This window comes from Schistocerca americana, chromosome 2 (assembly GCF_021461395.2).
Source record: "Schistocerca americana isolate TAMUIC-IGC-003095 chromosome 2, iqSchAmer2.1, whole genome shotgun sequence".
Classification (NCBI taxonomy): Eukaryota; Metazoa; Arthropoda; class Insecta; order Orthoptera; family Acrididae; genus Schistocerca; species Schistocerca americana.
The window spans coordinates 823,758,603-823,830,691 of record NC_060120.1 but is presented as its reverse complement, the minus strand read 5'-3'; positions in this window follow the sequence as shown (position 1 = coordinate 823,830,691).

Here is a 72,089-nt window from a genome sequence, read left to right as displayed (position 1 = left end):
AATGTGCCATTTACATAAGGTCAGGCCTACACGCAATACAAATCTGCTAGAACATTCTAGACAATAAACGCCCCAGACCAGAAAGCGTAGCCGCACGGCAACTTTAACTCATGCGTACTCCAACACGCTGGCGTGCGCCAACCAGGCCCATCGTTGAGGCCAGAAACAAACGTTTCTGTACGCTTTACATTTAAAGCGACGCAGCAATATATAGTTCAAAAACTGACAAAAATGTCACATTGTTCAATAAATTTGTATAAAAGTGAGACATGTGAGATACGCACAGATATATCTCTCACATGGTCTTTATCTACACGCTTTTAGCCTAGTTGTTTCTCTACTGGTTTTTCTATTTCATCTCTCAAAGCTGCGTGTTCCATAGTATTCCTTTCCCCTCTTTCATTATTTATTACCGAATGTTCTCTTCGAAAGTTCCAACATGGTCTGGTTGTTTCAACTTACTGGTAGTCCAACTCCTTAATTACTTACTTTTTTTGCAGTTTATTGAAGTTGAATTTGACAACTATAAAATTATTATCAGTGCTCAAATCTGCTTCTAGTATGTCATGAAATTAAAAACTTTGTTTCTAAATCACTTTCGTTTTCGTTGATCGGTATTATAGGTCTAGGTGTACTACAGACGATTTGTTTTTTACAATACTGACTAACGTATTGGATAACTTCCTCAGATGTTACAGAAACTGGGTTCCTAATTATCAGTTTTGTATTAATGAAGTAAGAGAGAAAATCAGTGAAGATTTGATTCACAAAAAATGAATACATTTCGCAAAATGTTACTCTTATATGCTACGGCCTCCTGTGATAACATTTTTATGTTCTGTGTTGTTACACAATGAAAAAGGATCTAAAACGCAAAAAGTGGCAAAGGAGGACAGGGAACAGCAGAAAAAGTTCAGCATATGGATACAGTTACACTGGCGGAACAAGATCGCAACCACAGAGTAATTAATGTAGAGTAATGAAATTTCTGCAATACATTTGCGTAGCTAACATATTTAAGTGGTTAACATTGGAAGATTAATTTAAGTGCAGCCTAAACCTTTGAAAATGAGAAATCCTGGTACATTAATAGCCAGCGTAAAAGACAGAATTTTGAATGCAAGCGTGCAAACGTGCATAAATTGTGTTTTACAGATGTTGGATGTCAGTTTATGGGATGAAGTTCCATGCCTTTTACAGGGACGGTTAATGCGGTTTGCGAATGACGTTGGAGTTGTCCGTTGGCGCCCTTTGTGCTAGATTGGAGACAGATCTAGCGATCGAGCAGGCCAAGGCGACATATCGACACTCTAGAGCTTGATGAGATACAACAGCGGTAGCTGAGCGAGCGTTACACTCCTGGAAAACACGCTCTGGAATGCAGTTCATGAATGGCAGCACGACAGGTCGAATCACCAGACTGACGTACTGATTTGCTCTCAGGCTGCTTGGGATAACCACGAAAGTGCTCCTGCTGTCATACGAGATCGCACTCCCCAGGCTATAACTCCAGGTGTAGGTCCAGTGTGTCTAGAAGGCAGGCAGGTTGTTTGCAGGCTCTCAGCTGGCCTCTTTCTATACAACACACGGCTACGACGGGCACCGTGGCAGAACCAGGTCTCATCAGGAAACACAACAAACCTCCACTGCTCCCACCTGCGAGCTCTCACTTGAAATCACCGCCACAAATGAAGGTGGTTTATGACCAATGGAATGCAAGCTTCAGGGCGGCTGGCTCGGAGCTGTCCTTGAAGTAACCGATTTGTAACAGTTCGTTGTGTCACTGTAGTGCCAACTGCTGCTCAGATTGCTGCTGCAGATGCAGTACGATGCGCCAGAGCCATACGCCGAACACGATGGCCTCCCTCTCGGTAATGCCAAGTGTCTGCCTGGAGCCCTATTTTCTTGCGACCGTACATTCTTGTGATTACCTTTGCCAAAAGTGCAGTGGCTACATTCCTCTCAAGACATTCTGCAGTGCCACAGAAGGAACATTCAGCTTCTCGTAGCCCTATTACACGAACTCATTCAAATTCATATGTTGATAATGGCGTCCTCTTCGCCTTAAAGGCGTTCTTGGCCAACATCAACTCGTCACGACTAATCTCAAAGTAAACCATAGCTCACGACCGTTACAGCGCAAACCCGACTTGCTTCCTCTTAGTGGCGCTACTAGCTACACTCGTATGCGACTGACTTTAAATCTGAATAGATATCATCTTTCAGATGCAGAAACACGCCTACCAACTGTCGTTCATTCTTGGTGTTGCTTGTTTCCCGTCAGAGTGTATTATTCAAAGCCAAAGAAACAAAGAAATAATGAGAGTTTAACAAGTTCAGCGAGAACTCTTATTTTGTCTATCGCGGAGTCAGAAGCAGCAGTTCGTTGCTGTGCATGGTTGCTGCTTACGTGATTAGTGGGATCGCGTATGGGGATGGTGACAGAGCAAGTGAGCGCCTGGCGTTGCCGCTACCCAGCTTGCACAGCTGATCTGTCAGCAGCTGATACCGAGGGCGTCGGCAGCCTTCATTCGTGACTGCAGTTCATGGTCCTTCACGATCTATGTTGATGCTTTGTCATTCGTTTCAGATTTGCCTAGTCTGAGAATGGTTACTGCACAAACATTGATGATTGCTCTTGACGTTTTACTGTTTTCCCGTGGTGATAGAACGCAGACTGACACATGTTCATTAATATCTATGTGTTACAAGACAACAATCGACAACCAGTTGCCTACGAAATCATTTCTTATGACTTGCAAAGTTATCATTGTTTTGATCACAATACACTGGACACAAATACCAGACATTTCGTGTGGTTTTCATAGAAAAAGCAAAATCATTTCAAAACAACCATTTAAAAACTGATTGGAAGCTCCAACGTGGTCATTATGTTACATTGTTCACAATGAAGCCACGTTTACAATGTCGATGGCAGCACGGAATAGGAAAATTAGATTTGTCGTAGTGACACTACTATGAAAGCCAGCCTGTCTCTACATAGAACATTTTACATTCAGCACCACAGTTTGCGATGTGTAAGGTAGTATAGAAAAGCCTTTTCTTCGTATAGCGGTGATTTTCACCAGTTGTTCTGCAGATGTAGAAAATACAAAGTGTGTTTTAGTCACTACTACTGTTATTTAGTATTATATTTGAAACATTACAATGAGGATAGACAACACAAGTTCAGATGTCTAAAGATGTTACCAGCAAATAAAAATAAGTTTTTGAGTATTAAGTAAAGCTTTACTCAATTCCTTTAAAATAAAGAGTGTTTCAGAAAGTGTCATCCGTTTCCGCAAGGTCATATATTTTGGAGTACATTTTAGCTTTCACATAGAACAGCAAAGTAATTTCTGATAATGTACATTTGGAGCATGGCATTGTATGACAGTGAATCATGGACAGTTCGAAATCTGGATCAGAAGATAATGCGCAATTTTGAGGCGCGGTGCTGCAGAAGAAAGTTGAAAACAGATGGACTGGTAAGGAATGAGGTAGTTCTCTTCAGAAAAGTATCTTATGTGAGGTATCGTCCAAAGATCGTGGTGCCACACCAACGTCAGCATTGAACATCAGTACTCCAGACATTGATGATTTTTAGCTGTAGTCTGCCATGAGGAATGGGAGAGGCTGAAGAAGACACTCCCTCTCTCTCAGCACAGCAGTGTCCTCGTACAGGTGTCAATACAGAACCGAGCAAGGAAGCGCTCGGCCCCAGTTCGTGATCTCAGCAGAAGCAGTCTACACCATCGAGTAGGATTAAAGAGTTATTCAAGTCTCGGAAATGCAATATTGAGAATTTGAACAGTTTGTTAATTAGTGAAGTGACGCTTTGATAAATGACAGTAGCAAATTACCTAGCACTCCAGTGGCAAAGGATTGCATCAGCTCAAACAAATCTCTTTATGATTCATCTAATAAAGTGAACTAATAAATGGCATGTTTTAGTTCCGATGACTCGTCTCCCAGATCAATAAAAAAACTCACAGGTATGGCCTAACGACTATACTTTAATATGGTTATAACAATAAAGAAAACACTGACAACGAGAAGCGACAGGTTCACAGGATATGTGTTCACGGAATAACTTCCATAGTAGTGAAGAGAGGTGTAGAGGATAAAAACTGTAGAGGAAAACAGTAATTGGAATACATCCAACAAATAACTGAGCATGTAGGATGGAAGTGCTATGCTCAGGTGAAGAGGTTGGCACTGGAAAGGAATTCGTGGCAGTCTCCATCAAAGTCGAACACTGATGACAAGGCTTATAAAGCTTTTATTTTCAAAAGAACCATCCTATTTGACAAAGAAATGTTTTTTTCATGCATGCACGTACACCATTAGGGTACTTTTTGCCATTACGCTTATGTCTTGTTGCTGTGATACCGACGCACATTGGAGGGTAAAAGGGCAAGGGAGCGGGGGAGAGAGCGATTTATTTGAATCAGTTGTTGTTGTTGTCGTCTTCAGTCCTGAGACTGGCTTGATGCAGCTCTCCATGCTACTCTATCCTGTGCAAGCTTCTTCATCTCCCAGTACTTACTGCAACCTACATCCTTCTGAATCTGCTTAGTGTATTCATCTCTTGGTCTCCCTCTACGATTTTTATCATCCACGCTGCCCTCCAATGCTAAATTTGTGATCCCTTGATGCCTCAGAAAATGTCCTACCAACCGGTCACTTCTTCTTGTCAAGTTGTGCCACAAACTCCTCTTCTCCCCAATTCTATTCAATACCTCCTCATTAGTTATGTGATCTACCCATCTAATCTTCATCATTCTTCTATAGCACCACATTTCGAAAGCTTCTATTCTCGTCTTGTCCAAACTATTTATCGTCCATGTTTCACTTCCATACATGGTTACATTTCATACAAATACTTTCAGAAACGACTTCCTGACACTTAAATCTATACTCGATGTAAACAAATTTCTCTTCATCAGAAATGCTTTCCTTGCCATTGCCAGCCTACATTTTATGTCCTCTCTACTTCGACCATCATCAGTTATTTTGCTCCCCAAATAGCAAAACTCCTTTAGTACTTTAAGTGTCTCATTTCCTAATCTAATTCCCTCAGCATCACCCGACTTAATTCGACTACGTTCCATTATCCTCGTTTTGATTTTGTTTATGTTCATCTTATATCCTCCTTTCAAGACACTGTCCATTCCGTTCAACTGCTCTTCCAAGTCCTTTGCTGTCTCTGACAGAATTACAATGTCATCGGCGAACCTCAATGTTTTTATTTCTTCTCCAAGGACTTTAATACCTACTCCGAATTTTTCTTTTGTTTCCTTTACTGCTTCCTCAATATACAGATTGAATAACATCGGGGAGAGGCTACAACCCTGTCTCACTCCCTTCCCAACCACTGCTTCCCTTTCATACCCATCGACCCTTATTACTGCCATATGGTTTCTGTACCAATTGTAAATAGCCTTTCGCTCCCTGTATTTTACCCCTGCCACTTTTAGAATTTGAAAGAGAGTTGTCAAAAGCTTTCTCTAAGTCTACAAATGCTAGAAATGTAGGTTTGCCTTTCCTTAATCTGTTTCTAAGATAAGTCGTAGGGTCAGTATTGCCTCACGTGTTCCAACATTTCTGCGGAATCCAAACTGATCTTCCCCGAGGTCGGCTTCTATCAGTTTTTCCATTCGTCTGTAAAGAATTCGCGTTAGTATTTTGCAGCTGTGACTTATTAAACAGATAGTTCGGTAATTTTCACATCTGTCAACACCTGCTTTCTTTGGGATTGGAATTATTATATTCTTCTTGAAGTCTGAGGGTATTTCGCCTGTCTCATACATCTTGCTCACCAGATGGTAGAGTTTTGTCAGGCCTGGCTCTCCCAAGGCCGTCAGTAGTTCTAATGGAATGTTGTCTACTCCCGGGGCCTTGTTTCGACTCAGGTCTTTCAGTGCTCTGTCAAATTTTTCACGCAGTATCATATCTCCCATTTCATCTTCATCTACATCCTCTTGCATTTCCATAATATTGTCCTCATGTACATCGCCCTTGTATAGACCCTCTATATACTCCTTCCACCTTTCTGCTTTCCCTTCTTTGCTTAGAACTGGGTTTCCATCTGAGCTCTTGATATTCATACAAGTGGTTCTCTTTTCTCCAAAGGTCTCTTTAATTTTCCTGTAAGCAGTATCTATCTTACCCCTAATGAGATAAGCCTCTACATCCTTACATTTGAATTAGGGGTACCCCTATTTCAAGCACATGAGCTGGGCTGTTATATCTGCGCACCAAGGTGAACTTCCAGATTCTTTGCGCAAGTTAAAATTAATCTCAAGGTGTTGTCTTCATTCAAGTAGAAGATATAGTCTTGTCAGATCGGATGAATCTTTTTGAAAGACTGTGTTTTAAGTTGACTGTACGGTTCTTGCTTACTTCGAAGGGTGTTTAATAAGTAATGCATCGCAGATTGGTTTTATTCAAGATTCCTATACGCCGTATTATTCCCTACTCTTCTGGCTATAAAATCCTATTTTTGAACACGGTCTTCGTTCAATGTCTTGCTGCATCAAAAACCTCCCCATTATCCACGTACTGCTTCCTGCAGAACACATCCTCCATTGGGCCAAACAGATAGAAGTGGAAAGGTGCGATATTCGGGCTGTAGAGCTGATGATAAAGAACGGTCCAATGAAGTTTTGTAAGTTGGAAGCGCGGACTTGTGTGAGGTATTGCGTTGCCATGAAGAAGGGGAAGTTCGTTTGCATTTTTGTGGCGACGATCACTCTGAAGTCATCTCTTCAGTTTCTTGAGGGTAGTACTGTGCGCTTAGAGTTGATCGTTGCACCATGAGGGAGGACATCAAAGAGAATAACCCACTCAGAGTTCCAGGAAACTATCGCCGTAACTTAATAGGCTGAAGTTACGGCCTTGAACTTTTTCTTCGGAGGAGAGGTGATTTGGCTTCACTCCACTGACTGCCGTTTTGTTTCCGGTTCGAAGCGATGAACCCATGTTTAATCATGTGTGACGATGCTTGACAAAAAGTTGTCACGATGAGCCTCGTAACAGGCAAGCAACTTCACACGGATTGTTCTTCGTTGCTCTTTATGGTCTTCTGTTAGGCGGAGAGTATCCCAGCCGGCGTACTCCATTGAGTACCCCAACTGGTGAACGACTGTGTCAGCACTGTCAACAGAGACGTTCAGTTGTGTAGCGAAGTGTTTGGAGTGATCCTTCGATCACTTCGAATGAGAGTGTCTGCAAATTCCATCGTTATATTGCCGTAGATCGAGTGACGAAGATTTTTGTGAGGTAAGTGATTCATGAAAGGTATAGGTTATTGTTAGTCAGAGCCATTCCTTTGTAGGGATTATTGAAAGTCAGATTGCGCTGCACTAAAAAAAAATAAAAATAAAAAAAATGTGTGTCAGTTTAGTGATGATGAGAATAAGTAAAGAGAGAAATGTCTGAGTACGTTTACTCAGCTGTTTGAAAATCAAATAACGTGGAGGTCGTCCAGCACTGTCATTTATAAATTTTTCCCAGGGGACGTTTCAACATTATCCGACGCGACGCCCGTGAACCAACGAAGCTACTTTTCATATATTTCACAAAATCGTGATTTCGGCTTTGTAGCCATTATCAAGTGCTGGCTGAAATGTCACAAAATTTATGCCCTGTCTAAATGACACAAGCAAGGTATATACCAATATAATGACTGATGAATTAACAGCGAATGCCATTCTGTTTGTACATACATTTATATGGACAGCACTTTTCCGAAGACAACTATAAATTTTATTTTAATATTTTATATCTGTTCAGAAAAAGTCTAACAATTGCGTTGACCTGTAACGGCAGTACTAGAAAACATGACATGACGATAAAATTCGTTCTCTAAATGCTAATTAATTCTTAAAATAAATTACAGAAGCTACACAATTCGCTGTTAGCCCATAAACGCAAGTTGCCATGACCAAATGAATACAGAAACAGCGTGCTTTTCTGTCGCAACGATATAACAGTGACGTTGTTATGTGCCTAGTCTTTTTTTAACGCAGGACATACGTTTTTGTTTTCTCATGGTGGAGGTGGGATAAACAAGATTACAACCATTTTGTTTGGACTGTACGAAATTTGTATGTTTTTCGCCTGAAGCGTGAACTATAGCGAGAAACTCCTCCTATAATGGAACACATTTGCAACTTGTTCTTTGCATCAACTAATTTTAGTCTTACACCCTCCAGTGTCTCACGAAACAATGCTTCGTTAAAGGCCCTCTGATCCCGACAAACGGTCATTTCGCCTTGTCGGTGCTACTTTATAGCAGCAAGATCATCTACACATCTGCCGCACTAACAATTACTCACGACTAGCCTTACACTCCTGTGTGCTTCGGAAAGAGACAAAGAGTCGACGAGTATGAAACGACGGCCGCGCCACAGTTCTCAGACTCGCCATACTCGCTAAAATATAGCTGAAACGAAGATAGCCCGTGAGGACTGATGTAGCAGCGGCTGTTTGATTTCTGAAGTATGTAACCCTAAAATTAGACTCGTACTCGCTGCGTTTCTGATCTCTAACGTACACTGGACTCGCATTCGGGAGGGTGATGTTTCAAAACCGTGTGCGGCCATCCGGATTTAAGATTTCCGTGATTTCCCTAAATCACTCCGGGCAAATGCCGGGATGGTTCCTTTGAAAGGGCACGGCCGATTTTCTTCCCAATCCTTGACACAATCGGAGCTTGTTCTCCGCCTCTAATGACCTCGATGTTGACGGGAAGTTAATCCCAATCTTCCTTTCTTCCATTTAACGTACATACATAGCGGGTGGCCATAATTAAACAAACGGTGTCACGAGTGCTGCAGTGCGGACTGTATACATTGCAAGAGGCTGAAACATTGTCGGTATATTCATTAATCGATGTGCTTGCGGAGGATGCTGAAAAGAATAGTAGTTCCACTTTCTACCACCAGGTGAAAATATAGCGGTCTAGGCAGAATTTGTAATGTTTCTTGTTCTGAAGTCAGTATGTCGTTTGTCCCTTGGTGATGCGTGTTTATTTCTTCCGTGAGCTGATGCTGGTGTTAAGGCTTAAGAAGGTTGCATGAATGCAGAGTGTCGCGGCTTAAGAAGGTTGTTGTTTGCCATACGAGATGCAATGGCTATTGAGAGGAGAGGCCCTGCACTGCAGGTAGAGTTGTTTTATCAGAACGGCAGCTATTTCAGTGCTACATTTCGAGAATCACCGACAGAAAGAGCTGTGAAGAGGTCCCATGTCAATAAAAGGGCTACACAATTTGTTCAAAAAATTTGACGAACATACAAACTAGGTAGTTCAGCAGGGAAATGGTCCATTCCCATGGCTTTTGTTGATGAAGTTGCTGTAGCTAGAGCCGACCATTTAGCACATGCCTCACATTCTGCAACCAGTGCTCGAGCTGTGTAAGGACAAATGTTTCGCCCCTGGTCGACAGTTCAAAAGATTTTGCGGCGCATTTTACATTGGTATCCACGAAATGAAGCTGCAAGATACGCTACAACGGCGTGACTTTGATCTTCAGTTTTTGGCACGCTAGTAAACGGATGCCACGTGGCCGGGGAGTATTCTTTCGATGAACAAGTCACATTTTAATCTCCATGGTGCACAGAACTGTCGCATATCGGGTTCCATTCCGCCACAGGTTGCGCAGGAACGTCCACTACACGCAGCTTATGTGGATGTGTGGTGTGGTTTCACAAGTTTCTTCACTCCGGACCGTTTTTCTTCGAGTAGGTGGCACCTCGAGGGCCTGTTAGGTGTACAGTGAGATGTGCACGTTATAAGGCCTTCCTTGTGCAACACATGGTTCCAGCTTCGCAAGAACGCAACCTTGCCCACACCACTATTTTCATGTAAGATTACGCGCCACCATACGCCGCCCGCCACGTGAAAGATTTGGTCCGAGATGCTTTCTGTGACGATCACACCATCTCGAGGCAATTTCAAGACGTGTGGCCTTCCAGATGTGGCTTGTGTCTGTGGGGATATCTGAAAGATTATGTCCAACAAGACTGTAACCTGATCTGAAGGATAGACATGACGACATTTCGCTCTGATTACACTGGATAAGCTGTGAGCAACTGTCGACCATGCCGTGTTAGAAATGCAGCATGTTACTAGTAGGGATAACATAATGAACACATGTTGTAACTTGTGATCATATTCTAAGAAACGTATCAGAACCACCGTTAACATGTGTTTGACCATTCCTCCCGTTTCCCTGCATCCACACCACAGTATGAATGCTTACAGTGCCATGTTTTCACCTGGTGGCAGAAAATAGAACTATTACTTTTTTCAGCATACTCCGCGAGTGGACCGATTAAGAAACATACGTACCACGTTTCAGAGTCCAACTATGTATAAAGCCCGCACTTCAGCACCAGGAATACCGTCAGTTTAATTATAACCACGTGGTTAATCACAGTAAATACTCTGCATTGAATGAAAAGAGATAAGTATCAGCAACAACACTGTGTATTTAGATAAGCTAAACGCACCACTACACGCTTTCTCTCGGTGGTACCTGGGGGAGAGTTTGCAGAGCTTGAAAGGAAAGGGATGAGTATGTCACAGGTTGGCAGTTAATGGTTACGGTGCTGACACCTAAGTTTTCATATAACCTGCGTATCGAATTATACTAGCCACCGGTGCGATATATATATATAGGGATGGTGCCAACCCCTTTCGCATCAATTACAGCCTGAATATGGAGCACTGAAGCGCTGAAACTGGTTGCAACAAAATAAATAAAATCGTAAGGATGGCTGTAGGTGTTTTATTTTCTCACTTACCATGGACGCTCACGTCACTAGCACGCGGTCAGCCGAAAAGATTCGACATTGCCGAGACATTCCTGACATTCCTCAAGAGGCGCCGTCCGTAACATCTGCACATTGCCAGCTCTTCTGCCACTGAATTTCTCCGCCTGGCCTCTACTGTCTCTAGAATGATCCTCCGTTTGTGTCTGCGCCGCTTACGAAGTGCGACAATAAAGTAATGAGACTGATGTGAAAAAAAAAGTTGCGTACCGTTTTCGCCAAGTCTAGTGTTGTCTCCTTCAAAGTAGTTCCATTCTCATTGCACACACTTTTTCCAGCGCTTCTGCCATTGATGGTAACATTTCTGGAACTCGTCTTCTGTAATATCCTCAAAGACCCTCGTCACAGCATTTGGGACATCTTGTGTTGTTTGAAAATGGTGTCCCTTGACCGCCGTTTTGACTCTTGGAAATAGAAAAAAGTCGCACGGAGCGATATCTGATGAATAAGGTCGTATGGTAGTACTGAAATTTGTTTTGAGGTTAAAAATTGCTGTAGTGACAGAGCAGTATGGGATGGCGCATTATTGTGATGCAGAATCCAATCTTTCTCATACATAGATCTTCAGTTGTTATTAGACGAACCGTTTCTCGATTGATGTTCAGTTCTTATGCAATCATTTTCACGGATAATCTTCAATCAGACCGTACGAGTTCACGCACCCTGGCCAAGGTGACACCCGTCCGTGAGGTTGATAGTCGTCCACTGCGGTCTTCATCTTCAACATTCGTTCTGCCTTTAGTAAACATTTTATGCCAATGAAAAACTTGAGCTCTTGACATAATCTCCTCTCCAAAAGCATTCTGAAGATTACCGTAAGGTGTCGTCGTGTTTTCACCCAATTTAACGCAAAAGTAAATGACATGCCGTTGCGCGCAATACTGTGCGGTTCCATTTCCGTGACGAGAGACACAAACACGTCTTAACTTATTACAACACAACTCACGACTGAGCAGTTGCATCGATGTGCCGCTTGGACTAGAAGCAGCTTATAGACCAAGGTCAAAGATATTGTGCCTACGCAAGCCTGTAGGGTTGCCACATCTTGCAAAGAAAATCAGTCTCATTACTTTATTGTCGCACCTCGTATGTGCTTTCTCACTGCATCGCGTGGTCGCAACACCACCAGGCGACACTGTGTCTCGCGGTGCGCATCTCAACTGTGGCTTGTGCTTCGTACTGATATGATGGTTATCTCTACAGCGTTGTATCCGAAAGACCGCCTATCTATCTTCATGCGGATTCATGTGTGGAGAGCCCCTAAGCTTGGACCGTTGTCCTCTTATGCGGGAGGGGACCTAGAATTGAACAATGTCTTGCATGCCTTGTGCCTGGGATATAGTATTTTAACATATTTTAACCTTCGTTATGAATCCTGTGTGGACTCACATTTTAATATGCACCTGAAGATGGGACATTTGTCCTGAAACCGGGTAGTGCTTTCTGAGCCGTGGCGAGCTGGCGCCAGTGTTATTTTGTTCATGTACCGTAGAGATCGATTGTGGTTGAGCTAAGCTATCTTTGCTTTTCGCGTGTCTTATCTTCCGGGTTGGCGGGCAAAGCGATTTGGTTGTTAGCCTTCGACGGGTAACCCTCGAGATCTCGTGACATTCCCTGGGAGACGAGTGTCAACGGCTACCGAACGAGGGTGATGACCGTTATATGTTGTGGTGTGAAACTGGTCGGGTGTTTTGGCGACATGGGCAGCTTGGAGATACGAGTTCTGTGATTTCACTGGGAACAAAATTTGAAGTGAAGCGGTGAAGCTGTGGAACCCGCCCCTTCGTATTATGTACGTGATATGAAGTACGTGGTCGTGGTTGTGTTTTGTTGACCGACGCACTCAGAGGCATTTAAATCTTATTATTATGGTGAGACTTCCATAGTCGAACTTTAAGATGGTGTGGAAGAGTTCAGTTGGCCTAGTTAAGTGGTGGCCGTTATTTGAAAGTTTTCTCAGAGGTTTTACTAGTGCCCTGCGTTTCTTGTAATCAAATGATTTTATATTGACGTTTTCAAAGACTGAACTGTATTAATACAGTTGTCCATGTGTAAAATGCTCAAGGTCAAAGTTGCGATTTTGTCAGTAGAGTAACGTGTTCCTTTACAAGCATACCCATATATCGAGTCAAAGGTTCTGCCGAATGTTTCTATGTTTGGGAGTTATTAGAATGTCGTTGTGATTCGCGCAAAAACCTTTGATTGTGCCACCGCCTTTGGGGGGAGTGAAATGTCACCCGAGGTGTATGCCTGGCTGTGTTTCAGAACCTGGCCACTACCGGGAGTTGTTCACATACCGCCTTCCAAAGTTTAGTATTTATCTTCCTTCCGCCAAGGCGGGTTAAGCTGGTAGATATATAAATATATATTGTATGTAATCTGTTCTTATACGAACCTGTTTCATTAAATATTAGCGACTGGCAACTGACTAAACTTTAAATTGCGTAGCATCTGCTGAGTTCCTTGCGCAGCTCTTTCTAGCAGTCTTTTATTAACACGTCTGAGCACGTGAACATTCATTTTTAAAGATCAGTGTTTTTGCTGTAGTTTTCTATGTAAGTGGTTCTATCATGTTATGTAATTGGATCTTAGCTTGGCACTACTGTTAAAGTGTCATTATGTCACCCGTTATTGATAACTGTTTTCATTATATGTATTTTGAGGGAGTTTGAATTTCTGAAGTTTGTCAGTAATTCTGTTTTCTTAAGAAGGGAAAATAAAGCGACGGGTATTAGTGCCCCACTACGTTTAGTTTGTAATTGATATTTTAACAAGTGCTTCTTTAACGGATTGAAATAGTAAGTTTATAAGGGTATTTTAATGAAGAATGTTAAGTGTGGCCATCTTAATGTAATAACTGGTTTTAAGGAGCTCGATGCAGTGGCTATGTGAAGTAAGTGATAACTGCTATGCTTAAGGTTTCTGTAAATGCTTGGCATAGTAAGTTTTCATAACTTTCTCTTAAGGGACTGTTTATTTCAGTACTGAGGACGTTGGGTTTCTAACTGTACTTGCAAAGCTTTATCTACTGGCTCGTCCGCAATTTGTAATTGTCAAATTCCTTAAAAGACCTAATGTCAATAAACTGTCTTAATTATAAATTGTGACTACCAACCATGATTCCAACCCGCTTCTCCTTTTATGGTATCTAAGATATGGTGGGTAAGTGTGGTACGAACAGGGATCCACGTACCACTTTCCTTCTGAAGGTGCCTTTACACTGCGATTTGTATCGGCACATGTATGAGATACATGTATATGCGACTTTGCGACATGTATCGCGACTTGTATGAGTTGACAAGTATCAACCTCATACATGTATGAGCGTGCGTTTACACTGATTCATATGTATCACTGTGCGATAGCTTCCGACGACGATTTGGAAGTTTTCACATTTTTATGTGCTGATACACTTGCTCTTTTGGAAGATGATAGGAAGAAAAGGCGGAGGAAGCGTAGATGGTGGCACAGAGAGTTTCCCGCGAATTAACGCTAGAGGATGGCACATATTTTAGAAATTATATTAGGATGAGTATGGAGGATTTCCGCGGTTTGTTATCACTTGTGGCTCCTCTTGTGTCCAAAACCAACAGAAACTTTCGGGAAGCGATTCCACCAGAGGATCAGTTGGCTGTAACAGTCCGTTTTTTAGCCACTGGGCATTCCTCGTAAAACGAAGATTTCATGACAAAACATTTGCATTGTCGCGCGATTGCTAATACCAACGTCTCACACACGATTGTCGGCATCCGTTGTCAACATTATCACGCGAGGCCGCCGGAATAACAGCAAACATTGATATACGTGCCAGATGCATGAAAAAATTATATAATGTATTACATACTCTGATAAATATAAAACTTTTACCTTCACTTCTTGGGATAAAACTTGCACAATGGCCTCGCAAACACGAAGAATAATGTTGCATATGGCACTTTTTGATATTCTATGCAGATACATTAACGTCGAAACGACAGTCGGCACCTTCAAAACTCAAACAGCCGCCAAAGAGCCTGGTACTACGCATGCGCTAATCGTCGAAATAAGCGGCAGTCGACAAGACGACAGGAAATGATAGTACTGCGCATGCGTGAGTTCTTCAAATGTCGCTCATACATGTCGCGTATATGGCCAAAAAGCGATATACAAAATGTATACGCGACATGTATGAGCTCGAGGGTCCGCATACAAGTTCCGTGAGTTTTTGTATGAGGTGATGTATCGCGACATGTCAAATTGACATGTCGCTCATACATGTCGCGATACATGTATCCCAGTGTAAACGTACCTTTAGAAACAATTTTTACAACTGTAGAGTATTTTATCATTCACAGGGAATAACAATGTGGGAGTCCTGTCAACAGAAACATATGCCTTCTAAAGTTGCGCAAGTCGACTGTCGGTGGTGTGACTGTGAAGTCGAATACGAAGGAACAACGACAGCTGAATGAAGACCAGGCAGACCTCATGCACCGATGGACAGGTACCACCGCGTATTGTGAAACGTGGTTGTAAAAAATCAGCAAAAGGACTCACTCGCGAGTTCCAAAGTATTACCAACAGCCCAGCTAGCACAGTGACTCGCATAGGGAGTTAAAAAGAAAAGTGGGCAATGATCGAGTAATTCATCATACGTCACAATTTGGTAATCAGTGAAATCTTTTTTCACAGGACAGAAAGGATCAGGTTGTGGAAAGGGACCAAAGTCAATTACTGTTAGTTATATAAGAACACACACAACCTTATTGCTCAAACCAATGCACAGTTTCTCTTTAAAACAACAAAGATCAATTCACGGCTAAGGGCCCCAATAACTTCTCCAGAATACGTTTAAATGACTGCTTTTTAAAATACCAGCATTTTGAGTAACGCTGAAGGCCTTACTTAAGCAAAATTACAGTATCTTCTCGGCTAAATGCCGAAATAATATTTCAGATCAGCTAAGGAAATTCTTTAATAGCCAAGCATTTACAAATTACGGCTACAGGCCATATTAAGGAAAATTCAAGCTAATTCTTCGGCTGAAAGCTCAATAAAAAAATTTCCTTACATAATAAAAGAGAGACTTTAAAGATAAGCCTTTACACAGTACAACAGAAAACATCTTAAGGAAACCTGAAGAATCTTGTCGGCTGAAGGCCCAAGCAATTACTCAAGAATAACTAAAGACAACCTTAAGATAAACATTTACAGAACACGGCTGAAAGCCGTTTCAAGAATCCAAAGTAATTAAAGAGAAACCTTACAGACAAGGATTTAGATATTAAAGCCACAGATTCTGAAACAAATGCCGATGAAGGCCTAAATACAGAGCAACACGAATTTTAAATGAAACACAGCTGAAGGCTCAGTCTTAAAGTTGTTATGAAGTTCGGCTGAAAGCCATATACTAAACATAAAGCAGACAATATTAATACACGGCTGAAGGACTGGCACAGTACCAACGACCAAATAAAATGGCAATCACAAACAACAAACAGTGCTGCTCAGAAGTGTTCCAAGGGTCGGTCTGGGGAGGAAACTCTAACAAAAGTTTAGGTGAGACAGGCAAACAAGCGTAACACTGGACAATCGGGTGGCAACACGACCTAGGGACGGCTGAGGAACCAACCAACAGCCTATCAATTCCCTTCCACCCGACACAATCGCTGCGCTATTTCAACCGACCTACTGACTACCCCAGTACGCAGACAGAATTCATCTGCTCAGTGTAAATCACAGAAGCTACACACGGTTCCAAGTAAACACACTTGCACAAGAACTCGAACAATCGTAAAAGCAGTCACTGTGGAACAACAAGGACGAATGAATTCGACACACAGAGAGTTTCCACAAGCGGTAATTACAGAACATACAAATCACTAACTAACCAACTAATAACGAATTCGTAGCTTCAGATGTCGCTACCCAGATGATCGTACAAGTGCAGACAACAGATGGTCTGCTACTACAGGTTGGGTTAAAACGCGAATTGACGTACAAGTTAATACATCTACTACGTCAACACCTATACTCCCGGATCCACCTCACAGAGTGTGGTGGAGGTGCGCCTGGTGTGGTGTACGGTATTTCACATCTTCCCTGATCCATTCTCGAATGACGTGTGGTAAGAACGACGGGCGCCATGTGTTCGTATATGAGGGGCAGTCAAATGAAAACCGAACACTCGCTAAAATGGGACCATGGAAGCGTTCCATTCAAAAGTAATCACCGCACACTTTAAGACATTAAGACATTCGTCCCATTGTGGGACGAGACGATCAATTCCTGTTTCGAAGAACGCGGTCGGCCGCTGACAGATCCACAAGTACACCCACTCTTACACCTCCTCATCTGATTGAAACCGACGTCCAAGCATGTCTTTCTTCAGGTCGGCAAAGATGTGAAAATCACACGGTGAACATCCGGGCGGAAGGAGGATGGTGTGTTGTTTCCCAAACAAGTCGCTGGAGCGTAACCTTCGTACGATTGGCGGTGTGAAGGTGGGAGTTATCGTGCAACAGGATGATCCCATCCAACAGTATTCCTGGCCGTTTTGACTCTATGGCGCGTCGCAGTTTCTGCAAAGTCTCTTCATAGCGCTGTTCGTTGATTGTGGTTCCACGCTCACGAACTCGACGAGCAGGGACCACCGCTGTCGAAGACGACGTGTTGTCACAATTTCGAATGGCTCTGAGCACTATGGGACTTAACATCTGAGGTTATGATAGACTTAGAACTACTTAAACCTAACTAACCTAAGGACATCACACACTTCCATGCCCGAGGCAGGATTCGAACCTGCGACCATAGCGGTAGCGTGGTTCCGGACTGATGTACCTAGAACCGCTTGGCCACGCAGGCCGGCCCACCATTTCGAGCCCGAGAACAAACGGCAAAGGCAACAGTGAAACCGTCCCACATCTGCCCCGTCAAAGATATACAAAGCTTCACAAGCTGCGACATTGTCGCGATAAACAGTGACCCATACATGTAATAAGTTTCCTTTAATTTACGTCTATGGTCACAAACTTTTTATTAACAGATTACCGGTTTCGGTCTTTAATGGCCATCATCAGATCTTTTTCATTAGGACTTTTTATAAATCAGATCTGATGACGGTCATTAAAGACCGAAACCGGTAATCTGTTAACAAAAAGTATGTGATCATAGACGTAAATTAAAGGAAACTTATTATATACACAAAGCTGTTCACAAAAGTTCTGGTAAGGTCAAGATGGCCTTTTTCGAGTGCAAAAGTCCTCTGCTTCTCGAGTTCCTCGAGCGTAGAACCACAATCAGTGCGTAGCACTAGGAAGACACTTTGCAGAAAGTACTGTCGGACGTAATGACGCCCGCCCCCACACTGCCAATGGGACAAAGGCTACGCTTCAGAGATTTGGATGCGTAACAGAGCCACATCCTCCATACTGCCCGGAACTTTCATCGTGCGATTCTCATGTCTTTGGCGACCTGAAATCGGACGAGGATGCGCACGAGTTTGTGCGGACTGACAGCGTTGTACGAAACAGGGTTTGATCGTCTCGTCTCCCAGTGGGATAAATATCTTAGCGCGTGTGGCGATTACTTTTGAGTGGAAAGTTCTGGTCTTACGTTAAATCAGTAAGTGGCTCGAAACAGCATATCCAGACACTACGGGATGATGATGGCATTGAAACAGAGGATGACACGCGTAAAGCTGAAATACTAAACACCTTTTTCCAAAGCTGTTTCACAGAGGAAGACCGCACTGCAGTTCCTTCTCTAAATCCTCGCACAAACGAAAAAATGGCTGACATCGAAATAAGTGTCCAAGGAATAGAAAAGCAACTGGAATCACTCAATAGAGGAAAGTCCACTGGACCTGACGGGATACCAATTCGATTCTACACAGAGTACGCGAAAGAACTTGCCCCCCTTCTAACAGCCGTGTACCGCAAGTCTCTAGAGGAACGGAGGGTTCCAAATGATTGGAAAAGAGCACAGATAGTCCCAGTCTTCAAGAAGGGTCGTCGAGCAGATGCGCAAAACTATAGACCTATATCTCTTACGTCGATCTCTTGTAGAATTTTAGAACATGTTTTTTGCTCGCGTATCATGTCATTTCTGGAAACCCAGAATCTACTATGTAGGAATCAACATGGATTCCGGAAACAGCGATCGTGTGAGACCCAACTCGCCTTATTTGTTCATGAGACCCAGAAAATATTAGATACAGGCTCCCAGGTAGATGCTATTTTTCTTGACTTCCGGAAGGCGTTCGATACAGTTCCGCACTGTCGCCTGATAAGCAAAGTAAGAGCCTACGGAATATCAGACCAGCTGTGTGGCTGGATTGAGGAGTTTTTGGCAAACAGAACACAGCATGTTGTTATCAATGGAGAGACGTCTACAGACGTTAAAGTAACCTCTGGCGTGCCACAGGGGAGTGTTATGGGACCATTGCTTTTCACAATATATATAAATGACTTAGTAGATAGTGTCGGAAGTTCCATGCGGCTTTTCGCGGATGATGCTGTAGTATACAGAGAAGTTGCTGCATTAGAAAATTGTAGCGAAATACAGGAAGATCTGCAGCGGATAGGCACTTGGTGCAGGGAGTGGCAACTGACCCTTAACATAGACAAATGTAATGTATTGCGAATACATAGAAAGAAGGATCCTTTATTGTATGATTATATGATAGCGGAACAAACACTGGTAGCAGTTACTTCTGTAAAATATCTGGGAGTATGCGTACGGAACGATTTGAAGTGGAATGATCATATAAAACTAATTGTTGGTAAGGCGGGTACCAGGTTGAGATTCATTGGGAGAGTGCTTAGAAAATGTAGTCCATCAACAAAGGAGGTGGCTTACAAAACACTCGTTCGACCTATACTTGAGTATTGCTCATCAGTGTGGGATCCGTACCAGGTCGGGTTGACGGAGGAGATAGAGAAGATCCAAAGAAGAGCGGCGCGTTTCGTCACTGGGTTATTTGGTAACCGTGATAGCGTTACGGAGATGTTTAATAAACTCAAGTGGCAGACTCTGCAAGAGAGGCGCTCTGCATCGCGGTGTAGCTTGCTCGCCAGGTTTCGAGAGGATGCGTTTCTGGATGAGGTATCGAATATATTGCTTCCCCCTACTTATACTTCCCGAGGAGATCACGAATGTAAAATTAGAGAGATTAGAGCGCGCACGGAGGCTTTCAGACAGTCGTTCTTCCCGCGAACCATACGCGACTGGAACAGGAAAGGGAGATAATGACAGTGGCACGTAAGGTGCCCTCCGCCACACACCGTTGGGTGGCTTGCGGAGTATCAATGTAGATGTAGATGTAGATGAACCATTCCATGGTCCTGTTGTGTTCGGTTTTCATTTGATGGCCCCTCATAAGTTCTAATTTCTCTAATTTTCTCGTCGTGGTCGTTTCCCGAGGAGTATGAAGGTCGAGGTAACCAGGATCTACGGTCTCTGAATTTCAACAGTAAACTTCTCAGTGACGGACCACGCCTCTCTTGTATCTTGTAGTGTCTGCCAATGGAGATTATTGAAGCATCGCCGTAACAGTCACAGGCTTATTGAACGACTTGTGACGAAACGCGGCGCTCTTCCTTGGATCCTCTCTTTCTCTTCCGTTGTCTAAGGATCCTAGACCGATGGGAAAACACACACGCATATATATATATATATATATATATATATATATATATATATATATATATATATATGATGAGACTTACCAAACAAAAGCGCTGGCAGGTCGATAGACACACAAACAAACACAAACATACACACAAAATTCAGGCTTTCGCAACAAACGGTTGCTTCGTCAGGAAAGAGGGAAGGAGAGGGAAAGACGAAAGGATGTGGGTTTTAAGGGAGAGGGTAAGGAGTCATATGTCTGCTTGTGTCTCTGTATATGCAGATGGATATGTGTGTGTGTGTGCGAGTGTATATCTGTCCTTTTTTCCCCCTAAGGTAAGTCTTTCCGCTCCCGGGATTGGAATGACTCCTTACCCTCTCCCTTAAAACCCACATCCTTTCGTCTTTCCCTCTCCTTCCCTCTTTCCTGATGAAGCAACCGTTTGTTGCGAAAGCTTGAATTTTGTGTGTATGTTTGTGTTTGTTTGTGTGTCTATCGACCTGCCAGCGCTTTTGTTTGGTAAGTCTCATCATCTTTGTTTTTAGATATATTTTACCCACGTGGAATGTTTCCCTCTATTATATATATATATATATATATATATATATATATATATATATATATATATACACTCCTGGAAATTGAAATAAGAACACCGTGAATTCATTGTCCCAGGAAGGGGAAACTTTATTGACACATTCCTGGGGTCAGATACATCACATGATCACACTGACAGAACCACAGGCACATAGACACAGGCAACAGAGCATGCACAATGTCGGCACTAGTACAGTGTATATCCACCTTTCGCAGCAATGCAGGCTGCTGTTCTCCCATGGTGACGATCGTAGAGATGCTGGATGTAGTCCTGTGGAACGGCTTGCCATGCCATTTCCACCTGGCGCCTCAGCTGGACCAGCGTTCGTGCTGGACGTGCAGACCGCGTGAGACGACGCTTCATCCAGTCCCAAACATGCTCAAGGGGGGACAGATCCGGAGATCTTGCTGGCCAGGGTAGTTGACTTACACCTTCTAGAGCACGTTGGATGGCACGGGATACATGCGGACGTGCATTGTCCTGTTGGAACAGCAAGTTCCCTTGCCGGTCTAGGAATGGTAGAACGATGGGTTCGATGACGGTTTGGATGTACCGTGCACTATTCAGTGTCCCCTCGACGATCACCAGTGGTGTACGGCCAGTGTAGGAGATCGCTCCCCACACCATGATGCCGGGTGTTGGCCCTGTGTGCCTCGGTCGTATGCAGTCCTGATTGTGGCGCTCACCTGCACGGCGCCAAACACGCATACGACCATCATTGGCACCAAGGCAGAAGCGACTCTCATCGCTGAAGACGACACGCCTCCATTCGTCCCTCCATTCACACCTGTCGCGACACCACTGGAGGCGGGCTGCACGATGTTGGGGCGTGAGCGGAAGACGGCCTAACGGTGTGCGGGACCGTAGCCCAGCTCCATGGAGACGGTTGCGAATGGTCCTCGCCGATACCCCAGGAGCAACAGTGTCCCTAACTTGCTGGGAAGTGGCGGTGCGGTCCCCTACGGCACTGCGTAGGATCCTACGGTCTTGGCGTGCATCCGTGCGTCGCTGCGGTCCGGTCCCAGGTCGACGGGCACGTGCACCTTCCGCCGACCACTGGCGACAACATCGATGTACTGTGGAGACCTCACGCCCCACGTGTTGAGCAATTCGGCGGTACGTCCACCCGGCCTCCCGCATGCCCACTATACGCCCTCGCTCAAAGTCCGTCAACTGCACATACGGTTCACGTCCACGCTGTCGCGGCATGCTACCAGTGTTAAAGACTGCGATGGAGCTCCGTATGCCACGGCAAAGTGGCTGACACTGACGGCGGCGGTGCACAAATGCTGCGCAGCTAGCGCCATTCGACCGACACCCCCGGGATAACAAGGCCGTCCAGCAGTGTTAGTGACGTCACACTAAGCGGCCCATAGCCGACGCAGCAGTCCACGGACACCTCCGTACAGACGCGCCTGATGCTAACGATCTTCATTCCGTCATACAGAAAGGAGCGAACTATAATTCGAACCAAAGGCCAAATTATATATATTCTTGTAAACAGCATAAAGGTTTATACCGAAATACCGATTACATATATGGGCAGGAATAGGTTCTAGAACTCCTCTGAAAAGTGTTTATCTTCAATACCAGAATGAACATCAAATTGTCAGGTTTTCTAAATAGAAAAGCACTTTGTTAGTAATAGACAGCAATAATGAGACTTGCAGTTGGTGATTTCTACGTGGAAAAGGAAATAAGCTGTAGAGAGATTGAAAATGGTAGGTGAAGAGAGCCTCAGCCTTTTGCTCACATTCTTACATGTAATGCACTTGGTTGTTTTTCATTTCCGTACCTTTCATAACATTTTTAATATTGTTTCAAGAAGTGTATCTTCAATAGCAGAGTGAACTTCAAATTGTCAGGCATTTCTTAAAGGAAAAAGCAGTCCCTTAATATCACAGTGCAAGACAGAATCTTGTGTTCAGTGATGTCTAATTAAAAGGAGAATATTTGATATCTATCTTTTGTTTCCATTCTTTATTACTGGGGATACGTTTGTAAAAATTCTTGAAAAGAGCTGTCACCATAAACATATGAGTAAATTCACAATAGTCATGTGTTTTGTGAGATACAGCGAACTCTTGTTACCTTATTGTAAACGAAAGTTGTGAGGGTCATGCTATGTATGACAGCGTTTAAGATAACTTACTTTCAGTGTAATAGCTTGAAAATGTTAAGTCCTGCTGTCAGTTGGCATTTGGCACCACCTGTATGCGAGTTTTAAAGCTAAATAGTGTTCTGACGATTATAAAATAGTGGCAAAGTTCCTCAATCGATTAAACTTATTCCTGCCCGTATATTTAATCGGTATTTCGTTATGAACCTTTATCCTGTTTACAAGAATATATATAATTTGGTCTTTGGTTCGAATTATTGTTCGCTCCTTTCTGTATGACGGACAGAAGATCGTTAGCATCAGGCGCGTCTGTACGGTGGTGTCCGTGGACTGCTGCGTCGGCTATGGGCCGCTTAGTGTGACGTCACTAACACTGCTGGACGGCCTTGTTATCCCGGAGGTGTCGATTCGACGGCCAACACCGCGGTTCCTGGTGTGTCCGCTGTGCCGTGCGTGTGATCATTGCTTGTACAGCCCTCTCGCAGTGTCCGGAGCGAGTATGGTGGGTCTGACACACCGGTGTCAATGTGTTCATTTCCATACAATGCTACAGGGTGTTTCAAAAATGACCGGTACATTTGAAACGGCAATAAAAACTAAACGAGCAGCGATAGAAATACACCGTTTGTTGCAATATGCTTGGGACAACAGTACATTTTCAGGCGGACAAACTTTCGAAATTACAGTAGTTACAATTTTCACCAACAGATGGCGCTGCAAGTGATGTGAAAGATATAGAAGACAACGCAGTCTGTGGGTGCGCCATTCTGCACGTCGTCGTTCTGCTGTAAGCGTGTGCTGTTCACAACGTGCAAGTGTGCTGTAGACAACATGGTTTATTCCTTAGAACAGAGGATTTTTCTGGTGTTGGAATTCCACCGCCTAGAACACAGTGTTGTTGCAACAAGACGAAGTTTTCAACGGAGGTTTAATGTAACCAAAGGACCGAAAAGCGATACAATAAAGGATCTGTTTGAAAAATTTCAACGGACTGGGAACGTGACGGATGAACGTGCTGGAAAGGTAGGGCGACCGCGTGTGGCAACCACAGAGGGCAACGCGCAGCTAGTGCAGCAGGTGATCCAACAGCGGCCTCGGGTTTCCGTTCGCCGTGTTGCAGCTGCAGTCCAAATGACGCCAAAGTCCACGTATCGTCTCATGCGCCAGAGTTTACACCTCTATCCATACAAAATTCAAACGCGGCAACCCCTCAGCGCCGCTACCATTGCTGCACGAGAGACATTCGCTAACGATATAGCGCACAGGATTGATGACGGCGATATGCATGTGGGCAGCATTTGGTTTACTGACGAAGCTTATTTTTACCTGGACGGCTTCGTCAATAAACAGAACTGGCGCATATGGGGAACCGAAAAGCCCCATGTTGCAGTCCCATCGTCCCTGCATCCTCAAAAAGTACTGGTCTGGGCCGCCATTTCTTCCAAAGGAATCATTGGCCCATTTTTCAGGTCCGAAACGATTACTGCATCACGCTATCTGGACATTCTTCGTGAATTTGTGGCGGTACAAACTGCCTTAGACGACACTGCGAACACCTCGTGGTGTATGCAAGATGGTGCCCAGCCACATCGCACGGCCGACGTCTTTAATTTCCTGAATGCATATTTCGATGATCGTGTGATTGCTTTGTGCTATCCGAAACATACAGGAGGCGGCGTGGATTGGCCTCCCTATTCGCCAGACATGAACCCCAGTGACTTCTTTCTGTGGGGACACTTGAAAGACCAGGTGTACCGCCAGAATCCAGAAACAATTGAACAGCTGAAGCAGTACATCTCATCTGCATGTGAAGCCATTCCGCCAGACACGTTGTCAAAGGTTTCGGGTAATTTCATTCAGAGACTACGCCATATTATTGCTACGCATGGTGGATATGTGGAAAATATCGTACTATAATTGTAACTACTGTAATTTCGAAAGTTTGTCTGCCTGAAAATGTACTGTTGTCCCAAGCATATTGCAACAAACGGTGTATTTCTATCGCTGCTCGTTTAGTTTTTATTGCCGTTTCAAATATACCGGTCATTTTTGAAACACCCTGTATATAACACACACACACACACACACACACACACACACACACACAGAGAGAGAGAGAGAGAGAGAGAGGGGGGTGGGGGGGGGGGGGGGAAGAGAGAGAGAGAGAGAGAGCGAGACGGAGTAAACGGAAGGGAACAGACGATTCATTGGCCACACTTACGTACACAAACAAGACAAGAGCCACCAAATAAATAAAGGTGTTGCTCAAAAGTCTCTTACAGTATTCTTAAGATAAATCTGCATTTTTGCCAGATAGTTCACGAAACATCTCATCGATCTTAGGTAATGAAAAACGAGGAATGAACACTACAAATCGAAAACGTCTGCCATAAAAACTTGTCGATTTTTCATTAAGTGAAGTGAAAGTATGCACCAAAACAAGTGAGTGACGAGTAGTAAAAATTTTTAAGTTCGTTAAAATTATAGTATGAATTGTAATATAAATCACACGTAAAATCGAAACTTTATTATTTTAGGTCAGATCCTCTGAAAATGCGGCTATGATGCGGTGAGCAAGTGTGTGCCTTAATATGGCAACCGGGCGTGACAGGCGAGCGCTAAGGCTGTCAACCACCTGGCGCCTGCACAGTGGCTATCGGCAGGTGAGAGCCGCCACTACCACGTGGGGCGCGCGCAGGGCAGCCGAGGTGGGACGTCGCGCTGGATGGCGGCCACGCCTACCGCCGCTGGTGGGGGCAGCCACGTGGTCACATCGACTCCCCTCATTGGCCGGGTGGCACGTGTCTGCGCGGGTGCTCTCCCCTCCACTCGCCGCGGCTCCTGGAGCTCGCCCGCGCGGGTTCGGGCGTCAGACCCACGCGAGTCGGGAGGCTGTGCGGTGTGCGGAATGCGTGGAGGAGCGGCGGTCGCCATGGCGACAGACATGTTCCGCTACATGTTCGCTTGCGCTGGCGGCAAGGAGGAGGGCTACCAACAGCAGCAGAGGGTGCAGCAGCTGTTCCAGCCGGCGGGCCAGCAGCTGGACGCGCTGTCGGACGGCTGCCACACGCCGAGCCCAGGCAGCCAGCGGTCCGTCACCCCCGGCTGCGAGGCCGCCGTGGCAACCCCGGGTCCCGACCTGCTGCCGCGGTACACCGCCCTCGTGCCGCCCCTGCACCTCGCCTACAGGTCAGTACCGCAAAAACTCTGACCAACTCTTCCCGTGCGCTTTTGTCTAGCAAGCCTTGGTTTACAACGTTCACGTTATTCTGTAACTTACATTTCTTGAATATTAATCCACTTCAGTTGCTAGTAAATTTCTAAATTTATTCCATGACCGGTTACGAAGCTTAAAGCTTCATCTTCAGGTGCCACCAAATAATTATGAAATTATAAATGTGTCGTGTTGTCCCGGGGGGGCGCTGTGGCTGCTGGTCCTACGTTCCCATGCGTTTGTTAACGTGGGTGTGCTCCCCAGTGACTGGCCCTACCGCCAGACATTTGTGTTTTCATAATTATTTGGTGGCACCTCAAGATGAAGCGTTAGGTTCGAAACCGGTCGTGGAATAAATTTTGAAAATTAATAGAAATGAAACAGATTTTTATTCTATAAATATGTTCCTCAGTTGCGAATGCTCACTTGATCAAATGTTTGTTGTAACTATGAAACTTATGAGCGTTGCGTTACTCAGGTGTATGTGACTTGTCAGTTTTGTCACGTTAGGGCCAACCAAATTCGCTTGTATTAATTTCATTTCATTTATTCATACTTTTTGCTGGGGCCCTTCGCGTGCACCGCCCATCATCTGCCGGGAGAGCATGTAATAGCTGACTACATATAAAATTCATCATAAATGACAATGACTGTATATGCTCTTTCCGTAGATGAGCCACGTAGACGAGACTGGTCCGCCAGTGCAATATAACAAAGCGACTTTCGTCGACGCTTACGTGTTCAAAATGACCCTTTTTCACGTATCCAACATCGAAATTACAGGACACCAAAGCTCGAAAGTTTTTCAGCTGCATCCAGAGTTTATAATAGGAGATCACTTATATGATGAATTTAGTACCATTGACATTATGTGTGCTAAGAGATGACTTATATGTTTGATTTAGTACCGTTGACTTGTGCATGCTCTAGCCGCAGATAATAACATGCAGGTATGTTGTTTGAGGCTCTCACGACCAATTACCTGCTCGTCAGACTCGTGCATCGCGTCGATTTCTGTCGTAGAGCTGCACACAGTTCGTTCGTCGCACCTCAAAAGAAGCCGCTGCCTCGCTGAAATATTGTTTACTTCCTACGACGACATCCATGTAATGCCGATAATTCGTGAGAGCAGACATTCGATTAAATTGTAAAAATGTATGCTTTAGCTTTTCGTCTGTACGAAATTGTCAATACACACGCCTTGAATCTCGTGATACAACAACGATTTCGCTACAGAAGGTGTTTAATGTCGTGTTATACTAGATCGCTGAAACGGAAAAAAATAACACCGTAGCGACCCGAATTTTATGGAGAATATGACGTGAACTTTCAGAACTGCCAGAACGCTTATTACATAGACCGTAAACGTCAATTATTAGTGTCATGAGTGTCTGTTGGTCTTGAAATTTTACCATAGTATCATACGGAGGAAGTGCAGTGTCATCTGAAGACGTATGTTCTGCTAGGTGAGTAATCAGACAATGTTGAGGCAGATGAATAGCTTCTTTAGAAGCAGCCTAAATATCTTGCGATTTATATTTCGATTTACGCCTCAGAAAGCTTTGTTTGTATCAGATGGGTGGGAGGTACATCACTGACAGCATTATTTGGAACCGTAGGAAAATTTTAATCTATGTGTATCATTAACTCCATTGCGCATATCTAGGACAGAATATGAAAACTACTTTTTGTGCTACGCTTCACGTTAATCACACTCGTCCGTTACAGAAAACCTGTAAGAAGCTGCAGAGGCGAAAACTAATCATGTCAGTCTTTTCCCTTAAGAGATGCGATGCATTCTTCTTGTTCGGACGTGAAAGTATTGAACAAGATGTATTTACTACGCTTTGGTAGGTGCAGAATAATTCTACCTGTGTTGTTCGCTTCTGTTGTTTTTCGTTGCACTTTTAATACAAAAGTTTTACCCTTATCAGGTGTTCCTTCTCTATGTATACATTGAAGTCTCCGATTATAGAAGGCTTGAAATCTTATTTATGCTCTTTCTTGCCTATTATTTACATCTTGTAGAGTCCATTTAACTGACTAGAAGTTCTCTTTTTCGTCAAATCTTCCCGTAACTCACACAGCACTAGTTTAGAAGTATAAAGTTATCAACTGAGATTCATGTGATCTGTACTGAAGCCGTAGAAACAATATTCGTAATAGTGCATACGTCGTATCGCATACTGTGCGGTGCGATACGCCATTGATAATACGGCAAAAATACCCTCTGTAAATTCTACGCGAGAATCGAGTCTGTGCAAAATTCGGCGGCGGTTTTTGGACAAAGGACGGATTGGGTGCCCTTGGGATGTGCTGCATCACGCACAGCTCATAGCGGGGTCACGAACCGGTCAGCTGGACTGGGAGAACAATCGCCGAATCGGCAACTAATGCTGGTGTAGCCAACCTTGGGGACAGATAGAGTACATCAAAATTGCTTTTTCAGTGCTTTATCACTTTCGCATCTTCCCCATTTTTATGTTACACAACTTATTAGAAATGTCTTATACATTATTTTCCGTCGTACGTAATGAATGATACACCGGTACCTCTGATTTCATTCCCGCACCCGTACGTGGTCCCCGAAAATAATTGTTTAGTCTGTGGCGGTGAGTACGTCTAAGCAATTTTAGTGATTTTCTCTCGTGTTTGTGTATGGGGTAAAGGAAAAATGACAGCTTTCGGTAAGTGTAATTTCTCTATTTAAATAAATGACTAAGGCGACTGAATTGTTGCGGTCTTGCTTTACCGTTTTTCCAAGTTTACTCAATACGTTTATTATGAATTTTGTCGCCTGTCTTCCAATAATTCGCATTTAAATTGATGTCTCTGTTGCGTGTCTTAGGGTTGTACTGACCCGTTATGGTCCTAGCAGCGCGTTTCTGAAGTCCATGCCGGCCTCGGTGGTCTAGCGGTTCTAGGCGCGCAGTCCGCAACCGCGCGACTGCAACGGTCGCAGGTTCGAATCCTGCCCGGGCATGGATGTGTGTGATGTCCTTAGGTTAGTTAGGTTTAAGTAGTTCATAAGTTCTAGGGGACTGATGACCACAGATGTTAAGTCCCATAGTGCTCAGAACCATTTTTTTTTTAAGTCCATGAAAGTATCCTGTCATGCCTACTTGACAAAAGACTCCAAGCGCTTGAGAAGTAATCTTAAATAGGTCGCACCGTCATCTTACTTTCGGTTTCCTTTACAAAAACATCGCACTTCTACAGAATTCGCTAAACAAATCTTCTGTCTTCGTTTCAGCTTGACTACCACTCGTTTGTGGTGTTCGTTGCATTTCGCGTTATAAACAGCGTTACCCATGGGCATTGAACGATGTAATATGCTCCGTAAGCTTACTATTAGCCGTGAAAGAGCGTACTAGAGAATTCTTTGTTTTTAGCATTATCGTACTCTTATCCAAATATAGAGCTGCCATTCCGTACAAAAAGCGGAAATACCAAATCATTAAGCATTTCCTTTTCTCTAGATAACAGCATCGCGAGTGAGGAATTTCGTAAACAAAAGCATTAAAGAATTAATAAAACACGCTGAAACTGACAGAAAGTATACGATTAAATAACACATTACAGTGAAAAATTCCCAATTACTGCGAGGAACTCTTCTACAGAATAGCAGTTTGCAACATTGGAACCTTGTAACTTGGATTTTTTTTTCTTCCCATATCTGCCGTAAGTCTATCGACAGTGAAACTCTTCGAATAGCGCTCACCTTCCCGTGCAATGCTTACGGAAGTGTTATCCAAATACATATCTTTCCTCCGCATGGGACTCACTGAATGAATGCTGCAGTTTCTGTTGATTGATTCAATATTATATTCAGCACATCCTATGATAAGTTACAGAGTTACAGAGAAGGCGGAGTTTGAACTCCAAAACATCTGAACAGCGGACTCCCTCACAGAACTCGCGGACTGACACCGCAGGTCAGTATGAACGGTCTTTTTTGAGGTAAGAATTTTTTGGCGAGACCAGAGAGTTACTCTAAAATATAGCACCGTGCGAAGTTATGGTAACGTGTGGTGCGGGTGGAGAGTCAACCATCTAAAAAGCTGCCGATTATAGTGAGGTCCACAAAAATCAGATTGTGATAGCCTGGTTGCTGGAAACGATTAACGCAAAATCAATGATTGCTTTCTTTCATTGTATGTTTCGAAAGTCGGTGTGTGTCGCTGAAAGAACATAGGAACCAGAGGCTAGCTCGATGTAAAATAGGATAGCAAGTATTGTATTTTGGGATACGTTTTCCAACTTTGGATACTGGAACAGTAGCACTTTTCAGCACATTGTTGGATTTGTTCTCGTTGAATTGCGAGCATTGGCAATACGATTACAAGGCGGGCAGTGGAACTGTTAAAAAAGATGTCTTAAGCTGACATTGGATGGAAGCCACAGTTGTAATCTGAAGGTACTAAGCCAGCTGTGGACTTCTTAATGAGGGCTTCATTGCTGTCGTGTTCGCCAAGGTATTTACCATCAGGGCAATGCCAGAATACCGTAACTCAGTACACTGAACTGGTAGCTTGACGGCGAGTTTCAGTTGATGTCCTTGCAACTAAGTAGGTGTATCATCAGCCGTATTAAATACATTAAGAGAGTAATCGTGTGCAAGCCTAAAAGTTAAAAATCGTAACCATCACACAGGAATGGGTCAGCTGCCCTTCGCTATCTGGTGCGATCTACGTCCGATTGTACAATCTATGACACCGTAAACTGCAGTTCTTTTGCATGCCAACCGTAGAACAAACTATCAGGTGGTTGCACATAATGTTCTTATTTTATCGCCTTACAATAAAACTTTTTAGCTTGCATGGGATCCAGTTATCGAAATATGAGCAATCAAGCTCCCGTCGGAGCTTTGAGTCCTCCCTAGGTCATGGGCGTGTGTGTTGTTCTTAGCATAATTTAGTTTAAGTAGTGTGTAAGTCTAGGGACCGATGACCTGAGTAGTTTGGTCCCTTAGGAATTCACACACATTTGAACAGCAATCTAGAATTGTTTGTGTGGTGTAAAGTTTAATTTAAAGTCTTATCGACTGCTGGTCGTTAACGATGTTTCACAAGAAGTGAGCAAGACAGTGGTGGAAACAAGAATCGAAAGCGGAAGTGATACGTAGGCAAAGGATTGGAAGGGTAAATTAGTATTATTCGTGGGAAAACGTGAAGAATTCTTCCTAATATGAGGTCGGGAAGGACAGAATGATAATGCTCAAGCTTTTCATGTTAAAAATGCCTACAGTCAGCATCTTCGTCACGTACAGTTATGGCTGCCAAACCTGACGAGTGTCGATAGCACTTACATTTTATCCAAGATATCTCTTAATCGAAAATTGTCTGATGATGAGAAGTTAGAAGCATTTTGTGCCTTTTTCAGTATCCAATCTTCGAGTTACATGCCTCCATAACAGTCAGCTTTTCTGGCTATCGTGCGTATAACCCGATACTATAAGGGATATGTGACGCAGATATTGGGGTAATACTGTAAGGTATCCGTCAAGTGCCGAGCAAACGAATGGTTCAAATGGCTCTGAGCACTATGAGACTTAACGTCTGAGGCCATCAGTCCCCTAGAACTTAGAACTACTTAAACCTAACTAACCTAAGGACATCACACACATCCATGCCCGAGGCAGGATTCGAACCGGACCGTAGCGGTCGCGCGGTTCCAGACGGTAACGCTGAGCAAACGTTCAGTTTCAAATATTGGCCTTTCAGCTTTAGGTGGAAGTGGGAACTTGCCTGGTGTCTGAATTGAGGTATAATTAGCTGCTGCCGCATCTCTCGAGTCGATGGAGGTGGGCGCTGGCTTAAAGCACTCGCGAGGTAAGTGGGTAAACACTGTGCAGCCAGACTGACTATAAACAGGAAGCTAGAATAAGATCCCACAGACGACGAGGTCATCAGAGGCTTTACCCAACTTCGGACTGGGAAAGAGTGTGGAAGGAAATCGGCCATACCCTTTTAAAGGAGACATCCTAGCATTCGCCGTAAGCGATTTAGGGAAATCACGGAAAATATAAATAAATCTAGATGCCTGAACGATGTTTTGAAACCTTCCTCGTGAATACGGCTATAGCTTCTTTACCACAGCTCGATTATATTGCTCGAGACGAGTATTCTGTGTTCTAAGACTATAGCTTTCATTTCCATTGTTGCCGTGATCTTCAGTCCGGAGACTGCTTGATGCAGGTCTCCATGCCAGGCTGTCGTGTCCAACCCTCTTCAATTGTAACCTACATTCACCTGAACAGTCCCCTTCTATAACTTTTCCCTGTTTCTCTTCACTTACATAACGTAACTAGAGTGATGCGCCTTGTCTGTAGTTGACCAACTAGTAGCTCCCGTTACTGCCAAGGGATGTCATTCCAGACACGAATTAATTGTGTAGCAGATAACAGTACATTTATTACATGCTCACCATTACTATAATTTAAATTATATACACGTATTTTCGCCGTGAAGCAGTCTGTTTACTAGTGTAAACCATGTCCAAAGTCTTGCAGTAATTCGTAAGATTAGCTTTCACATGCAGACAGACACGGATTGGGTGGGGCTTTATTTTATAATGTTATAATGTGCATATATTCTCTGATGCCTGAAGATTTGTTCTGTCGACCCATGTAATTTTCAGCGTTCAGAAGCTTCTAGTCTGATTTTGTATATACTGCTTATCATCCACGTTTCACTTCCATGTGAGGTAACATCCAAATACACTTTCGGAAGCGATTTCATAATACAGACAGTTGTATTACGTGTAAAAATGTTAATCTATACCAAAAGACTATACTGAGATGAAAAAAAGTGATGGGATACCTCCTAATAACGTGGCGCACTATCTTTTGCCCACCAGCGGTCAGTTCGTGCACAAATCCTGCACCAGCAACACTTCCGCAATTATGGAAGGCTGTAGAGGCAGAATGGCTCCATATTTTTGGGGGTGACTTCCAACGACTTGCTGAGTCCATGCTACGTCGAGATGATGCACCACCAGCTAGCACAGTGCCCTCTTGACAACTTGGTTCGATGGCTTCGTGGGATTTGCGCCTCAGTCGAACCCTACCATCAGCTCTTACCAGCTGAAACTGCGACTCTTCAGGCCAGTCGTCTAGGTTCCAACCGATATGGTCACGAGCCCAGGAGAGGCACTGCAGGCGATGTCGTTTTCTTAGCCAACGCACTCGCGTCTGTTGTCTGCTGCCATAGGCCATTAACCTCAAATTTCGCCTCACTGTTCTAATGGATACGTTCGTCGTACGTCCCGCAATGATTCCTGCGGTTATTTCACGCAGTGTGGCTCGTTTGTTAGCACTGATAACTGTATGCAAACGCCGCTGCTCTGTCGTCAAATTCAGGCCGTCGGCCAGTGCGTTGACCGTGGTGAGAGGTAGTACCTGAAGTTCGTTATTCTCGGCACACTCTTGACACTGTGTATCTCGGAATATTGAATTTCCGAAACGGAATGTCCCATGCGTCTAACTCCATCTATCATTCAGCGTTCAATGTCTGTTAATTCTCGATGTGCGCCCATAATGTCGTCGGAAACCTTTTCACATGAACCACCAGAATGCAAATGACAGATCCGCCAATGCACTGCCCTTTTATACCTTGTGAACGCGATACTTCCACCACGTGTATGTGTGTATATCGCTACCCCATGACTTTTGTCACCTCAGTGTTTAACAACAGAAAGACAAAAGAACGCTATACTAAACAAGCCTCAAGACATTTCACAAGTAATAGTTTTTCAAGACATTCCTCAAGCGATCGCAGTGACAAACACTTTCCTCTACATCTACATACATACAGTACATGGAGGAGGATACCTCGTATGATTGGTCCACTCACAAACTGAGCGAGAGAAAACATGAGTGTCTGTATGCTTCCGTATGAGCCCTAATTTCTCTTTCTCTTGCCGGTGGAACGAGTAGTTGGTGACAGTAGACTCGTTATACAGTCAGCTGCAAATATCGGTGATCGAAATTTTCTCGATAGTGTTCCACGAAAAGGACGTCTTCTCTCTCGCGATCCCGTCATTGACTTCAGGAAGCATGCTCGTAATACTGGCTCCTGGACCGAATATACCGGTAACAATTGTAGCAGGGAGCCACAGAATTGCTTCGACGTCTTCCTTTAATCCTTCGTGAGGTGGAATCCAAACAGTCGAACAGAACTCAAGGAAGGGGTTGCGTTAGTGTTCTGTTCGTGGGTTATATCATAGATGTCCGCCCCCGGTAGTTAAGTGGTCAGAGCGACAGACTGTCAATCCTAAGGGCCCGGGTTCGATTCCCGGCTGGGTCGGAGATTTTCTCCGCTCAGGAACTGGGTGTTGTGTTGTCCTAATCATCATCATTTCATCCCCATTGACGCGCAAGTCGCCGAAGTGGCGTCAAATCGAAAGACTTGCACCAGGCGAGCGGTCTACCCGACGGGAGGCCCTCGTCACACGCCATTTAATTTCATAGATGTGTTACACTTTATTAGAATTCTCCCAATGTTTAATGAAAGAGACTGTATCAAGCGGCACACCACTAATACTGCATTCGAATGTTACAGGAGTGCTCCATTTAATTTCGGACGTGCGGCAGCATAAATTCCGCATATTCTAATATTTCGGTTGTCCGCCTGCTTAGCTGGGTGGTTACGTGCTTGCCTCCTATGCAGCGGTACCGGGTTTGATTCCCAGCCGGGTTGGGCATTTTATCCGCTCGTGGACTGGATGTTGTGTTGTCCTCATCACCGGCACACAAGTCACCAAAAAAATGTTCAAGTGTGTGTGAAATCTTACGGGACTTAACAGCTAAGATCATCAGTCCCTAGGATGACACACTACTTAACCTAAAGTATCCTAAGGACAAACACACACACCCATGCCCGAGGGAGGACTCGAACCTCCGCCGGGACCTGCCGGACAGTCCACACAAGTCACCCACTGTGTTGTCGACTGAAATAAGAACTGCACTCGGCGGCCGAACGTCCCCGGCCAACAATGCCATACGCTCATTTCATTTCGGCTGTGTACCGTTCTGCCGTCTTCAGAGTGACCTTCGGAGCAGTTTTTGTGCCACTAGAACATGATAATGCGTTGGTAGGTAGGTTTTCGTGCTAATATTCATAACAATAGGTCGGAGCAAAGCTCTGCTTTGGCAAGGCTAACACGGGGACCGTACGAACTCCCCATCACCGATTCGATTCCTATTAACAGGGTGTGTAGGGCACGACTAGGACTACATCATATTAGTAGGCAAACAGGAAGACGCAACTCTCAACCGTTTCTGAGAAAACTTGAGTTTTAAAATTATATATATATTCAATGACTGGCTCTGAGCACTATGGGACTTAACATCTATGGTCATCAGTCCCCTAGAACTTAGAACTACTTAAACCTAACTAACCTAAGGACAGCACACAACACCCAGCCATCACGAGGCAGAGAAAATCCCTGACCCCGCCGGGAATCGAACCCGGGAACCCGGGCGTTGGAAGCGAGAACGCTACCGCACGACCACGAGATGCGGGCTATATATTCAATGATTCTTCAGCCGACCGAGTAAGCGCTTAGTTTCATATGCGCGAGGTCTGTGAATTGAACCTCGCTGCCGCAGTTTTCTTTTTCATTCCTACGTAATTCTAACTACAGATGTACATGGTACGCCGCGAAATTGTATGATGACCGAGAATCGTTTACGAATGTAAACTTGTTTTTCGATAGACATATTGAAAAAAACTATGTGCCTGTGAAAATCTGGCATTCATTACAACTGCTGTACGTAGCAGTAACTATTGTTTCCCACGTTCCTATGGTCAGCTTTATCCCGATCCGGCAGCACTCCATAGGTTACAACATTATACTTGTCAGTGATGTAGATGCAGTAATGTAAATTGTGTGTAGCTTCACACACAGTGGCAAGGAGAGATGGGTTGCCGAGTGGTGCCGCAACTGTCTTCGTAGGAAAGCTGGACAGGAGCAGAAATGACAAGCATACAAGTTAACACAGTATACAGAAGATTTACTCATCTTGTATTTCTACAAGTGCCAGCCGCTGTGGCCGAGCGGCTCTAGGCGCTTCAGTCCGGAACAGCGCTGCTGCTACGGTCGCAGGTTCGAATCCTGCCTCGGGCATGGATGTGGGTGATGTCCTTAGGTTAGTTAGGTTTAAGTAGTTCTAAGTCTAGGGGACTGATGACCTCAGATGTTGAGTCCCATAGTGCTGAGAGCCATTTTAACCATTTCTCCAAGTGGACGGAAACATGTAATTTCGTTGCCAACTGAAATAAGCCAGTAGGGTAGTGTCGATACGTATCACCAGATAAAATGGCTACACTGAGAATTGTAATAAAGTTTAAGTTTTTGCGTATCCTTTTTTATTTTCAATCTCATTACCAAAATTTTTCTCAATTTCTTCAGGATAAAGATTATGAAATTAATAGATGACTGTTTCATTATTGACAGTTTGCTCCGTCATAATGAATTTGTTGTTAGAAATGAATTCGACTGAGGAAAAGGAAGTGCTGGTAGGTAGATTCTATTCCTCGATCGCACGCTTCTGAAACTTCTTTCACGGTCGCCTGCAGACACCTTGAGCTCTAGAGACCTAATACAATACATTGGCTGTCAGCAAACAGAGCCCAACAGACCGCACTGTCAACACGAGGCACGAGCACCACCCACGAATAACTTCCGCCGCGTGGCCGACGTCCAGTATTTTGTAAACAGCAGCCAACTTCTCACTCGGCGGTGACCACCGATCATGGCACATAACACAAGAGCCAATAGACAACAGAGGATACGTTCTCCCTCCATAGCAATAAACTATTAAAATAAAGTTCCCTCTCCTTCTTCCTTAAGCGACCAATGAGACTAGCTACCTTTTTAAAACTATGACGTAATGGCTTGCGCAGTGAACAGAGTGAACAGTTGTGTTGTTGTGGTCTTCAGTCCTGAGACTGGTTTGATGCAGCTCTCCATGCTTCTCTATCCTGTGCAAGCTTCTTCATCTCCCAGTGCCTACTGCAACCTATATCCTTCTGAATCTGTTTAGTGTATTCATCTCTTGGTCTCCCTCTACGATTGTTACCCTCCACGCTGCCCTCCAATACTAAATTGGTGATCCCTTGATGCCTCAGAACATGTCCTACCAACCGATCCCTTCTTCTTGTCAAATTGTGCCACAAACTTCTCTTCTCCCCAACCCTATTCAATACCTCCTCATTAGTTATATGATCTACCCATCTAATATTCAGCATTCTTCTGTAGCACCACATTTCGAAAGCTTCTATTCTCTTCTTGTCCAAACTAGTTATCGTCCATGTTTCACTTCCATACATGGCTACGCTCCATACCAATACTTTCAGAAATGACTTCCTGACACTTAAATCTATACTCGACGTTAACAAATTTCCATTCTTGAGAAACGCTTTCCTTGCCATTGCCAGTCTACATTTTATATCCTCTCTACTTCGACCATCATCAGTTATTTTGCTCCCCAAATAGCAAAACTCCTTTACTACTTTTAAGTGTCTCATTTCCTAATCTAATTCCCTCAGCATCACCCGACTTAATTCGACTGCATTCCATTATCCTCGTTTTGCTATTGTTGATCTTCATCTTATATTCTCCTTTCAAGACGCTATCCATTCCGTTCAGCCGCCCTTCTAAGTCCTTTGCTGTTTCTGACAGAATTGCAATGTCATCGGCGAACCTCAAAGTTTTTATTTCTTCTCCTTGAACAGTAACAACAAAATATAAAGGACACTGCATAGCTAGAAGGCACCATTAGACCCAGAAGCATGCCGCTGCATCCGTGGCCGAAACATTGGTTTTTCTCCAGCCGCAGTTGTTTTAAACTTTATGACGCGGTATCATACCCAGAAAACTTTTATGTCGACTGATTCTGGCCTCGGAAGCCTACGCAGTTATATTACACATTTGCCTTATCTGAAATGTCCCCTCGTTGCTGCCCTATAAGCTAAGGGCAGCTAGTCATGTAGGTCGCTATTTCGTGTCACAAGAGCGGGAGAATCAGCGTCGTTATTGAGACCAAATACTGGTTTTCCGCTTCCGGCGCTGAAACGGGGGCCGGCCGGAGTGGCCGAGCGGTTCTAGGCGCTACAGTCTGGGACCACGAGACCGCTACGGTCGCAGATTCGAATCCTGCCTCGGGCATGGATGTGTGTGATGTCATTAGGTTAGTTAGGTTTAAGCAGTGAAAGGGTGCTGTAGCCACCTGTCATTAGTCCGGTAGCCCATTATCACTAGCTTTTCTCTTTCTTTTCCTTGTTTCTCTTTTCTCATAACTCTCATAGTGGGGTGATTGAATGAATGTGGTTGTGTGTCACGTTGCTAGACGGTGGCGTAGTCTGCTGCAGAAAGTCTGCGATAGTCGTACAGCAGCAGTTGTACAGGATAGCCAACTCCTGTAGTGGTCAAGTAGACAAAGAGGTTTGCACTACTTGTGAGAAATCCACCTGCATTAGGTCTTATTTTCAGGTGCGTTGCTGGGAGCTGATATTATGCACAGTTTTCATGCATTTTCTATTTTATTTTAAATGTTTGATTCTCGTGAACAGTGTACGGGCAGTACTATTAATTACATCGCATCCCCTATGAGCGACATCACAACGTATGCATTTTTATGAGTTTTTGGTCTGTGATCAAATTATTTTCCGAGTCGGTGGCGACCCTAATCTTCTTACGTTAATTTCACAAGCAATAAGTATTTCCATACCCAATAATAACGTAATAACCCGTAGAAACAGATCTGAAACGGGCAGCTTACTGACTCTGGCTAAGAATTACTGTTTAAGCTGTATTAACGAACTGGTCGGAATATTTTGACATTCAAGACAGTCAATAGCAGTGCCCTTCAGGTTCTGTCAATTTGTCCCAAATTGGCGAGTTTATGCGGTCTCCCTGCGCAGGATCCTAAACAGCAAACGAGCATGACTGGCGTGGGACTGAAATGGGTTGTTTTGTTTCGTTGCGCAGGGAATCAGTGGAGGAGTTCATCGCACCAGACCTGCACCCACTGGTGCTGCGCTACGGCGAGCAGCAACAGCCGGCGCCTGCTGCGGTGAAGCAGGAGCTGTGCAAGGTGGAGCAACTGAGGTACGCCGTGCAGCAGCCGCTGGTACCGGTCATCAAGCAGGAGACCACAGCCGGTTCGCCTGCCAAGGCTTCCTTACACCTGCCAGCCAATTCGCCCACTTCCGACGACGGTTTCGCCGACGACGACGACTGGGACGGCGACGACGACGAAGAGGGCTGCTTGGCCACTGCGGGGGTGGCGAGGCGCGGCGGGGGCGGCAGTGGCGGCGGCAGCGGGCGCGCGGTGAGCCCACTGGTGATGCGGCGTCGGCGGCTGGCCGCTAACGCTCGCGAGCGCCGCCGCATGCAGAACCTCAACAGGGCGTTCGACCGGCTACGCACGCACCTGCCCTCGCTCGGCAACGACCGGCAGCTCTCCAAGTACGAGACGTTGCAGATGGCGCAGACCTACATCACCGCCCTCTACGACCTCTTGCAGTAGCTGTGTTGCTACTGCGCCGAACAGTAAACTTTAACACCGTCGATGTGTTAGCTCTAAGCTACTTTCGCTCTGGTCAGTGCTGCAAGATTGCGATAGACATTTTAGGTCGCCAGCAGTTATTTTCTGTTCGCAAGGCTACAAGTTTAGCTACAATTCCAGACATTTTGCGCCAACAGAGGCGAGTTGCTTTAGACCCCCACGCTGGTACCATAAGCGCAGATTAACGCCCCACTATGACTAAGTTTCAGCCATAAAATGATTTTGAATTTAATGCAATTAGGAAGCTACATCAGTCTATGTGCCAAGAAGATACGTTTTTATTTATTTTATTTCATTCTTTCTCTCTCTCTTTTTTTCTATACACCAAGACGTAGATTGTGAATCCTCCAGTGTGTTCTATGCACCAATATGTGGTATGCTTCTCACAGGGGTAGTCAAAGCTTTTGTTAACATTTCAAAATAATTAAAATTATATAATTACACTTTTTGTTTGTTGGCAGGTACATGTCTGCAGTCCTGGTAAACATTGTAGTAACCTTGCCACAGCACTGGACTAATGGCTATGGCTCCTCAGTGAAGTGGAGATAGGCCGCACTATTTTCTTTTTGTTGCTTTAGCAGATTGTTATAGTACTCAAGCAAGATGATTTCAGTGTGTATCAGGACTGCAGACTTAAGTACCTGCCAACAAATAAACAATTAATTATGTAATTTTTAAAATGATGGAACTCCAGGTTGCAATATCAACAACATAATAGAAAAAAGGTAGATTGCTGCTCACCATAAAAATGACACTTGGAGTCACAGACAGGCAGAATATAAGACAGTTACACTTGTAGCTTTTGGCCAAAGACATCTTCAGAAAAGGAAATGCATACAAACTCATTCACACCAGAAAGCACACCTCAGTGCACACATGACTACCATCTCCAGCACCTAAGACATGATTGTCACCATTCCGGTCCGAGCTGCCAGAGATGGTCGAACATATGCATAAGGTGTGATTCTGATGTACTTGCAATGTGTGTGTGTGTGTATGTGTGTGTGTGTGTGTGTGTGTGTGTGTGTGTGTGTGTGTGTGGATGCATATCTTTTTTCTTAAGAAGGCTTAAATGTGTAACTGTCTTTCCATTGTGCCTATCTGCAACTCAGTGTCAGCTTTGTGGTGTTTTCCTTTTACTGATGTTTATGTAATTTTTTTTAAAGTGATAATTAAAACCTCATAACTACTACCACTTGTACTATTTCCATTTGTGAACACCAAGGCATGTAACATTTTTTGACTCTGTTTCTGTGTCTTGTATTGTCAGTTAACAAAACTATCATACTTCTTTGTTCCTAGAGTAGGGAATCATATCTTAGAAGCCAGCAGTGAATTCACTTTATTGTTTTGTGGTTGGAACAGTACAGATAATGTTTTTGTCTTAATTTTATTAAGCCATCTCCGAGCTAAAAGCAAAACACAGGACTGTTACTATGACTGGCATCAAATGGTCCATGACATAAAGCAGCAACCACCTTCCTGTAAGTTAGTATCAGATCTGAAAGAGGTAATTAGGGTTAAATTAAAAAATGTGATCTAGACATGTATTAATAAAATTATTTCTTTCTTTTAGTCTATTTTTCTGTTGTATTACCCATAATGAAGACTATTTCCAGATAGCATGATCTGCAGTAACATGAAAGTCAACATCATATGCATGCCACATCTCTCACCCACCTGCATATATGCACTCCACTCAAGTTCATAACCTACTGAATCAGCTAGGTGTGTGACATTCATTTATATTGATGTAAACAACCAGTATCAAACTATTCAGTTTTCCTCTGTTTAGAACATTTTAAAATTCAAACTTCAAGAAGTTGAATTTGAGTAAATGTAGCAATACTTTATAACAGAATATATTTTTAAGGAAGCTGTAGATTCCAGATGGTAGCTAATGTCAAAATAAATTTGTCTGATGTAGCAGACATACCATTATTTCATCAACTGATTTGTTCTATACGTTTCGTAACTTTAATACATTGCATTACTACTGACTGTGCAAACATATTATCTAGTCTTTCCCACCCCCATTTCACTTTATTACCCATTAAGTTACTTCTGAATAAGCTGTTCTATTGTTTACCCATATAATAACTAAGCAATGTTGTTGGAGCTCTTCCTTTGATAATAATTCGTAGATGTTATGCTTGTTTGGCATAGAACAAATGTAGATAATGTGGAACAGAGAACACAAACTTCAGTGGACATAAAATATAAGTACCTGCTTTCATATTTGTATTTATTTTTGTGATTGTTGATCCCAGAATGCTGTACTGTATTTTCTTATCCTTTCCTGTATATTATTAAGACTGATGTGAATGTTGTTAAATGAGTCTGTTTCTGTCTATACCAGTGTACCTCATAATTTCAGGTTTATGCTTGTTTAGATCTTGAATGATATTAAAAAAGTAGATGTTTGTAGTATTTTAAGTTTTCAGCCATGTAGATCTGTGCAGTTTGCATTTTTCTCTAGTTACTTTCATTCATTATCATAACTGTATGCTGTGTTAGAAAAGATCAGATTTGGTTTTTTTAAATGAAGACCGGTTTTTTTAAAATCAATACTGTAATACTAGTTAACCATCTCGAAACTAGAGCTACATTTTTCGCTTCTGCTATATTATTATATCTGGTCATACGTCTGTTTGTTCATTTTGTGCAAGTTCGAGTAAAAAATAAGCCTTATTTTGTATGTAGGCCATATGACAATTTGCAAGTTGTAGATATTCATTGACATAGGTGTAGCAGCTATGTGTTGTGCATACTTACATCTTCTAAGAACAGTATTATGTTTAGCATCTAAATATTGTACATATTGTATATATTTGTTAATATGTTGTGAATAAATGATCTCCATTTATGTTTCATATAATTTTTTTGTTTTAATTTTAAACCTGTTTCTTTAATTTACACTGTGCCCATTTTCATGGTAGTAATTGCATATGATGTGAGACACTGCTGTTAGAAAACTTTTTATTCAGTGGATTATTTTTGATGTAAATAATTAGTTTGAGTATTGCTCCTGCAGAAATATTGTGGCCAAAATTATCATTACACTTACAGCCTCCCAAAACAAGCAGTAATGAATTTTCCTCTACACTGTTATTGTTAGTTACTAATGTGTCATAGCAACAAGGACTGATAATGTAATGGTTAGTATTGTAGTAGTGGTCTGGTCATTGAAGTCAAAGTTAATGGACATGAAAGTTGTTTTAAAGCAATTCCATATGCAAAACTGTGTACACTTTTCTCTGTTCATCCGCGTCTGAATGACAGAATGAGGGAAAAGTTGCATATAAGTTATTCACAAGTGCTGTGCAATGAATTTAGTCTGCTATCCTGTATAGAGAGACAGAAAAGTGTCAGTGCACAGAACTTTCATTTATCAAGAAACATCTTTCAACAAAACACATTGCAAAGAAAAAAGAGATTTTGTAAGTTCTATGTGGTGAAATGACTGTACATACTGTTTCTTGTTCCAGTAATTAAGAGAGTATTGTTAGTGATTTAATTGTTAGTAGGGCTAACTAGCTAGCCTATATATAATTATTGACATAAAGGTTTGCTTATGGTGAAGAAGGGATGGGAGTTACAGAGTTATCAATGAAGAGATCCAAACATTTTATTTTCAACTTTTCCATTTTTTGAGAGTCAGATGGTAGGTGATAAAACATGTTAATACAGATGGGACACTTATTACCTTTATACAGTGTTGTGCTTTTGTCTGACCAGGAAAACTCAAGTCTGTAACACCCTAGTTACATTATCTGATCAAAAGTGTGTAGACTCCTGCTAGTAGACAAGAATAGACTCATCAGTAAATGAAATCAAATTAATAAATGCATCATCCCTCTGAATCTGAAGTTGAGCATATTAGCAGAATTCAATACAATCTGTACCAGTTAATCCTTGGTGGATATTGATATGGTGACGATGATATTTATGGCGATGAAGAACACGAACAACACTACTCTGATTCATGCCAGATGCCCTAGCGATTTGACACAAACTAACACAAGGATCTTGATCCACAGGGCAAGAGTACCAATTTCCATTTCCTCATTAGCAACTTCCCTTTGCTGGATATGTTTCCATTGCAATAAAGATCCAGTTGTTCTCAATTTATCATACACATATTTAAATGTATGACGTGTAGGGTGATTACTTCGAGGATATCTTTCAGTGTATAAGTCTCTAGCTCTCATTGAGTTTTGTTGGCATTCTCCATAAATGAGAAGCATATCAACTTGTTCTTTGAAGGAATACATCATTCACATTTGCTTGATTCGACGATACTAGTGTAATGTTGATGCTTTAATTTGTTCTCAAAGCAGTGCTGATATTCAAGACAATAAAAGTGGGTTAAAAGCTGTGAGCTATCTGGGGAAGTTAACCTTGCATTACTGACAAGGGAGCCTCCCCATCGCACCCCCCTCAGATTTAGTTATAAGTTGGCACAATGGATAGGCCTCGAAACACTGAACACAGATCACTTGAGAAAACAGGAAGAAGTTGTATGGAACTATGAAAAAAAAAAATAAGCAAAATATACAAATTGACTAGTCCATCCACAAGACAGGCAACAACAAGGATAATGTAACATCAGGATCGCCGTGGTCCCGCGGTTAGCGTGGGCATCTGCAGAACAAAAGGTTCTTGGTTCAAGTCTTCCCTCGTGTGAAAATTTTACTTTCTTTATTTTCGCAAAGTTATGATCTGTCCGTTCGTTCATTGACGTCTCTGTTCACTATAATAAGTTTAGTGTCTGTGTTTTGCGACCGCACCGCAAAACCGTGCGATTAGTAGACGAAAGGACGTGCCTCTCCAATGGGAACCGAAAACATTTGATCGCAAGGTCATAGGTCAACCGATTCCTCCACAGGAAAACACGTCTGATATATTATATACGACATTGGTGACGGCATGTGCGTCACATGGCAGGAATATGTTGTCGACCCACTTAACTTGTACACTTGTCGAATGGGTAAAAAGATTCTTCTACCTTGCCCGATTTAGGTTTTCTTGTGGATGTGATAATCACTCCCAAAAAAGTGATGAAAACATAAGAGTTTGTCACATAAACTGCATCAAATGAATGCAACAGTTTCACAGTCGCTCACTCTGTCAAAACATATGTTTTTAACTTTTTCAAATTTTTCCGTGTGTAGACCGTCAAATCCTGGATATGTCCAAGCAAATCTGAACATGTCCTGGAATTTTGGAGAGCGAAGTTGATTTTGTGTGAGTGCCTGAACTTTGATAATTGTCTGAAAATAAAAAATTAAAATCTTCACTCTAGGGGGGACTTGAACCAAGAACCTCTCGTTTTGAAGCTGCTCACGCTAACCACGGGACCACGGCGCTCCAGCGCTCGCATTGTCCTTGATGCTGCCTATCTTGCGCATGGACTACTCAGTTTGTATATTATGCTTATTTTTTTACTAGTTCCACACAACTTCTTCCTGTTTTCTCCATTGATCTGTGTTCAGTTTTTCAAGGCCTATCCACTGTGCTAACTTATAACTAAATCTGAGGGGGGTGTGATGGGGAGGTTCCCTTGTGAGCAACTGTTTCACCAGGTATCCAGTCTGGCTTACCAAATTCCCAACCAGACTAACATTAATTATAATCTTTTAATGGTCATCTTATGACAACCGTTGATATGTATATATATAAAGAGAATTTAAATAAAAATAAATAAATCAGTTGATAGTTGGACATTTATTTTTACATTGATCATTGTTCGGTTAAAATTTCAGAATATTAAACTTGATTCATAACTATACTGGTGCCTTATTTAGGATTGTGAAAATGTGAATTTGTAATCTTACGGAACACATCAAATATGGAGCCAAGATTGGGAGGCTGCATACAACACTGCATTCATAAAATAACACACAAAGAACGTTGAAACAAGAGGAAATTAACCACAACCAACCGATTCAATTTTCACCCAAAGAAGTTACGTTCGTAGCGCAATCCTGTTCGTCATGAAATTACCACACACTGGTAGCTGAGGGCTACTTTGATGATTCACGTGGTCAACCCGGTTTACACAAAGCGTGTAAATCCACAATAATTTTGATAATTAAAATACATTACATCGAAACACAAATTACAAAAGAAGAACCTCGAACTGGTTACTATCGTCTTATTATTAACCTGATGGGTCAAACAATTTTATAAGCACTTGGTACTGGTCTCACAAAGTTCACCCCACGTGGGTTGAACATAAAGAAAAGTTGCTATATTGAAAAGTATTGTCAAGACGAGACATTATAATCTCACGCACATTCGCATTTAAGATTGATGATCTTGGTTAGAGTTACGGATCACACACACGTGATTCCACTTTACTCACAAAGTAGTGACAAAGTACTGGAAGATATTCTGAACTTCACACTCGAATTACACTGCGTTGCAATTTAAGATAAGATTAGATATTTTAGATCTAAACCTGAAATAAAGGTGATTAAATTTTCAGTTAGGCTGAACATAGCAGAGACGCGCTTAGCCGGAGATCTTACCACTTCAGACGCTCGCCGCGGACCGACTGCCTGGGCCCCTACCGAGGGTGCTTGACAGATACAAACGGAAGTGACCAGAGAGGCAGCATCCTACACCAACATGACAAGGGACGGACAGGACCATACTAAGAATAGAAACCTCTCTGCTTTTAGAAAGCGTAGGTACCTGTTCCGACGTTGATCCTACTGTTCTCTAGCAGACAGGCTTGTCTGCTAGCGTCAAGCATGCAACTATAAATACATTTGCTCATTCATCCTTTCACACAGAAGGGAAGGGGGATGACAGTATCTTATCATATACAGCATAAAAAAGAAAGCGGATGTAGGTTCCGTATGAGACTGTGTGACATGAATTACATATAAACTGTGTTTTAAAGTGTAGTAGTGTGACAGATCGTTCTTGTTTATGTGTAAAAGCAACACGTTCCACTGCTCAGTCTCCTTCCAGGTAGTCAGAAACACCACAGTAAATTTATAAGTGGAATGTATGCCGTAAATGACAACAGTTTTAAGAAATTAACATGAAAGGAATCCAACAGAGACCTTTCACTAGTCTTACTGCTCCTAATAGTGTTGTACTGCAAAACTGTCGAATGGTGTTTACGTGTCGCGGGATTCGGCGAATATTTACTATTTGCACGATATACGGGAGAGAATTGTCAGAGCATGTGCTTCGATAAGTGCCGAAGTGATAGAGAATACCATTAAATCAATGATAAGAAGATTGCAACACTGAAGTGATACCAATGTTCATCACTTGGAACACCTTCTATAAATGCACGTTCTTAGCACCTTTTTGACCTTCAAAGACCTTAGTGTTACACATCATTGGATTCGTCTCGATAGCCGCTATCAGAAAATAAGTACCAAATTATAGCAGCCCATTTAGAAAAACAAAGTTGACCTTCTTATCTCTGACATGACACCACCTAACAACAATCATATTATGGCCCCCGTTGCCCCATGAAACATTTGTCTTACAAACTTTTCAGGTACTGTCATACTTCTGGAGTTATTCTAGGTGGCAATAGTTAGTGACTCACCCTGTGTAATGGTACAACAGAGAATTTTTGGACAAAGTGATTTGTCATGATACTATCGCCTGTGCCCATCAGAAAGGAGCGGCTCATGACAGGCCCAGACGATCAGATGCATCTGATTTTCTTCGAATCTTGGGTGAATAGTACTTAGTGTTTGTAGGGATTCATTTCGTCCTGTTACGGGATGCTTCTAATTGTTGTTTAAAAAGTGTGAGAGGCATAAAAGTTCATAAGTACGTGCACAGACAAGCAAATCTTGTGATCCGAACCAAAACTAGGGAAAACATCCACAGACCAAAACCACCTTCACTGATCCTCAATACGCAATCTGAAAAATTGTTTGTCATTTCTATACGCACCGTTTGGTGCGCCGCATCTTACCCCGTCTCTCGATAGAATAAAAAGTTTTCGCTATCAACATACTAATGACGAATAATAATTTATTACGTCAACGATCACTTGGATATGTAAAAGAATATTCAAAATAAAGGTTTCTGAAAAGCAGTCCGGATACGGTCCCCTCGACAGACAAACGTGTTGTTCAGTTTCGCAGACGGTGTTACACACACACACACTCACACGCAAACTCAAACACACAATGTAACCGAGCAACGATCAGAGAGCACCGAACGTAAAATTAGTTACATGTTGCCTACCTAACGGCTTTCAGAGCAACAAAAAGTTGATTTTCTGTATTTCATACGAATAGGCTAATGACGGAATTTAAAAATTCTAAATCCTGGCATAATGTACTCATTAAGAGGTATAGCCCATGAGAAGTTCATCACAGTAAGATAAATATTACAGTATAAACAGCATAACTCACTGCGGGCTAATACCCGAAATATATTCATTTGAGAATGAGGGCACTTAATGACTTGCAACAAACTGTATACGTAATTTCTAGTCTTCGAGAAACATTTTCTTGATGACAACCCCCCCCCCCCTCCCTTACTGCACCCACAAGTAAAATGATCGGTAGAAAAAAGTAAGTAGATAGCTACATTTTCGCTGTTTATGCAGTAAAACTGGCGCAAAAGACATGAACATTCTAATTTATTTCTTCTGTACCACTAATTGTATTCATAACACATTTAGCAAATAGTATTCATACACTACTAGCCCTTAAAGTTGCTACACCAAGAAGAAATGCAGATGAGAAACGGGAATTCATTGGACAAATATATTATATTAGAGCTGACATGTGATTACATTTTCACGCAATTTGGGTGCATAGATCCTGAGAAATCAATACCCAGAACAACCACCTCTGGCCGTAATAACGGCCTTGATACGCCTGGGCACTGAGTCAAACAGAGCTTGGATGGCGTGTACAGGTACAGCTGCCCATGCAGCTTCAACACGATACCACAGTTCATCGAGAGTTGTGACTGGCGTATTGTGACGAGCCAGTTGCTCGGCCACCATTGACCAGACGTTTTCAGTTGGTGAGAGATCTGGATGTGCTGGCCAGGGCAGCAGTCGAACATTTTCGGTATCCAGAAAGGTCCGTACAGGACCTGCAACATGCGGTCGTGCATTATCCTACTGAAATGTAGGGGATCGAATGAAGGATAGAGCCACCGGTCGTAACACATCTGAAATGTAACGCTCACTGTTCAGTGTGCCGTCAATGCGAACAAGAGGTGACCGAGACGTGTAACCAATGGCACCCCGTACTATTATGTCGGGTGATACACCAGTATGGCGATGACGAATACACGCTTCCAATGTGCGTTCACCACGATGTCGCCAAACACGGATGCGACCACCATGATGCTGTAAACAGAACCTGGATTCATCCGAAAAAATGACGTTTTGCCATTCGTGCACCCAGGTTCGTCGTTGAGTACACCATCGCAGGCGCTCCTGTCTGTGATGGAGCGTCAAGGGTAACCGCAGCCATGGTCTCCGAGCTGATAGTCCATGCTGCTGCAAACGTCGTCGAACTGTTCGTGCAGATGGTTGTTGTCTCGCAAATGTCCCCATCTGTTGACTCAGGGGTAGAGATGTGGCTGCAGATCCGTTACAGCCATGCGGATAAGATGCCTGTCATCTCGACTGCTGGTGATACGACGCCGTTGGGATCCAGCACGGCGTTCCGTATTACCCTCCTGAACCCACCGATTCAATATTCTGCTAATAGTCATTGGATCTCGACCAACGCGAGCAGCAATGTCGCGATACGATCAACCGCAATCGCGATAGGCTACAATCCGACCTTTATCAAAGTCGGAAACGTGATGGTCCGCATTTCTCCTCCTTACACGAGGCATCACAACGACGTTTCACCAGGCAACGCCTGTCAACTGCTGTTTGTGTATGAGAAATCGTTTGGAAACTTTCATCTTGTCAGCACGTTGTAGGTGTCGCCACTGGCGCCAACGTTGTGTGAATGCTCTGAAAAGCTACTCATTTGCATATCACAGCATCTTTTTCCTGTCGGTTAAATTTCGAGTCCGTAGTACGTCTGCTTCGTGGTGGAGCAATATTAATGGCCAGTAGTGTATATGCCAGTAAATGTACCGCCAAAATTATGTCCTTGTACGACATATAGTTTGGGAGATATGACTTCAAAAACCCCGAGATGCGTGGAAAACTAGCTTTTGCACTTACAAACAGTGTACAAGTCTTGAGGCAAATACCCTGGCTATATTCGTCCGGTATTTGAGTATGAGAGCACTCACTGACTCGCAACAAACCTATACACATAATCTCATATCTTTACGAAACTTTCTTTCGCTGACACTAACCATAGAATGATGACAGGAAGAAACTTTATCGACTACTTCATTTTTTCTGATCACACAGTAAAACTGCAGTATCAGACATGACATTTTAATTTGTTTCTTCTTTACTACTATCTGTGTTCGCGACACTTTTTGGAAACAGTGTCCAAATGTAGAACTGAGCGTATCTGCAAAATCATATCAGTGTATGACACTTGGTTCAGGAGATACGACGTCAAAAAACATTGAGGTGCATGAAAAATTAGCTTTTGCTTCAAACGGAGAGAAAATTACTTAAAATATATTCATAAAGTGCCTTGTAATGGCAGCACTTAGCGACTTCCAACATGTTTTTACCATAATTTCAAACGTTTCGTAAATTTTTTGTCGTTTACGTGCCTAACATCAAATATGTGACACATAATCTAATTTGAAAAGTAATTGGACATTTGAAGCTGTTTTATATTTGTGAGTTCGATTCTATAAATAAGAAGAAGTTTAATGGCTTATTACAATTTTTACAATTGCAGTTTCGACTTTCAAGTCATTTGTAGATTGTTTACTTTTATTACGAATGTAGACTTGAATTAAGTTCGATTTATGAATCATACATTTTTTACCATTTCGACAACTCACAACTGTGTAAAAATGCTTAATTCTCAATAATGTTTCATAAAGGGATCTTGTGGAAACAATTCTGTAAATAGTTTTTAAGGTAACCTATGTGAGAGCAAATCTTTTAATCTGACATGAGGGGAAAAGTGAAAATAAATCACGTAAGTACTAAGTGATCATCGCGAAATGAGTTAGTAAAGTACAGAACTGATGAAGACAACAGATATATTAAGTAGAAGTAGTGTCTCGTGCCTGTTGTGAAATCTGGAAGCAAACTTTTCATGACATAACGTTACGAGCATGTAGGTGAGCTGACCGGCCGCCTAGGACTGCTAGGAGGTACGCTGATTCGATGAACGGCGGAACGCCCGGGGCTCAGAGTGGGCTGCAGCAACCACTCAGGCAACAAAGCGGCGAGGACGAGCAGTGAGTCAGATGTGGGGAAAATCCCAGTGTAGGAAAGCCGGACAGTGGTCCCTCGCTTAACGGAATGCGGAATGACCAGCAATGGCAGACGTGGAGACTAGCTGAAAGATTTCTTCCTACGGTTGTGTAATAATTTACAGTCAAATATCAAAGCAATTCTGAATACATCGGCGATCCCATAAAAGTGAGACACATCCAGTACACAAAAATAATTTCAATACCTTGAAAACTACAAAAATTAATATTTTACAGTGAATAAACATTTTCACAATGAATCTCCGAATTAACAATTTCGCGATTTCTACAGACGGTATCTCAGATGATAGCATTACACTATAGCTATCACTCCTGAAAGCGACGTATCTGTATCTATATAACGAGTTTGTTTTTTCTTGATTTACTAACTTTCTTATATCTTTTAATTATACAATTATTTCAAAGAACACCATATCCTCTACAATTACACTACAAAAAGAATAGTGCACGACTACCTAGTATTTTGTGATACTTGCGCATTTATTTAATGAACAGTTTCCTATGTTGCCACTAACTTAATTTAAATGTTGATTCTAAGTGCTACGTGCTATTAAAAAACCTGTGCTAATATAAAAGTGGTCAGTTTCATGTGTTAGCGGACATCACAACTGAAATGAGAACCAAAAGATGCTTTCATCAAGAAGGCATAAATAATTGTTTAAATAATATTTAAGGACAATTCATTGTCATTTAACGTGAGCCCATTTGCTCAAGGATACTACTTTCTTTATTTATGAACAATCCTTTATTAGTAATTATTGTGAATGGCCTGAGTCTGATTGAACGTTTATAACATTTCTTTTGTTTAAATATTGTCATAATGCATTAGTTAAGCACGGGAAAGTGGTCCTGATGAGTCAGATCAAGTTTGTAAAATTACTGTAACCTCTGAAGGGACCCTCTATTTCGAGAGCTCTGATTGTGCTGCAGTGGAGGACTAATTCTCTCCAATTGTATTACAGAACTGAGGATATTAGGGTATTAGTTTCCATTCTTTGTATTGTGTGTGTCAATTTGTGAATCATGATTTTGAACTCTGAACTGTTTTGAGCTGGTGAATTTTCGCGTACTGTGATTACGAAATGGACTTAGTTTTTGGGTATCTTTGATGACTGTTTAGTTTTGGGATTTTGCTACCATTCTCGTAATGCTCTCAGCGTAACTTTACTGCATTTGGTAAGCGTATTTTTGTTTGTAATTTTACCTGAATATCGTAGGACCACTTCCTGTATATTTGAGATGTCCTTTCTTGAATAAATATTATTCAACACAATTCTCTGCCGTCTATATCAATTACAGACATTAGAATAGACTCCTTGTCATTAAATTACCGATTCAACTTTCATTTTGTATTTCCGTGTATTTTATTAACTCGCACTTCCAGAAACTGCATAGACTATTCGACTGCAGGATCACAGCTGTAGGCTATTATTATTTGCAGCAAATTCGCTGCGCGGAATGAAAGCAGACGTGAGCAGCTCGACCATATGACTACATCGAGCTATTTTTTTTACAAGTGCCGTGCATAGCCCAAGAACATAACCTACGAGTAACAGCAGGTAAAGACACAGCTGGTTCGCTCGTGTAGGATGCTGTTTAGAGGAGCAACTACACAGTATTGACCATCAGGTAATGTCGCAAAGACTTGTAAAGTAACGCGTCTAAAATGTTAAAGTTATGAACTGATTTGAGTTGCCCTACATCTTGGTCTCGCCATAGTGTAGTTGTTGGTGGCTGAAATACTTTGACCTCAAGCAGCACCAGCTTCCTTCCTCCTAAGTTGCTGTCATAGGCCAAGATCTGTAATGGAGATCTAAGTAGAACTTCTAGTGAGAAGCTCTGCGAGGCGACTGGGAGGAGTGAAGAGTAAGATTAATTGTGTGTTTACTGTCAAGGAAGCCTCGCTTTCCGTGTTTTTCGTCACAAGCTACAGCTGATTGGCTGGAGTCTATTTCTTGTGAGTTCCTATCGATAAAAATTCGTGTCTGAGAGTGCGGGTTCCCTTTCCTGGGCTATGTTTAATTAGTTAATCAGTACCATTTTTCCTAACAGTTTCCTCGGAAAAAAGTCATTTCTCGTTCTTTCTGTCTCTTTCTTCCGATAAAGGAGCTTCCTTCCGTCAATGTCGTGCTCTCAGCTACTCTGGGAAAAGTTCTATACGAAGCGACGTCCTTCTTATGTTCTTAAACAAAGTTTTCGTGTAAGAGCTGCGCGTTCAGGGGTGTCCAACGGTTTTCAAAGACTGGGGGCTTTCTTTCAACACCGACTCAAAGGAAGGCCTCGGCGCTTGTTGGTGACGTCACGTCAGCTAGGCACGGCGAACGCCAGGTCTGTTGTAGGCAGAAACGCCTGGGCGTGCGTATCACTATAAATCTCTTATTTTTGGACAAAATGTTTGATATTGTTTTGGATTCTGCAGTTTTATTTAGATGAAAGATTTTCTTATTATCGTAAAGCTACAAATGAAGATCATAGTTCTGTATTACTGAATCCTGTCGAAACAAACGTAGATCAATATGAGAAGACGCTTTGCCCCATTGCAAGCTTCGGAAATTTTACGTTCAAGTAACTGTACTTACTTGATCCATTTTGTTATCGAAACTTACCCCAACCCCCTTACAATTAACTCGTTTCTTTTATGATTTATTTATTTTCGTTTGACATCGTCGGTGGAAATGTGAACTAATTTACATGTGTAAATGTCCAACTGTTGCCAACCATTAGATTACAGTCGTTTTCAACGAAAGAAATTATAAACAGGAAACAAAATAGCATCATACATCGAAAATAAAACTTTTTTAAACATGCACATTAGAAAAGATAAATATTCCCCTCTTGCAACTGAAAGGAGAAACTTTATAAGATAAAAAAAATTATTTAATAAAACAAGTATCTCTCTTTTGCCTCTCCTTCTGTCCCCCACCCCCTCCACAAAGGTGTACAATCGCAAGATATTTCATTAACATTCAGTGCTCCTCACCCCATAGTCAACCAAGATACCTAAAGAAGAGCACCAATATTTTGACAGTTTCTTGTAAAAGCAACCCAGTACAAACGTAACTTCCTCAGATTTACAAATAAGGTAAAGAAGCACGAATTCCGTTACTGCTGGACCATGAAGTTGTTTTTGTATGTCAATCCTTAAAACAGGTGGAAATTTAAGTTCAGGAGTACACTATTTGTTAAGAAGTGTAATGAATTGCACAATTATTTGATCGCAGAAATCTCTCAGAACAATGTGTGTTGGTCAACACTACCGCCGATAGTTTCATATTTTCCTGTGTCAGGGAGGGAGACACCACCATTGTGAGTATGCCTGACGTTCGCCGTGCCTAACAGATGTGACGTCACGAACAAGCGCCGAGGCCTTCCTTTGAGTCGGTGTTGTTTCTTTTCGCCTGCTCAATAGCTGTCTCTGGTATCCGTCCCAAAAGTTGTGTCTACTTTTAGTAGACAATAGCGCTTTCTGCTAAGGTTCGTCCTCACTGCAGCTCACGTTCTCACAAGCAGTCGCTACAGAAAGCTCTCCCTGTTGTGAAACTCCTGCAGCAGGTCGCCAGAGAAAGCTCTGCTGATCCTCGGCCATTGTGTGATCGCCACCCCTCACGGTCCTTTCTCAGAAGCAGTGCCTGATTGTCACAGAGTTCGGTTCCATGAAAGAGTTGTCCAGTTTCCTTCCAAAACGTTCCCTTACTTTCCAACAGCACGGAAGTCCGTTTTTACAAAAATGGTTCAAACGGCTCTGAGCACTATGGGACTTAACATCTGGGGTCATCAGTCCCCTAGAACTTAGAACTACTTAAACCTAACTAACCTAAGGACATCACACACACCCATGCCCGAGGCAGGATTCGAACCTGCGACCGTAGCGGTCGCGCGGTTCCGGACTGAAGCACCTAGAACCGCATGGCCACACCGGCCGGCTCCGTTTTTACATGCTCCTAGTAAGAACCACTTGTATATTTAAGACCAGTTAATTAGGCAGGTCGACGATGGGCCTCTAATTTGAATCTTGTGAAGTTGCATATGTTGCAGGTTGTTGTTGTTGTTGTTCTGGTATCCGGACCCCGCTCCTGCTACTGCCGGGTCTGGGTGCTGACGAGTTCTCTCCATTTGCCTCGGTCCTCCCACCACTTTCCTTTCTCTCCTTGCTACCAGGTCACACCTTTCCACAGATATTCATGGTCCCCTTTTGCACCGTGTTCTTGGGAGCCCTCTAGGTCTTTTTCCATTCAACTTTAGTTCTTTCATAATTTTGGGAAGTCCGTGCCCACACATCCTCTTACCGTACCGGCTTAACCTCTTTTTTTTCATTTCTTCTCTCATACTTTCTTGCTTAAGGTCCTTTCTAACATCTACATTCATTACTCTGCCCATTCTTGTCTTTCCCTTAACTGATCTGAGAAATTTCATTTCCCCTGCTTGCAGACTGTTCCAGTGCCTTTCTGTCATGGTCCATGTGTCTCCTCCATAGGTGACAATAGGGAGGCAATAACTCTTATACATAAGGAGTTTTGCTTTTTCTGAAATTTTCTTATTCCAAATCAAGTTTTTTATTGTTTGGTAGAAATTGCCTCCCTTCTGTAACCTGTTATTAATTCCGTTGGTTATGTTGCAGGTAAATTCCGAAAACCGGACCCGTAACAACGTCCCTTCCTCCAGTTTGTAATTTTTGCTGACGCATTTGTGCTCAAACCACAAGGGCATCGAGAAACTTTGACTCTCACGTGGCACTGGATTTGCATGCTTGTAAGAGACGCAGTTTGGGATATGGATGTTGCCAAGGTGACAAATATTTATTCTTTATCCTTTCCTTGCGAACCATCGCTCACTCATTCATCAGTGCTGCTGGTGCATTAAACCTCAACATTTCACAGTTTCCCGAGCTCAGACACATTCACGCTCTTTTAAATATCCATTAGTAGTCACTGATGTATTCGCTTTCACACCAAAACTTCTACATGTAGTACTAACATTTTATTTGATTCTCTCACACATTCAGTGCTCTGAATAATACACTAGTTCTCTGCTCTCATTCGCATGTAAGTGGTCGATTACCTCACTAATTCACTCATAATATATTGTCCTTATGATCCTTATATATTTGTGAAACACTATTAGAAATCAAAATTATTATTTTCAGAACATGACTTTACTAAACAATTAGAGAACATTTTTATAACTTACGTCATCATAACATAACACGTACAAACACTATCACCCACGTCATCAGCAGAAAACACAAAGAGAATCTAACATCTGTATAGGAAATCAAATACAGTACAGAGTCATAGGTCAATACAAGACAGGATAACTAATGTTGAACACATAATTATAAAACACTTATTACTGCAGCCAATCATGAGACTCATTAATTTTTCATGGTAAGCTATCCCTTAAGTATCATTTCACAAAATCAATAAAATTAACTACTTCTGAGTTTTGTTCCACGCCCAGTGGAGGTCATCCACAAACTCTGTCCTTTCTTATAAGAATAATACATTTAAAACATTATTATTAAGAAATGTCCCCCAAAATACATCGAGCAGCACACAAATAAAATTTTACTCTGTTTCGAGGGACACTTGATTGTCGCCCAAGGTATTAATATTATTTGAATAACAGTGGGTTTCACTAGGTCGGCGATCACTGTTCATCCATAAGCAGTTGTTATTTGTTTTGGCACAAGGTAATCTAATTTCGATGTGGTATCGTTAGAGTTGTGCTCGGCGAAAACTACGTTTCGGTAGTTTTGTTAGCCAAAAGTACGGTTCGGTAGTTTTGGTACAGGACACAAACGATCATAAACGATGGATTAAATAGTAGGATTACCGATATTACTGGTAGCATTTGTAGGGAAAGAAATATAAATGAATGTGAAAGAGGGAAACTGGGAGTGGCCGACTTCTCTCTCTCTCTCTCCCCCAATTTTTTTTTTTTTTTTTTTGCACATAATTAAAACTGTGCATCATCCAGTGTCAGTCCATTGTCAAACATAGGAATTATGCAGCTAGTCCACTGTGTATTTTGTAAGCCTATAGAACATAAATTACATTTTGTAAGTGATAAAAATTTGTTGGCTGCGTAACTTCTGCGCTTTTATGTAACCAGAGCAATTACCTTTGATGCGGAATCGAACCCGTGCCCGCTGCATGGGATGCAAACACGTAACCATCCAGCTAAGCAGGCGGCAGATTAAAGGAGGTCGATACCAGTCATACTGTGAAAACTGTGCAACTGAGAATGAAATCTAGGCGCTGCAGTCTGGAATCGCGCGACTGCTACGGTCGCAGGTTCGAATCCTGCTTCGGGCATGGATGTGTGTGATGTCCTTAGGTTAGTTAGGTTTAAGCAGTTTCAAGTTCTAGGGGACTGATGACCTCCGAAGTTAAAGTCCCATAGGGCTCAGAGCCTTTTTTTTTTTGTTGAGAATGAAAAACAAACTAAAAATCTAAAAACTGCAGTGATGGATTCTTGACTGGAAGTGGAGGAGAAAAGGTCCCATGAACATGTGTCCGTAAATGCATCGTTGCCACACTACATGGCACTGACGAATGAAAGTTCCTCTGACCACGTGTCATCTGTTCCTTGTATGTTGCAGCCTGTGTGATTGACGCAGCGTACTGTGAGCAGCAGTGCGGTCTGGTATTCACGTCAGGAACAAGCCGAAATGATATATGTGTGCGGTCAAGCAGATGGAAACGGTCGAGAGGCAGCACGGCTATACCAAAACAAGTACCTTCACGGATACCAACTATATCACACAACATTTCAAGCCCACTTCGGACGTTTGCGTCATCACGGATCCTTTCAGACAGACGAACATGTAGTAATGCAGCGGACTGTGCGTACACCAGAACTGAAGGACCGGGTTCTACAGACCACTGAGGCGAACCCTAGTGATAGGTCCACGCAAGTGGCCCGCCAACGTGGTGTTAGCCAATGTAAGATTATGTGTGTCTTGCTTGATAACCGCTAGATTATCAGCAGCGGATTTCCCTCTACGGGAAGGATCCTGTGGATGATTTTTGCACCAGACCATCACAGTTATGGGATTTCTGTCATTAGTCCTCTTTAATGACGAAGAACTTTTACCAGAACTGGAATCATCAACCTGCATATTCGTCATCTATGGGCTATAGGGACGACACGTGGTCAGCGATGTATTTCCGAACTCATGTTCATAGGACCTTTTTTCCTCCGTTTCAAATGGTTCAAATGGCTCTGAGCACTATGGAACTTAACAGCTGTGGTCATCAGTCCCCTAGAACTTAGAACGACTTAAACCTATGTAACCTCCCCACTAAAACTTTATATAATGACAATAAAACTGAGAATCGCAATCTGACTCAAATATAAGTTCTTCACAAAAAAATTAAAGTAAATTCAGTGATAAGAGAATCTCAGTGATAATGATAATTCAATTAAACCGAAATATCGGTCTTTGGCCCTGTGCAAAACAATCAGAATTAAAGTCTTACCTCAGTATAACTGCATGTCAAATTTCTGCTCTTATTGTTGCCCACGACTTGGAGGAACTGCATTGCAAATAATATATATATATATTTTAAATTTAACTGAAACTTTTCTTTAAGGGAAATAAAGGAAATCGTAATTAAATGATTTTTTTGTGTTAAAAATTGCTTTGAAATCAAAATTATTATTGGGGCACTTGTTGCAAATTAATTACAATAAATAAACTTTACATTATCTGATGATTACCTAAATTAACAATATACCTCATTCAGCATCTTGACCAGAATGCCATGTCGACGCTCGCCGACTGCGTCCCGCTCGCGACCGTGACAGGACTAGACCACTACTGCCGACAGACTACATCACACAACCGCACTGGGCTGCTACTACTGACCGACTGCTCTGCATGACGACTACTAGCGTACTGCTCGCAACACTCGCGCGGTCAAGCGCAGACTAACCACGATAAAAGGCTCTCTGGTCAAAGATTTTAACGTGCCTCACCATCGCTGCTACGTTACATACGTGTTTCATAACCCTCCACTGGGGGGGCAAAAATTTGGCAGCGATGGTGAGTCATTTGGACTTGCCATCGCAAGAAATTTTTACAATTTACAGAATATTCAAATGTAGTACATATATTAAATGTGGTGCACACGCACCGAGTACAAAATATATCAGACAAAGACAGGATGTGAGTACAAAACATAGTAGTAAATCAGAAAACTGTATATACAAATTATTTGACAGAAAACAAAGTGCACATGCACTGAAAAAATTCTTTAGCATTTTCAGAACAAATAAACAGAATGGCAGAAAATCGTGTTGATAAGTGACATGAGTGCACATGCACTGCAGTTGAGAACATATCAGTAAATGATGAAATATATATATACAATGAGTAACAAATGACATAAGTGCATACGCACTGAAGTATTGAATATACAGAATGAGTACAAATCATATTGAAAAATGAGAAAAGTGCACAGGCACTGAAGTTCAGTAGAAAACATATTAACACCTAACATAAGTGCACATGCACTGTAGTTCAGAACATATCATCAAAATAAAAATGTATATACAATATAAAAGACAAGAGTGCACATATACTGTACTTCAGAACAAATCGAAAAAATGTCTTAGGCATTTTCGCAATAAATAAACATAATAGCAAAAAATCATGTCGACCAGTGACATAAGTGTACTCGCACTGGAGTTCAGCGAATCTAAAATGTATAACCCATGAACATAGATGATGTTAGCAAAAAAATGATTTTCACTATGTGACAAGAATTAGGATAGGAAAGGGAAGGATTGCATCATGGTTGTAGCACTTTAGATTGCACACAGCTGTTCTGAAAGTCCATATCTTTCCACAGAAGTACAACACCAAGTGACACAATTTGAAGTTCTTTTCCCATCAGAATCTATCAGTGTAGCCAAGACACTGAACTGTCGTAGTAATATTCCATGTTTTCATTTTGGCAGTACATTAGGTACACCAACAGTGGGACCATAATAACGTCTTCATCGCTCACGGTGGTGGACAGCATGTCGTGTCAACACCACGCTCTTACAAGGCACACCAACGTAGAATTAGTGCAAAACCAAAGATAGTGCTCCATGATCACTAGGATAGACAGGACAAATGGACATTGCAGTAATTCAGGGTAGTTAGCTCATAAGGTGAAGGACATTATGTCACATACCATTCTTCATTAGTAGTTTGCGGCATTCATAGCCCAGTTATTGAACATTTCTGTACCGAGTATGTAGTATTACAGAAAAATGTTCATTAATTGTTTTACATAGAATCAGTAACCTTCTTTTCCTAGTTACAAAGCATTATTAAACAATCGAATTCTTTTCCAGTTACAAAGTATAGCATGGTTAATTAATCATTTGTCATTCCATTACAGTAAGAATCATTAGCCTTCTCCTAATTACAAAGTATTATTAAACAATCGCATTCTTTTCCAGTTACAAAGCGTAATTAATCATTTGTCATTTGGATATAGTAAGAATTATTAGCCTTCTCCTAATTACAAAGCATTATGAAACAATCACATTCTTTTCCAGTTACAAAGTATAGCATAGTTAATTAATTATTTGTCATTCCAATATAGTATTAATCATTAGCTTTTTCCTAATTACAAAGCATTATGAAACAATCGCATTCATTTCCAATTACAAAGCATAGCATAATTAATTAATCATTTTCCAAGTGACATATTATTCATTGCTGTTCAGCATTACTCAGAACTTTCTCAAACTGGTATCACTATTTGGGACTGTTAATACATTTTTTTGTTAGCAATGCATTGCGTTGGGATCGATAATTAATTGCTGAGGCATAACACTATTTGCTTTTGACCTATTGCTGCAAATGAGGATAGGTAACGTCATTCGTCATGAGTCAGCTGTAGCAAGATTATGTAACAAGGCAGTATAGGTGATCACATTTATAAATGATAGACACAAATGGGTAAAAAATAAAAATGCAAATACTAGAACAGGTATAATAAGTAACAGGTTTAGTAAGTATCATGAAAAGCTTCTCCTGAAAAGAATACAAAATGGATTATTGACCTGAAAGAAGAAACGCACACTATGCTGAAAAGTAGTGAACTTCGAATTAACAGGTAGTGAAATGTGTATAAAAATGTGTTCCATAGCTGTCCTTTCCAAAACTTTCCGTCATCCTACTATGCAATATAACACCTGCTGTCAAAACAAACTGCAACAAATACTTAAATAACTACATAGCATAAATACATAACTTCAACATTATCCTCATCTGTAAAGAAAAAACTTCATTATCAATCACTTCATTATTCATATTATCATAACTTCATTATTATCATCACCTGTAAAGAAAAACTTCATTATTCATAATAGCATTTCTTCATTATTCATCAGCATTCATTATCATCCGCAAAAAAATCACTTCATTACTCATTACACAACTATTCCTTATCTCTAGCATATTTCATCACTAAAACTAAGATGTGTAGTTCTGTCTGACAGCCTGCATCAATCACCTTGTATTCTGAAAGAAAAAATTAGTTAAGACTGCTATTCTACGATGAGCATAGTACATTCTTGTCAATGCTTGTTAATCCTGATCCATTTACTCTTCCTCATAAAGTTATTGCATCTTCTTTCGTTTATTCCATAGGTGAAATTCCCATTTCTGTTGGATTTATTTCTTACACGCATCATTTGTTTCTGAAATTGATGAACAAAGATTAATGTCTTGCATTTAAATCATATACCCTCTAGAAAATGACTGGTTTATGGTAACATAATTAACCATACAGCATAACATGATAGAAAACGTAATATGTCAAAGACATTGACAGTGTTCAGATGCAAAATGCACAGAGAATATCACAATGCAGCAGCAAAAGAAAATGTAAAACAGTCACGATGTTGAGATATCATAGGGCAAAAAAATGTCAAAGTCAACTGGTGTGTTATATGTTAACTATTTCACAGTGCATACAAACAAAACTGGAGTACAATCATATACACAAAAAAAAGTGGAAAATGTGCACGGTCTGATGTGTAACGACAAGAAAAGCGACCTGCTAACCTTACCTTGCCGGGCACTTGCCAAGAGAAAATACGATAATCATCAGTAATTATTCAGGTGAATATAATTGCATTAGTAAATGGCATCATAGTGTGTTGAATCATAAAGTGTCTTCATTCAATAAACGGTTTAATGTTTGAGATATGGTGGTTGCCTTTCGATTTTCTGGTTCTCAAAGTTTCGACGTGTACAACATTGGGGTGAGGGATGCTGCGAATCCGATATGGACCTGCGTATAGAAGTTCAAATTTGCTGCACTTACCTTTTAATTTACTGGATAAATAGTGTGTACGCACTAATATTTTCTGTCCAACGTGAAAGTCGCGGCGTGTACAAACCTGTTTTTGCTGTCTTCTCCGACGCTCTGCGGCACGTTTGATGTTGTTCAGCGCAATGTCAATTATTTCGTGGTGTCTTAGTCGACGACATTTAGGGAAGTTTACTAATTCTTTAATTTTGTTTGGTGGTTCAACGTTTTTCAATATAACAGACGGAGATAGCATAGTGGATTCATTTGGAATGGAATTAATTACATCTTGGAATGAGAGTATGTGTGTATCCCAATCAATATGTCTTTTGTGGCAGTATATTCGGCACAGTTTACCAATTTCTTTCATTAATCTTTCACAAGGGTTCGAAGAAGCATGGTACTTGGATATATAAATCGGAGAAATGTTTCTAGCTCGTAACATGCGTGTCCATATGGTACTACGAAATTGAGATCCATTGTCAGAAATTACTCTCATCACATGCCCTACATGAAATAGAAAATGTTTTACAAATGCTTTCGAAACAGTTTTAGCAGTAGCTTTGCGTAATGGAGTGAAAGTAACAAATTTTGAAGTGAGCTCAACAGCGACAAAGATGTAGCAAAAACCTCTGTTAGTTCTCGGAATCGGACCAAAAATATCTACAGCGGCCATATGTCTTAATTTAACAGGTACAATGGGATATAAAGGAGGAATATGTGAAGTGGTGTCAGATTTAGCTTTCTGGCAAATTTTACAAGACGCTAAAACTCGTCGTATACGTTTCTCCATGTTAGTAAAATAACAGTTCTCTCTCAGTATAAGAAAACATTTTCGTGCTCCGTAATGTGCGTAACTTAAATGAGTGTACCAGATTAATTTGTTGACCAGTTCGTCAGGAATGCATAATAACCAATTGTTGCTGTCAGGATGAGAGCGGCGAAACAGAATGTCATTGCGTACAGTGTAATGGTTTCTAATCGTAACATTATTCTTATCTTGCCAAAAGTGTTTAATTTCTTTCCACACGTTGTCTTTATTTTGCTCCTTTGCTATGTCCTGTAATGACGATGAAATAAAGTTTTCAAATGCAACTTGCTGAATGTACATGACACTGAAATTTGCTTTGCAGAAGTTGGTTGCTACGTCTTGCTGATTGTTGCTCAGAGAACGCGATAGTGCGTCTGCTATAACATTTTGTGTGCCGGGAATGTGGACAATCGTAAAATTAAATTCTTGTAAATATAGTTTCCATCTACTTAACCTGTCGTGAGTAAATTTAGCTGAAAGCAAAAATTGTATAGCTCTATGGTCTGTGTAAACGGTGGTATGTCTGCCATAAAGAAAGTGCCGAAATCTCGTAAAAGCCCATACAACACATAATGTTTCCAGTTCTGTAATGGAATAATTTCGTTCAGCGGGTGACAAAATGCGGCTTGCAAATGCGATGTTTTTAATTACTGTAGACCCATCTTCTTCTATTTCCTGGAAAATGTGTACGCCTAAAGCGGTGTTGGAACTGTCAGTGGCAATGGGAAAATTTCTAGTAAGATCTGGGTGCGATAAAAGTGGTGCATTCAACAGAGCATGTTTCAAATAACATTCTCGTGAGCAAAATTCTGCGTGTCAAAAGTAATGTTTGCGTTACTGTAATATGCAATCTGTGCTCTATCTGGTTAAAATCTATCGTACGTGTTATTGTTTACGGGAGGATGCTGTGGCATTTCGACTATTTTGAACTGCTCTGCTATTTCTTCCTGACGTCTTACGCTATGGATGACACCTATTGTCTGTTTCATTCATGATTATTTGTTGTTGCTGATGTTGTTGCTGCTCATAAGATCGACTGTTATTAAATGTACGCTGAAAATTGTGCTCATCATTTTTTTTTACGTCTGTCATGATAGTAATTTCTATACGGCGCATTGCGATACGAGTTGAAATAGTGTGTTATCTGTACGTAGTTATTTCTTTGCTGCCATGCGTTACTATTTGTTGGATCTGGGACTATACGTGCACGCGGCGGAACATTAAAGTTTGGTTGACCTTGCAGACTGCATTGTTGGTTAGGTATGCTAAGCGGCTGACTTTCATGCTATTGTGGTGAAAAACATCTATTGTTACAAAAATGTGGTTGCGACTGCCGAAAATTTTGTACATACTGATGATTACGATTTTATCTGTTATTAAAGTTACGGCGGTAGTTGTCATTACGGGAGTGCCTACTGAAAATTGTCACATTCGGTAAAAGATTTGTCATATCGGGTTTTCATTACAATGTTTCTTAATACTAGGTAGAGCAATAGTTAAAGAGCTGTTTTGATAGATATAAAGGATAGTAGAAGAGAAGGCAGCAGTGCAGAAAACTAAAGATGAAACAGCACTACTACAGCTCGGGGCCCTATGCTCGCTACGGCACATATTCGTTAAAGCGTAATGAATCCCCTGAGGTCGATTACGCGCTGCAAATACATTTCCGCTTTTGTGTTATAGGCAATGGCGGTAAAAATTCAAAAGCAAATTGTTGTATTCTTGCTAATTCCAGTTTCTGCATAATACGTAATGCTGATGAAAATACAATAGCAAATTGTCGCATCTGGTTCAAAGCTAGTTTCTGCATTACAGGCAATAGCGGTGAAAGTACAAAAACAAATTGTCGTATACAGTGCAACTCGTGTATCTGTGTTCTGCCATTATTAAATTCTTTACATTTTCTTGCAAATGCAAACTGCTTATTATCAACGTTCTCGTCACTGAATTTGAGAACACGTTCAGGTTTGTGTGAAAGTCTGTTTGTCTGTGACATTTCGGATTTCAAGTTGCATAGCTTTTCAGATTTTAAGTCGCGTGGCTTTTCGGATTTTACGTCTCGTAGTCTCTGTAAATTGCTCACATTATACGCGTTGAGCGAGTCTGACAAATGTTCGCAAAGTGGCGTCTGCTGTGATGTGTTATTAACTGAAATACTTTTCATTTCTGTTACTTCTTGTTGTAAACTTGACAACTTCCTACGTAACGTGTTGTTGGACGAATCGATCTCATTAATTGTCTGCTGTAAATTTTGAAATGCAGGTGTTTGGTTAAATGAAATCGGTGCAGTATCGTCTGATTTGTTATCATTATTACTTTCAATAGCATCAATACGACTGGCTAATTCATCATATTTTTCAGTCAGTATTTTTGCCTGATCATCGGTTTTAGAATCGGACGCATTGATCTGTTTTTGCAACTTACGTGTAGTTTCGCTCAGTTTTTTAACATCAGCTTTGATGACATCGCAATCCTGTGTTAGTTCTAATTGTTCGAATCTGTCTGTCACTGTTTGAATATCTACTGTGTGTGTATCTGTTTTTTATTTAAGATTGGAAATTTCGTCACGTAATTCTGTGTTCGACTGTTTGATGGAATTAATTTCGTCGGACACTGTGGCAATATTGTTGTCTACGTATGTCTTCGCTTTCGCGAACATTTTACGTTTGTCTTCTTGTCTCTGAGCCGTGATTGTTTCCATGACTTGACGTTTGACTTTATTTTGATCCTGAATAAATTTACGGAAACGCGTATCACTGTTTTGTATGTGAACACTAAGACGTTCGTTAATTTGAGAGTTCTGTTGCTCGAATTTCGCGTCTATCTTTTCATCCATTGTGCGCGAAAGTTCTGCTGTCATTGTTTTAAACTCGTCGCGTAATTGTGTAGCCTTTTCAGAGCATTGTTTAGCGACTGTACTAATTTCCGCTCTAAGTGTTTCTGTTGCGGCTGTTTGCATTTCCCTTAATTCTTGAGCAACAGATCTAATTTCTTCGCTACTTTTTTTTTTGAACAAGCCTCAATTTCCACGCGCAACTGTTCCTTAGTGTCATGGCACTGCGCGACAACGGCTCTAATTTGTTCGCCAAGCTGTCTGGAATTGTCGTCTAATTTTTCATTTAAGTATTGTTTGAGTTTTTCGTTATCTTGTTTGACCTGTTCACTAAGTTTGTCTTGTTTTTCGTCATTATTGTCAAGTTTTTCATTTAAGTGTCTGTTATCTTCCCTAAGTTGTTTGACCTGTTCATTAAGTTGTTGTTTGAGATCTTCACTCTGTTGTTTGGAATTTACAGTAAGGTCGTTCTTAAACTGTAGCATTATTGCCATAAATTGATTCAAATCAAAAGTAGCAGTTGCATTCTCAGTGCTCTGTGATGGAGTACATGCAATTGTCACGTTCTGTGTGACCATTTGGTCATTCCGTAATTTGCAAAAAGATTTGTCAGTCGAACGTACACTGTCAGTCACTATTTCGGAATTAAATAAATCCGTCGTACTTTGTGTATCCTGTTCATTTTCATTAGACAAATTTGTCTGTTCGTCACTTAAATTTTCCAAATCGGGTGTGTTAAGCTCGGCAGCGCTCATTACAATAGAGCGTCCCGCGTCATCAATTGTCGTCAAATTAACAGACGAGACAATTGAGTTCGTTTGTTCATCATTAAGATAAAAGTCATCATTAGTGGTTGTAATGCACTGATTGTTAGTGAACGCAGGATTGTCATCATTACACTGCGTGTCACATGTCCTATCGGTAAAGTTGTTTGGGTCGGTAATTTCATTCATAATACCTCGTGATACACTATTCACAGTCTTTCGCGGCATTTTTACAATAGTCAAAATTTTTCACAAAATAAATAAGCACAATGCAAAAACAACACACAAATACAACAGAGCAACGAATTGCCGTTGACCTGTAGAAAGAAAGTCACAAGATTAGTAAAAGCGTTGCGCCAAATCCTAATTATATCTAAGCAAATAAGAGCAGATATCTGACTGTTTTTCAAAAGATTCTCAACGAAATACGATCCTGGACTGGGTGTCGCCAAGTGTAACCTCCCCACTAAAACTTTATATAATGACAATAAAACTGAGAATCGCAATCTGACTCAAATATAAGTTCTTCACAAAAAAAGTAAAGTCCATTCAGTGATAAGAAAATCTCAGTGATAATGATAATTCAATTAAACCGAAATATCGGTCTTTGGCCCTGTGCAAAACAATCAGAATTAAAGTCTTACCTCAGTATAACTGCATGTCAAATTTCTGCTCTTATTGTTGCCCACGACTTGGAGGAACTGCATTGCAAATAATATATATATTTTTTTAAATTTAACTGAAACTTTTCTTTAAGGGAAATAATGGATATCGTAATTAAATGATTTTTTTTTGTGTTAAAAATTGCTTTGAAATCAAAATTATTATTGGGGCACTTGTTGCAAATTAATTACAATAAATAAACTTTACATTATCTGATGATTACCTACATTAACAATATACCTCATTCAGCATCTTGACCAGAATGCCATGTCGACGCTCGCCGACTGCGTCCCGCTCGCGACCGTGACAGGACTAGACCACTACTGCCGACAGACTACATCACACAACCGCACTGGGCTGCTACTACTGACCGACTGCTCTGCATGACGACTACTAGCGTACTGCTCGCAACACTCGCGCGGTCAAGCGCAGACTAACCACGATAAAAGGCTCTCTGGTCAAAGATTTTAACGTGCCTCACCATCGCTGCTACGTTACATACGTGTTTCACCTAACTAACCTATCCACACACATCCATGCCCGAGGCAGGATTCGAACCTGCGACCGTAGCAGTCGCACCCTCCGTTTCCTTTCAGGAATCTTCCCCTGGAATTCGTCGGTTTTATTAATGTTCAATCAACATAGTTGCTGAGTTTTCTCGGGACGAATATGTCGGGTATAATGCACAGGGTGTTTCAAAAAGGACTTTGTAACTTTGAAAATTCATATCAATTAATTCACAGAACCTACAGACGTGATTGTACTGTCAATTTGTAGGGAAATAAATAAGGTTTTGTCTCGTGTAGTTCGCTAGTGCCTAATCGCACCGTAGGGAGAGCTGGCGGCAGTTGTGTTAAAGATGGCTGCCTTCATTGGACCGGAGCGTACTAGCTGTGTGTTTTGGTTTGAAGCATCGAAGTTGGCGATAACAGGCGAGGATAATCAAGAACAAAATGTTTACTTCATGAAAGATGGTTCACCACCCCACTATCTGGCTGACATCCGGGGTTTTCTCAGTGGCCACTTTCCACGTCAATGGACTGGAGCCAATTGCATGGCCCCCACGTTTCCCAGACCTTACACCACTCGATTTTTCTTTATGGGGATTCAACATGGAAATCGTGTTTGTGTCTCCTGTGCCGGCTTCTCTACCTGACCTTAGAGCAAGAATTTACGACGTGACTGAGCAAGTTACACCTGCAATGCTACAGCAAGTTCGGGAAGAAATTGACTTGCAGGATGGCCAACAGAAGCCACACACAGCATCTTTAGTTTAAGGTGTGAAAACTTGATGTGCTTCCCTACAAAATAACGCTAAACCCAGCTCTATATCTTCTTTCAATAAATTTATACGAATTTTTAAAGTTGTAATGTTCTTTTTGAAACTGTATTGTGAAGGACGTCTGGTTAGACGTAAGAAAGGGCCTGAGGATTGCCACGTGCAATAAAAACAGCTACATAAATAATACCAAATACCAGCCGTGTCCGTGATAAAAGTATGGAGCATAGTAACTGATTACCTGTACAGCCGCTCATTGAACAGCCTTTGGCGCTACAGCGTGGAACGGTGCGAACGGCACATCGCGCGAAACATCCAATAAATCGCATAACGGCGTCAGGTCCGCGCCACTTCCGCAAGGCGACCCCTGAGGTAGGGGTGCGGGTTGGAGACGGGCGAACAGAGCGGCCGCTGGCCTACCTGCGGGAACCACTTTCGGTTTCTCCAAATGACTGCTCGCCAAATTACCTGCGCCCCAGGCCGGCATGCGCTGCAGGCACGTCGGGGCGGCGGTCCACAGACAGGAGCCGCTGCCGTTTACAGCGCGCCTCACGCGGAGTAACGGCCGTATTACATTGCAAAAGACGTTTGTCAAATATCTGTTACAAAAAGCGTTTTATAAAAACTTTGACAGTGTACTTCTTTCACATAAGATAGAGCGTGATCCTAGCTTTTATAAAAGATTTTTCAAAGAACATTATGTACTAGGGGCTAGCTCGCGCTGTATACTGCATGCGTGGAGCTCCCCATGTTTTCCGCGGCAGTACCAGTGCTATTTCCATCATAATGATCTCTGATTGCTAGCTGCGCTGGCCAATCAGAAGTGCTTTTTGCGACTGACGACATAGCCTGCAACGCCTGTGTCTCACAACGAAGGATGGTTAATCCGCGAGAGAAAACAGAATGTCACGCGCCCTGCAGTTTGATTCTCACGTATCTCACAACCTCATTCGTCAGCCGTTTAACGCTGCCGACTACCAGGTTTGGACAAAGATATGGGAAAACCTGGAGGAATGCATGCTTGAACATAAACGCAGATGTTAGCCAACTTGCCGGCCGAGGTGGCCGTGCGGTTAAAGGCGCTGCAGTCTGGAACCGCAAGATCGCTACGGTCGCAGGTTCGAATCCCGCCTCGGGCATGGATGTTTGTGATGTCCTTAGGTTAGTTAGGTTTAACTAGTTCTAAGTTCTAGGGGACTAATGACCTCAGCAGTTGAGTCCCATAGTGCTCAGAGCCATTTGAACCATTATTGTTAGCCAACTGTGCAGGTTGCGCCGTTGTATTTGACCACGAACGGCCCCTGTGCAAGGTCCTCAATACGTCTCAAGTCTTTTGTGTAGTTGTTAGTGGATTACACCGGAGGTAAGTAAATTGGAACGTCAAATTTTTGGCGCTAATACGTGGGTGCTACCGAAAACAAGGCATCCAAAGTGTCTGGTTGGTTAAAATGGCTCTGAGCACTACAGGACTTAACTTCTGAGGTCATCAGTCCCCTAGAACTTAGAACTACTTAAACCTAACTAAGGACATCACGCACATCAATGCCCGAGGTAGGATTCGAACCTGCGACCGGAGCGGTCGCGCGGTTCCAGACTGAAACGCCTAGAATCGCTCGGCCACCCCGGCCGGCAAGAGTTTGCTGTTCCAAGAGGCATCATCTAATAGATTTATAACATACGGGGAAAGCAGAAAAACCTGCTCCACTGAGTCACAAGGCGGACGAAAGCGTGTGCTGAGTGAACGGACAGACGGTCATTGAAGAGGATTGTAACGAAAAATAAGAGGACAATAGCTGCAAGAGTCACTGCAGAACTGAATGTCACACTCAGGGAACTGCAAAGTGATCTGTAATTCTAATACCGCTTATCAGTCAGGCAAATGCCCCTAACAGAAAAACGTGACGCCGAAATCATAAAACCTGGACTATGGAGCAGTATAACAGACCATTGCGTCGATTGAGTCTTGCTGAGCTCTCTTTCCAACTTCTACATCTACGTCTACATGGATACTCTGCAAATCACATTTAAGTGCCTGGTAGAGGGTTCATCGAACTACCTTCACAGTTCTCTATTATTCCAATCTCGTATAGCGCGCGGAAAGAATGAACATCTACACCTTTCCGTACGAGCTCTGATTTCCCTTATTTTATCGTGGTGATCGTTCCTCCCTATGTAGGTCGGTGTCAACAAAATATTTTCGCATTCGGAGGAGAAAGTTGGCCAGCCCAAATCCTGAATCATTTCTGTGACACTCTCTCCCATATTTCGCGATAATACAAAACGTGCTGCCTTTCTTTAAACTTTTTCGATGTACTCCGTCAATCCTATCTGGTAAGGATCCCACACCGCGCAGCAGTATTCTAAAAGATGACGAACAAGCATAGCGTAGGCAGTCTCCTTAGTAGGTCGGTTACATTTTCTAAGTGTCCTGCCAATAAAACACAGCGTTTGATTAGCCTTCCCCAAAACATCTTCTATGTGCTCTTTCCGATTTAAGTTGTTCGTAATTGTAATACCTAAGTATTTAGTTGAATTTACGGCTTTTAAATTAGACTGATTTATCATGTAACCGAAGTTTAACGAGTCTCTTTTAGCACTCATATGGATGACCTCACATTTTTTTGTTATTTAGGGTCAACTGCCACTTTTCGCACCATTCAGATATTTTTTCTAAATCGTTTTTCAGTTTATTTTGATCTTCCGATGACTTTATTAGTCGATAAACGACAGCGTCATCTGCAAACAACCGAAGACGGCTGCTCAGATTGTCTCCCAAATCGTTTATGTAGATAAGGAACAGCAAAGGGCCTATAACACTACGCCTGAAATCACTTCTGTTTTACTCGATGACTTTCCGTCAATTACTACGAACTGTGACCTCTCTGACAGGAAATCGCAAATCCAGTCACATAACTGAGACGATATTCCATAAGCACGCAATTTTACTACGAGCCGCTTGTGTGGTTCAGTGTCAAAAGCCATCAGGAAATCCAGGAATACGGAATCGATCTGAAATCCCTTGTCAATAGCACTCAGCGCTTCATGTGAATAAAGAGCTAGTTATGTTTCACAGGAACGATTTTTCTAAA